This window comes from Gossypium arboreum, chromosome 13 (genome assembly GCF_025698485.1).
Source record: "Gossypium arboreum isolate Shixiya-1 chromosome 13, ASM2569848v2, whole genome shotgun sequence".
Classification (NCBI taxonomy): domain Eukaryota; kingdom Viridiplantae; phylum Streptophyta; class Magnoliopsida; order Malvales; family Malvaceae; genus Gossypium; species Gossypium arboreum.
This window is the reverse complement of record NC_069082.1, coordinates 117,702,822-117,774,910: the sequence shown is the minus strand read 5'-3', so window position 1 is coordinate 117,774,910 and position 72,089 is coordinate 117,702,822. Positions and strand designations below refer to the sequence as shown.

General features: G+C 32.2%; 3 protein-coding genes and 1 long non-coding RNA gene across 4 annotated transcripts; 1 reads left to right on the top strand and 3 right to left on the bottom strand.

Annotated features, from left to right (window-relative positions):
- The first annotated feature begins 27,976 nt into the window (after positions 1 to 27,976).
- On the top strand, positions 27,977 to 29,376 carry LOC108461917 (RING-H2 finger protein ATL52). The gene has a single exon (XM_017761900.2). The coding sequence runs from the start codon at positions 28,129 to 28,131 to the stop codon at positions 29,209 to 29,211; it is 1,083 nt and encodes a 360-aa protein (XP_017617389.1). The 5' UTR covers positions 27,977 to 28,128; the 3' UTR covers positions 29,212 to 29,376.
- Positions 29,377 to 40,345: 10,969 nt separating this feature from the next.
- LOC108461567 (protein BOLA4, chloroplastic/mitochondrial) lies at positions 40,346 to 44,369 on the bottom strand. Its single transcript, XM_017761439.2, has 3 exons — positions 43,936 to 44,369; positions 42,384 to 42,451; positions 40,346 to 40,924 (listed from the first exon to the last, which is right to left on the bottom strand). Exons 1-3 carry the CDS (start codon positions 44,263 to 44,265, stop codon positions 40,768 to 40,770), a joined length of 555 nt encoding a protein of 184 aa, XP_017616928.1. The 5' UTR covers positions 44,266 to 44,369; the 3' UTR covers positions 40,346 to 40,767.
- An 11,955-nt stretch (positions 44,370 to 56,324) lies between these two features.
- On the bottom strand, positions 56,325 to 60,578 carry LOC108462694 (probable cellulose synthase A catalytic subunit 5 [UDP-forming]). The gene is made up of 11 exons (XM_053024601.1): positions 60,335 to 60,578; positions 60,059 to 60,254; positions 59,800 to 59,987; positions 59,546 to 59,676; positions 59,139 to 59,405; positions 58,708 to 59,053; positions 58,345 to 58,608; positions 58,024 to 58,236; positions 57,509 to 57,958; positions 57,083 to 57,433; positions 56,325 to 57,001 (listed from the first exon to the last, which is right to left on the bottom strand). The coding sequence occupies exons 1-11, from the start codon at positions 60,416 to 60,418 to the stop codon at positions 56,414 to 56,416; spliced, it is 3,078 nt and encodes a 1,025-aa protein (XP_052880561.1). The 5' UTR covers positions 60,419 to 60,578; the 3' UTR covers positions 56,325 to 56,413.
- Positions 60,579 to 63,441: 2,863 nt separating this feature from the next.
- Positions 63,442 to 68,901, bottom strand: LOC128286465 (uncharacterized). The gene is made up of 4 exons (XR_008277042.1): positions 68,672 to 68,901; positions 68,456 to 68,547; positions 66,687 to 66,764; positions 63,442 to 63,644 (listed from the first exon to the last, which is right to left on the bottom strand). It is a non-coding gene; the product is annotated as an uncharacterized LOC128286465 (long non-coding RNA).
- Between the last annotated feature and the right edge of the window lie 3,188 nt (positions 68,902 to 72,089).

Here is a 72,089-nt window from a genome sequence, read left to right as displayed (position 1 = left end):
ATACTTGAGGATATGTTGAGATGTTGCATCCTCGAGTTCGATGGTTCTTAGGAGCGGTATTTGCCTTTGATTGAATTCGCACAACAATAGTTTTCAATCAAGTATTAAGATGGCACCTTACGAGGCTTTGTGCGGGCGTAAATGCCGTACACCATTGTTTTGGACCGAGCTCGGTGAAAGCAAAATTTTCGGGTGGATTTGATTAAAGATCTTGAACAAAAGTGAAAGTAATCCGTGAAAATCAAGATAGCCTCCGATCGTCAGAAGTCGTACGCGGATCTGAAACGAAAAGACATTGAGTATCAGGTGGGGGATAAAGTGTTTCTTAAGGTTTCGCCTTGGAAAAAGATACTCAGATTCGGCCGTAAGGGCAAGTTGAGCCCGAGGTTCATTGGGCCATATGAGATATCCGAGCGAGTCGGTCCAGTTGCATATCGTTTGATTTTGCCCCCTGAACTCGAAAAGATTCACGACGTCTTTCATGTCTCGATGCTTCGACACTATAGATCTAATCCATCGCACGTGATTAGTCCATCAGAGGTTGAAATTCAAGCCAATATGTGGTATGAGGAAGAACCGATTCGTATCCTAGCACGTGAAGTGAAAGAATTGCGAAACAAGCGGGTTCCACTAGTGAAAGTGTTATGGCTCAAACACGGGATAGAAGAAGCTACTTGGGAACCCGAGAACTCTATGAAAGAGCGATACCCAAACCTATTTACCGGTAAGATTTTCGGGGACGAAAATTTCTTAAGTGGGGGAGAGTTGTGACAGCCCAAAATTGACCCTAGTTGGGATGTGGTTTCGGGACCACAAAACCGAGGCATAAAAATAATTTAAAATTTTATTTTGATGCCTATGATATGTGTTAGTTTGTGTGTGACATTTTGATGTTTCGATTTAGAATTATAAATGTGAATTTCACTAGAAAGGACCTAGTAGTAAACTTTGAAAGTATGATGGGGAAATGTGTGATGACTAGTTGATCATGCATGCAAAAATAAGGGATTTGCATGTCAAATTTCCCCAAAGATGGTATAGTGGTCGGCCATGACAAGGGAATATGGGCAAGGAAAACATGTTATGACATGTTTTGTTAATGCATGATGTAATAAATGATAAAAAAAATTAAGCATGTAGGAAGAGAAACAAAAAAATCAAAAATTTGCTCATCCTTTCCCCCCTTTTGCCGTGAGTGAAAGAAAAGCAAAGAAAAAAATTGTTCATCCTTGTTCTTTCCTTTTTGGCCAAAAATACTAAGGAAGAAGGTAGGAGTTTTGCTTCATGCTTGATTTGGAAGAGAACTAGATGGAGGTTTGATCATACTTGTATCAAGATTAAGGTATGTTTTAGGTTGTGTCATGAGATTCATGCATGTTTTAGTTGCTAACTTGATGTTCATGTTAGCCATGGTTCAAATCCTTGTTATGCCATGGAAATGGTATTTGGCCAAGGTTGATATTGTGTTGAAGCCATTGCATGCTAAATGTGAAGCTTGCTAATGATGCATGTAATGATGGATTGACTACTCTTGAAATTTCTTTTAGTATTCTTGAGTAGGGCATTGAGTCCTTTGTTTAACCATGACCAAAAATTAAAAGGAGTATGGTGTGTGATGTATTCGGCCATGGTATGCTCATGAGCATGGTTTATGCTTCTTGCATGATAGTTAAAATTTGTGTTTTGGATGGTTGTGAACACCTTGAAATTGACCTTGCATCTATATGTGTATATATGTTTGCACATGATGTTTCGATTATGAAGTAAATGATAAATATGTTTGTTTAAAGAAGAAATTGTTGAAGAATGTATGTGACATTGCAAGTATATTCGCTTAGTACATATATGATATGAAAATCTTGGAATTTATTGTTGATTTTGTGCAAGTATGACTAAGTATAATCGACCACATGAGTACTTGATGCTATATTATAATTATTGAGCTCAAGTATGTGGATCTAAGTGTGTCTTGACCTTATAAGGGCTAAGTACCTTGGATTCCCTTTGATATTCAAAACGACTAAATCAATTTATTTGTTAACATAAAGCTCAAGAGCAAAGAGGAACTAGCTCCAATAAAGGAAAAGAAAAGGTGATTGAATAGTCGTTGGAAGCGCCGACAACCTCCAAGGTAAGTTTTGAGTATCGAACTTAGATTTTGATTCGATTGGATGAAGTAATAAGCAATCGAAATTGTGCCCTTGTATGTGGCCATTGAGCCGAAATGATATTTCTTATTAAGTGAATTGTGCATAAAAGTTTTGTTATGATATTGAAATAAAGATGTGTATGAATGTGCGAATTGTGATATCCGGGCTAAGCCCGAAGGCAAATGTGCGAATTGTGATATCCGGGCTAAGCCCGAAGGCAATTGTGCGAGATATGATATCCGGGCTAAGCCCGAAGGCAATTGTGCGAGATATGATATCCGGGCTAAGCCCGAAGGCGATTGTGCGAGTTGTGATATCCGGGTTAAGTCCTGAAGGCATTTGTGCGGGTTATCATAACCGGGCTATGTCCCGAAGGCATTTGAACGAGTAGCTATATCCGGTTAAACTCCGAAGGTATGTGATTTGAAAAATTATAAGCTTGCTGTAAAAATTTTCAGTTAATGCGCTTGTGAAATTCCCAACAACAAGGTAAGTTTTATGTGTGTGCTTTGCACACTATGAGTAAGTGCGTATGAGTATTCGCTCCAATGATAAATGAGCTATCGGCCTTAACGAAGCCGTTATTTGTGTATGAATATAAGAGTTGGGATTGTGAAGTAAGCATGTCATTGAGAAATTATGCATATGAATTATTGTTTAGCTACTTGAATGCTATGCTTTTGTTGTGTGTAAATATATGGCTCGAAACTTACTAAGCATAAATTGCTTACTCCGTTCCTTTGTTTCTCTGTTTTATAGATTTTGCTCGTTAGCGATCGGATTCGGGATCATTGAAGTGAAGTCATCCACACTATCAAACCCCTTTTGGTACTCTTTTAGTTGAACTTTGGATATGGCATGTATAGGACTACCTCGGTTGTTTTCAAGTACTTTTGTGATGTATATGTGTACGGCCATGCGAAAATGGTTCGTAAAAGTGGAGTACTGGAATTAGACCATTTGTGGTTTGTAATTTTATATGGTTTCATGATGTTATTATGGATTTGAATGGGAGTGTTGGTCACATGATCAGCCATTGGAATGGCTAAACACGATCATAGGTGGACCTATGTATGACTAGACTATAGTTGGTCCATGGAAACTACAAAATAGGTAAGGCCTACCTTAAAAACAGATGCTGCCAGTTGCAGTGACGTGGATGTGAAAAATCACCAAAATTTGTAGGAAGGGTATTAAATAGTGAATAAATTATGCAATCGAACCCTGATGAATCTATTTTCATATGAAAGTAACGAAACGATCATATGAACAGTATACTGAGAGATATTAAAGTTCTCGTGAGACAGGGCCAGAACGAGTTCTGGATCCCCTGTCTCGACTTTGAAAATTTACCATAAATTATCCAGAAGGAATTAGAAGTCATGCCTTATATTTTCAGATTTCCCTTTGAGTCTAGTTTCATTAGAAACAAACGACATGAGCATTGAAGCTCTGTACGAGAAGATATCCAGGTCGTAATGCGCGAAGGTCAGTGTAGTCGACCCCTGTAACATGGGCGACTTTAACTAATAAACTGTACCAATTGGACTGACCAAAAATTATAGAAATAAATCCATTGATGGATATATGAGTCTAAATTCAGGGAAAATTTACAGAATCAGTTTCCGAGTTTTGAAACTCGAGATATGATTTTTAAGGCGACAGTGACGCAGTTCTCCAGCCTGTCTGGAAATGTCAAATTGGTCGGTGCTATAAGTGGTTTTGGCTCGTTAACCCCTCGTGTCCGACACCGGCGACGGTCTCGGGTTCGGGGTGTTACATACAGGCATCTATGACCCCAACCGTTCCAAGGCATCAGCACTAGCTCTAGCTTTGCGATATCTCCACGCTCTTTTGGTACACACATTAACAGGGAGATGAGAGAGCACTAGTGTAGTTAACATTCATGATGCATATTTTCTATGGAGCAGGCAGGGGCACATTTTTTATCTCGCCTACTTCATTGCCCTTGTCTTTAACCATCAAACCGAGCGATACTGAAATAGAGTCATTAGCCTAGGCCCATATGTGACTCGTCTAGCGCGATACTTCGAGCTCCTAAATATAGTGGCGTAGTCTTCATCGCTCACTCTCATTGGCCAGATGTCCCTTCAGGGCATCAAAAGTATGCTCCATATGCGGATGATTGAGCGTCATCGTGGGTTCAACCCTCCTCAGTACCGACTTGTATGAGCTACCGATGAGGATGATGCCGAGGATATTCCTGACGATATCCCTGTATTTTAAGAGGACCCACCTTCTCAGCCACCATCGAGTCACCGACCAGTTCATGCGGTTGCTTCATTGTGAGAAGTTTGAGATCACCTTCATCGCTTTGAGCAATATTGTACTCAGCGATTCGACAGCATCGAGGCGACTCTACAGCAAATTTTCCAACATTTTCACATATCGCCTCCAGCATCACCACCCCATGATCCCGCTGTCGACGAGGACTTTTAAGTCCATTTAATTTTCAATTTGTTTTCTTTTTAGTTTATTTTTATTTTTGCATTTCTTTTGGTTTTTAATTTTAATTATCTTAAAACACTTTTAGCAGTATAATCTAAATTTTCTTTTACCTAGTTATTTCATTATTACTCACCATAACTACCTTATAAATATAACTCCCTAAAATATTACTGATGGCATCGCAGTTTCCAAAGGTTCAGTCGATGGGTACTACTCAAGAATAAACAAACAATCCTCCACAACTGTCATGTCCTGCTCGACCACGACCATAGCGACCACGACACCGACCACCACGATAACCTCTTCGCTAGGCACTGTGATTGTGGAACCCAACCTCTACCACCACCTTCACCTCTATCTACATGTCACATACACATCACTTTCAATGTCTCTAAACCTGTTTCCACTCTTTCAAGGATTTCATCCAAATATTCAGAGCAGTTTCCCTTCTCTCCCTCTCTTCTAATATTATGCTTATATTGTTATTATCTATCCTTATACATTGAGGACAATGGACATCTTAAGTATGGGGAGGTTATTTATGTGATTATCAAAAAATTCCTGAATTTTTATCTTGTCTCAAATAATTTTCTTATATTATTAGTAGAGTGAATTCTGATTGATTTACGATTTTTATTAATATGTTTTGAATTAAATCATAGGTAACTGTCCATTGATTGTTTAAACTTTAAGACATTAGAGAATCAAGCATGATAAGTTGACTTTTGAGAATTAAAATCGCAAGGTTGTTTCCCTAAATTGAGGTATTATCTTGAAGTTTTGAATTTACAGGATTGATATCAAATACCCATAAATTTCGTGAGACTTTGAGCCTTTTAGAGCATATATCTTTCGTGCTCACTGATTTTTTTTATATGAGTATGTCAACATTGATTTGTTATTCTAGAACTTGCTTCGATTATGCATGCCAAGATCACACCTTTGATTTGATATACGAAAATGATAAAGGTTCTTAGGTTTTAACCCATTCACCTCATAAAAAGCCTATCCATATAATTGACCCCTAGTGAACCCCTTTGGGCCTTAACTATTATTTCTTGATTTTTCCCTTAATACTAACCCACAACCTGCCCTTTTTGATTCGTTAAGGATTTCCCCTTTTTGTTGACTCCCTTTTTATCGAGATTTTATTTGATTAGTTACCTAACTATGTTCCTTTATCTCGGTTGCTGAATTATTTCTTATTATGTATTTTCCACACTTGTTCTTATTCTTAAAAAAAAATCATTTATTTATATTCATTCAGTTACATATTGTTCTAAAAAGCTTGGATAAGTAAAGTCATTATATTCAGAAAAAAGCTCACTTCATTAGTTTGGTTAGTGTTAGTTTTGGCACTTGTTTGTAATTCAGTGATTAGCTTTATTTTTTTCTAAGTTTGGTAACCTATTAAATTAATCTCAGTTCTAACTTTTTCTTTTAGCCTTTATCCACACCTTTAACCCAATACCTATTACAACCCTATTAAAAACCTTTTGATTCATGTATTATTTCATTATAGTGGTGGAGACTTGATTTTCATGCAAGCCTATGGTAATAACTTTTCATGTTTGACTATTGAGTGCTTAATTATTGAACCCTAAACACTTTGAGTGAATAGAGTGAATCTTTAGTGAGGATGTCAACCCTTGTCAATTTGGAATTGAAGGTAATTACTTAGACAAAAGGGGATACCTAGGTTTTATGATTGAAATGTTCAATTTGGATTGTTTGAAACTTTAATGATCTTCTAGTTAAGCTCTTAATATATGAGTACTTGTGAATTATTTCGAACGTTATTGATGAGAACTATAAGCTGAGAAGAATTTATTTTAATTGTGAGTTAAGAATTTTGCTTGAGGACAAGCAAATGCTTAAGTGTGGGGATATTTGATAAACCGTAATATATACATATTTTTACCCCATGTTTGGCATATTTATGGATGATTTTTCCTTGGTTTCATTGAATTTGATTCTTCTAATCGTTTAATTTCATGTTTTATACTCAGGAGAGCTTAGGATAGCAAAAAGAGCGAGAAACGGGCCAAAAATAGACAAATTGGGCCCAAATCAATGTTTCACACGGCCTAGGCACTTCCACACGGGTGATCCACACGCCCGTGTCTGACACACGAGTAGACCACATGCCCGTGTGTCATGGTCATGTCGATATCAATCCAAGTCAGAATTGCACACGGCCTGAGCACCTTAACACGGGCGTGGCACACGGCCGTGTCCCTATCGAGGCCAAGTTTAGTTCTACTCAAAAAAAGCTAATTTTGGGCTATTTTGGGCATTCCAAAGTCTATATAAACACCCTAGAAGAGGATTGGAAGGACATGCGAGTGAAAGGCAGAAAAATACTAAAGGAAAGCCATCGGAATCAGCTCGAGAGTAGGATTTACATCAAGACTGAAGATTTCTATTCAATTTTCTAGAAGTTTTTTTGGATTTCTTTGTGTTTTGTTGTTTTCCAAAACTTTGAGATGTTTTCCATTATTAGTATGAACTAAACTCTCTAAATACCTGAGGGAGATAAAACCTAAGACGGATCTTATTATTATTTGAGTTATATGATAAATACTTGTTTTTATTCTTAGTCGTGAGTTTTACCCTTGCTTTAATATTCCAGGATATTAATTCAGGTTTTTGATGTGCTTATTCAGTAGAGCAAAAGTCCCTGTTTAAGAGTAGATCATTCATAATTAAGCGGAGTTACATGTAATCCTAGAGATAGGACAACATAAATCTGCCAGATTAGAGTCAAATCTAATAAAAGAATCCATAGATTGAGTTAATATGAAAATAAAGATTTAATTAGAAAAAGATTTCAATTAATCAACCTAGAGTCAGTTGTTTTTAGTCTCGAAAGGGATATTAACATAAATCAGGGATTTCTATGGATTAAGTCAAGTGAATAGATCGTCTAGCTTGAAGGTAATAAGTGAAGTCTAGGTGGATTCTTCCTTGGGTATTGTCTTCTCCATCGGTTTTCTAAAAAGTATTTTCCAACTTTAATCTCTATCGTAATCTTAGTTAATTTGTTAATTAGTAGATAAAACATTCTCTTAATTTTTAGGCTAGATAATAAAAAGATAGTAATTACTAGTACTTTTAGTCCTCGTAGATACGATATTTTCGGTCTCACCATAACTATACTACTGTTCGATAGGTGCACTTGCCTTAAGTCGAATTTTGTTAGTTAGTTTTATGACCATCAGAGTTATTGGATGAGTTGAGACAAGTTGTGTTTTTTTCCAAGTTGGATCTCAGGTCAAGCTACCATCAAATCAGAATTTGACAGCCTAATACCCACAAGACAACCTTTAGAACACATAAAGGGCATTATGAATTTTTGGTCATGCCCTTTAGCCTCACAAATGCCCTTTCAAGCATTGATGAATTTACTGTTCAAGCCTATTGAGGAAGTCAGTGTTGGTCTTCTTTGACGATATCTTAGTCTACTCCATGTCATGGTCAAATCACTTGTTGCATCTAAAGGAGGTCTTCCACATTTTGAGGAGTCTCCAACTCTATGCTAAAAGGAGTAAATGTTAGTTTGCTTCTACCAAGATTTAGTACCTTGGCTATGTAATTTCACAAGGGATAGTGGACATGGATCACCCCAAAGTGGAGAGTGTAGTCTCTTAACTAACTTTACAATCAATAAAAGAGCTTAAAGGCTTTATTGGCTTTTCAAGGTACTGCCAAAGATTCATCAGGAACTATGGAGCCATAGAAAAGCCATTGACTAGTTTTTTTAAGAAGAATGAGTGTGGTTGGACCTTACAAGCTGCAGAAGCTTTCCAAGCACTAAAGCATTCCTTGAGTATTACTCTTATTCTAATCTTACCTAACTTCTATCTTGAATTTTGCATAGATACAGATGCAAGTAGCCTAGGGGTAAGGGTTGTCCTTCAACAGTAAAGTCATCCCATTTCTTTCTTCAGCAAGGCACTTGGGGTGAGACACTAAGCTTTGTCCATCTATGACAAAGAGATGCTAACAGTCCTTACTATTAAAAAGTAGCATCCTTACATGATTGGCTATCATTTTCGAATCAAAATTGACCACTAAAGCCTTAGATTCCTTTCTGACCAGCAAGCTATCACTCCCTTTCAGCAGTGTTAGGTGGCTATGTTAGGATACGATTTTTAGGTGGTGTATGGAAAGGTAGCAATAATGTGGTAGCAGATGCGCTTTCTAGATAACCTTCACACTCTTCTGGCCAACTACTTCAAATGGTTAGCATCTCAACTATTTCAGAGTTGTTGACTAGAGTGTAACACTCTTGGTAAGGTGATCTCAAACTGAGTAAGTTTTTCCTTGAGCTATAGCAACAACAATCTTCCCATCCAAAATACACTTAAGATGGTAAATTTTTTAGAAAAAAAAATGGAAACTAGTTGCGGGAATTGATCAGGATCTTCAATAAGAGATGTTTTATTACTTTCATGAGAGTGCTATAAGGGGACATTCTAGTTTTCATGCCACTATACATTGATTGGCTAGTCTTGTGTGATGACTAATGATGTCAAACACTAACTGAGGGAATGTATTATTTTCCAACGATGAAAGTATGACACCACAACCTCATTAGGCTTCTTTCAGCAGCGTCAGGTTTATAGTTAGTATGGGTTTCATTGAAGACTGCCAACTTCCAAAGGAAAAAACACCATTCTAGTGGTAGCGAACAAACTTACCAAGTATGGCCATTTTGTGGCCTTATACCATCCGTTTTCTACCTTGGTTGTTACCCAAGCATATCTCAGCAACATTTGTAAGCTTTATGTCTTACCCAAGTCTATAGTTTTTTATAGAGACAAGATGTTCATTAGTTTGTTTTGGTAAGAACTTTTCAAGAAGCTAGGCACACACTTGCATTTGTCAACAGCTTACCATCTTGAAAGTGATAGGCAAACTAAAGTTCTCAATAGATGCTTGGAAAGCTACCTAAAATGAAAGATTGGAGAACACCTTTGGGACTGGTGTTGTTGGCTAAATTTAGCTGAGTGGTGGTACAACTCTACCTTCCACTCAACTATCCAAACGACCCCGTATAAAGCCTTTTATGGTTAGCCACTAACAACATTTGCCTTACCTGGTAGGCTCCTCTACTGTTGAATGTGTCGATCGAAACCTACAGTACCGTAATTAGTTTCACCTAAAGAGGTCCAAAAACATAATGAAAATAGTTCGTTGACCGCAAGAGAAGTGACCAAACTTTCCAAGTTGGTGACATGGTTTACCTTAAGCTCCAACCATATAGGCAACATTCAGTTAGGAGGGTAATGAACCAAAAACTCTTTCCAATTTTTTTTAGTCATTTTGTTGTAGAGGCCAAAGTTGGAAAAGTGGCATATCGGCTCCATTTGCCACTTGGCTCTCAGATCGACCCTACTTTCCATGTTTCTAAGTTCAAACACCATGTGGGGAAGTAGTTGGCTCAATCAACTCTACCCCTAGTTGGTCTTGATGGAGCTATGTTAAAGGAACTGAGTCGTGTCCTTGATAGATGCATGGTCCGAAGAGGCAACCAAGCAATTACAGAAATGTTGATTGAATGGGCTAACACATTTCCTGAGGATACCACATGAGAGGTCTTCCACAAATTACAACAACGATTTCTAACTTTTGATCCTTGAGGATAATGATCTTCTTGAGGAGTACTTGTTATGGGTTGCTTTTCTTTTTTTTTCTTTTTTTTTCTGTTAGTTAAATGCAACATTTAGTGTCAAACATTAAATGAAATGGTGAATTTTGTTTTGAAGGGTCAAAACGACGCGTTGATAGTTGAGGTATGAGGATGTCCGCCATTTAATGAAACAATGTGTATTGGTACAATTGTTATAGTAACAGCCTTAATCGATTCTCAATTTTTCCTGTAACTTCCTTCTTTGGCTTTTTAACAGAGAAGGGGAGGAGAGGCAGTTAACTTTTTGGTTATGGAACGAAATTTTCATTTCCTTTCTCCCTCCATTATTCTTTGTCTCTCTTCTCTCAACTTTTCTCTCAATTTCTAGAAACCGACCGTATCACGATTTCTTTATGTTTTTTCAAATCAATAGTTGATCAAGGTATTATAAAAAAAAGAACAAGAATGAATAAATAATCTAAACTCTATCAACAATAAAGAGAGATAAAAATAGATAACATTTAATTAACTAAGCAGGAAATCAATTATAACCCTTGAAAAGAGAATTTAGTTCATGAAGAATTTGGGAAACATCTTAAAATTAAAAAAATAACTAAACATAAAAAAAAAAGGAAATAAGAAAGAAAAACGATGGAGAAATTCCGTCTTCTTGTTGAAATTTGTTGATTCTTATGCACAAAAGCTTGGATGGCTCTTTTTTCTCCTCTCTTCCCATTTAGTTTTCTTTTACCCCTTTATAACCCTTAAAAATCTAAACTCTTTAAAAACTATCAGCTATATGCGCCGCTCGAAAGGAAAGATTTTCCGTTGGACCAAAAAGTTGTATGTTTGCTTTCGTTAGAAGCGAGAGACATTTTGGCTAGTTTTTCTCATACTTTGTCGAGACCTATATTGAATAAAAACACATAAAAAATTAATCTAATTTAACACTATAAATATATAATTAGCTAAAACATTAATAAAATAAAATTTCTAAAATCTAATAAAATTAAAATAAACTAAAAATCCTAAAATCTTACTAAAATAAAACGAATAACTCTAAAATATTAGAGTTATGAATAGACTTTGTTTTTCACGTGCAAGTTATAGAACCAAACTATGATATCTTATAAAGCTTTTAAAATCTCAACATACCCTTGTAGAACTATAAAAACAACATGGGTTTTGTTAATAAATCTCTCCTTAGTTGTAATTATTTTATTTTATGCACTGGTTGTAGGATTTTTTTTAATTCCACAACCAACTTAAGAAATAATTGATTTGGTTAATATTTTAAAAATATAAATTAAATATTTTATAATTTTTAAGTTTATTTGTGAAAATTTATGTAAAGGTTCAACAATTAGACACACAAGTTTAGATTTTAAATAAATCTTTTAATAATTCGAGTTAATTTAAATAGAAATATTATTTTATTTAAATTAATTATTGTTATTATTTATTAACAGTAAAAATGAGGGCTCAAAGTCAAGTTGATTCAAACAGTTGGGTCCAATCTATAAACATATCTACTCCTTCCAATATCATATAAACACAAGAAAGAGATAATTTAACATTCGATGTTGATTAATATGCCAAATATATACCTTCCAATATTAAAGTTAATTTATTAATATATTACTAATCACGACGAAGCGAACAATTTTTAGAGGGTCGAATGAAATTTTTATTTTTTTATAGTCTATATCTTTATAATTTTTAAAGTATTAAATTAAATTTTTATAATTTTAGGGGTCAAAGTACAATTTTACCTTTACTAATTTTTAAAATTTTAAAAATATTTAGACAAATTTTTATTTAAGGGGCAGGCGATGCTAATCCTCCTAGAATTATTGCCTCTATTACTAATTGATAATAATAAATGGAATATTAATTAACTATTAGTTCATTGAATATATTGGATAAATTAAAAATAATAAAATTCTTTAGATAAATTATATATATAGATAGTACATATATTATCAATTATTTATAATATATATAAACACGAGTTTAAAGAAATGTTTGAAATTATGTTAAAACTTACTTTATTTTAATTTGCAATCGACCTTATTCGGCAAATCATGAATACTACTGAAGTCAAACATGCAAGAACCAAACAAAACAAAAATCGAATTGAAAATTTCTAATATAATTTAAATACCCTAATGTAAAAGATTTAATCTTTAAAATATTAATATAAAGAAGATTTCTATCGTTATGTAGATTATTGAAGACCCGTTTTATGATTAATGAAATTAAGTGATATTAACTTTATTTATGCATAGATTGTTTAGGTTAAAGGTAGGAATTGTACAACACTTCATATGTACATTTAGGAACTATTTTATTGGGGATAAAATATTGTAAGTCAATGAGATTATAATTATGCTTTTAAAGATGAAATTTTTAGGAGCATTTATACGAGTAAAGTTGTTATTTGGTGAGTAAATGGAATTTATATTTTAATTTGTACCCATTGATTATAATGAATTATCTCGTGAAGTCTTACATAGAAAATTTTCAAAATGTGCGAAGCGTATAAAACAATCTTTTGTATCCAGCTCTATTTTTCTTACTAGTAGTAGTTTAGTCCAATCAAAACTTAACAAATATTTATACTAATATCTAGTAGGCAAAAAACAACCATCTTTCAAAATCAATTCCATCATTTACTAATCTTGATCCAGCAAATAATACAACTTAAATCCATTTGAGAAATTAACATAAAAAATATTAATTAAGGATTAGTATTTTGTGTTAGCTATATTTTTTATATATTTTTAAATCTATAAAACCAATCAATATAATATAATATAATATAATATAATATAAAAATATTTATCTTATTAGTAGTGCTTCTATTACAATCTAAAATATAAAACTAATAGATAGATTTTATGTTTATTTTCGATAACAAATTATTATTTGTACTAGAAAATAATTATTTTATGCTTCTATTACATATATAATATGTTTCTTTCATTTTCGTGCTCTTAATTATTCTATACAAAAATTGGGTAAATTCCACAATTAGTTACCAAACATTTATAATTTTTTTATTTTGAATGCAAAAATAAAAATAAAAATAAAAATTTTAGGCACCATTGTTGAAAACTATTTTCATTTTACACACTACCATTAAAAATCATTTTCATTTTCGTCACTTACTGTTAATTCAATGTTATTGTATATGCATTTTAGTCACCCAACTTTGATAAATTTTCATTTTGGTCACTCATTTCCTTTCTTAAATTAATTTTATATTTTCAAAAAAAGAACAAAAAACCTAGATTTTTACAAGGTATTGAGTTTTTTAGTTGCTCGTGATGAAACCCAAGTTTTTTCGTCTAATGCAATTCATTGTAGAAACTCAAATTTTTTGTTGTAAAAACTCAGGTAATTCACTGGAAAAACTCAAGTTTTTCTCTTGTTACTAAAAAAAATTAAAATTAATTTTAAAAGAGGGGGAAAGGAAATTAAAAAGATAAAATATTTTTTTCCTTGTAAAACTCAAGTTTTCCTTATAAAAGGTAATTCTTGCAAAACTCCAAGATTTTCTCTTTTACTAGAAAAAAGATTAAAAGATTTTCTCTTTTACTAGAAAAAAGATTAAAACTAATTTTAGAAAAGGCAAAATTAAAGGAAATTAAAAAGATAAAATGACTTTTCGCTGTAAATACCCAATTTTTTCTTATAAAAACTTACTTGAATTCGGATTAAAATTCACTCCATTACTTTTTCATCAATTATTATCCAATACAATTATCATCATCATTGACATGTTTAGGACTCATCAATTATTATCCAATACAATTATCATCATCATTGACATGTTTAGGACCCATGTAGGATTCATTTATTAAATTATTTTTCCAAGTAAAAATCTAAGTTTTTTTTTCCCTATAAACTAAAGCTTCTCCCTTTTACAAGAAAATACTAAAGTTGGGTGACTAAAATGAGTGTAAAATAACCTTAAATTATCGTAGAGCGACCAAAATGAACGGAATTTAACGACGATGCCTAAAACAAATTTTTTATAATGAAAATTTATGAAAATTAAGTGATGGATTGTGTAATTTATCCTGAAAAGAATGATAAATAGAAAACATTTGGTATAAATATCATTCAGCTTCTACTGTTATAGCAGCAGATTAAAACATTTTCACTTTAGTTATGCTTTCCATAATCTATTCCACAGGGTAGGCTATTTTTATTGTTCGGTTCTTTGAACTAATGATATGGCAGAATAGCTTTTACAATCTTATTCCGTGAAGTTCTGTAATACAAAATGGGTGGTGAGGGTCTGAATGGCCTATTCACCCAATAGGAACAATTTTAATTCTATGAAAGAACATACGGAAGCAGAGAAATGTGAGATAAGTAGAGAGAGAAAGATATATAATACATATATATATAATATATGAGAGTACAGAGAGAAATTGATGAGAATCTATAGGAGAGAAAAAATTATATTGATAACATAAATAACTTATAATTAAACATTTATAAGTATATTATAATATAATAATAGAAGATTTTATTTATAAAAATATACTGAAATATCATATCTTGTATAATTATTTAAAAAATCATATCTTATATAATAATTAAATAATTTGTATTTTTAATATTACATTATGGTTATTAACATTTTATAATTAAATTATTATTTAATTTAAAGGTAAAATTAACATTTGACTATTTGACTTATTTTTAAATATAATCCTTTCAAATTTATATAAAAATTAAATAAAACATCAATTTTATTTACGGGTGATAATATCATTTTACATGTATTATTTATGTATTTTTTCAAAAGATTCTACCCAACCAAACAATGTCATACCGTTACTCCTTTATTCCATTCAACCAACCAAACTATATAATATCTATTATTTCTTTATTCCATTCCCACCGAATAGCTATTAAATTCTTGTTTTACTCCATTCCAATGAACCAAATATGTTGTTAATTGGGACTAAGAAGAGACTTGTGAAATCAAGAGTGGGTAAAATTATTATTCAAGTTCTTGTACGATATCTTACATTGCATTTTAGTCCTTTTATTTGAAAATTTAGTAAATTAGTCTCTATTTATTACTAAAAAGGAGCAAAATACTCTATTCATTAAGATCGTGCCATGAAATTCTCATTTGGTGTTTCATATATAAGGTATAATAATAGATTTATCCCTCAATCCTTCCACTTTTATTCAATTTGGCCCCTACAAAATTATTTGGAGTAAATTAGCTCTAATCCTTTTCTTAAAAATGTAATATTATTTTTCTTATATACTATGTCAATAAATAATTATAAAATTATAATAATTAATAAAAATTAATAAAATTAAAATTTCAAATCATTTATAAAAAGTTTCAAGAACTATGAAAAAAAACCTTCAAAATTAAAGAAAAAACCTAAAAGTTTAAACAAAATTCTAAAACAATAAAAATTTATAAAAGTTTTTCAAGTTTTAAATAAATTTATAATTTTGAGAAATGCAAAATCATTTTAATCTTCTTTTAAATAAAAAGTAAAAAAATATGAAAAAAGTAAAAAAATCTTTAAAATTAAAATAAATGCAAAAACTTTAAAACTTGTTATTAATATATTATTAAGTAAATGTCCATCAAGATCAAGATAAGTTTTGATGTATTTTAAATTCTTATAGTCATTAGAAATAGATCTCTACTTCAATTATATTTCTTATGCCTATAAATAGAGACTTTGAAGAAGCTTTGTATATATTCCAATTGATCAATAAAATACGATTTCTCTTTATTTTTTTGCTTTCTATCATTTTATTTTATAACACATTATAAGCACGATTCTCTTTTAATTGTTTTTTTTTTCATAAGTCACAAAAATATCCCAAAATTTACTGTTGTCAATTGCCTCCTAGAGCTGCTACTATTTCAATTGAGGCCTGTGCACTATGGGTAATCATTAAATCCTTTAACCACTCAAGTACACATAAATCTCTAAATTTTTATGCCCTTTTATGCAAAAAAATTATATAATCCTTACGTGGTATGTTTTTCTCCTTTGTTGATTGATTTTGGTAAAATTATTTTATGAAAAATATTATTACTTTAAGGTTTCTTTTAAACTAAGATTCTCTTATTAAATTATAGTATCTATGATATTTGGATGATTAAAAATTTTATGATTAAATTATTGTTATTAAATAAGCTTGAAATTATTGTATTAAATCTTTTAAATTAAATTTATAACTAATTTATTAGAGCATCATAAGATTTTATAGCATATATTTGGTATTGAAATTTGGTACAATGTGTATCGGATAACTTTCAAGCATCGTACACGAAAATTTTTATTTTGTTTATTAAATGATTTTTTACTATTAGATTATAAATGTTATTACGAAAACAAAATTGTTTTACTACTTCTAATAGTGCTCGTGGTAATAGCCAAGGTGATAATAATGATGTTAAAGAATCTCAAGTATATTTTACTATGATTTATTTATTATATCATGTTTATCGTAATTGAAGACTAATCATGACAACATGGATGGACTTTGGTTTGAAATCCACACATGTTTTGCGATGGTGATTATGAAATAAAGAATCAATGGAGGCGTTTAGAAGTCTGTCCTACCAGATTTGTTACATTCCTTGAAGTGAATGCAAACATAAAGAAAATAAAAGATATAATCATGGACCATTAAAAGTGGAAACATAGTAATAAATAAGAGAACAATGAGAGTTCTCAATATAATTTTTTAAAGGGTTAAAGATAACTTATGTTATCAATATGATATGAAATATTATTGGCTACATATGTGTCGTATGCCCAAATATTTTGTTTCTATTAATATTCTTTGAGAAAGGAAATGAGAATATAGTAATGAATTCTATCATTATAGATAGAATATATTTTATCTTATTTGGTACTAAAGTAAAAAATATTATTAAAATATTTGATAGTACAAAATTAGTTGAAAGCTCTAGAAGAGCTAATATATCAATATCTAAAAAGCACAAAATTTGTGATGGCTAATTTAATTTTTTTTTGGGGGTGTTTAAAGGATTTTGGCATATTCCCTGAAGCAAATATTGCATATAATTATTTGGAATTTATATTTATTTTGTTGACTTGGTGACATTATAGCCTTGTAACAACCCGATTTCGTGCCTAGTCGAAACAGTGGTTTCGGAACCACTAACTCTAGGTCAAAGAAATTATTTTTAGTATTATTTTATGTGTCATAGTATGTTTTTATGTGTGCATGAAAATTTTGGTGAAATAATTTTAGCGATTGCATGCTTAATTGTGAAAAAGGACTAAATCGCATAAAGTGCGAAAGTTTTGTTCTATTAACTAAAGGTGTCAAATAGCTATGCAGCATTAAATTAGAGGTTGTTATTGGGTAAATAGACCAATAAAATGTTAGTGGCTGGACATAGAGCCTAAATTCATGGGATGGTTAAAGAGTAGATGACTTAATTGATAAATAAATAATAAACCTAAAGGCTAGCTATCATCTTTTTTCTCTTCTTCTCTTCTCCACTGAAATTTTCAGCAAGAAAGGGGTTTTTGAAGCTTGAAACTTTTAGCCATTAAGTTCTCTCATAAGTAAGTGATTTTAATAACTTTTCTTGATAATTTTTGTACTTTTGGGACCCTTGTAGCATAATCTAGCTAATGAGGGGACTATTTTGCAAAATGATTGAAATCATAGGGTCTTTCCATGATATTAATCATGTTAATTTCTAAAATTTTATGGAAGAAAATGAATTATGGTTGTGAAACAAACAACTTTTGTGAAGTAGTTTTCATGAAAACCCTAACTAAGGATCATTTTGCATAAGTTATAAATTATGTGATAAGTGTGAGAAATAATGAGAATTTTTGGCTGCTTCTAGTATAAAAAGAATTCGGCTAGGCTTGGTTAGTGAGAAAATTTGATAAAAATCGATTTAAGAGCCTAGGGTAAAATCGTAATTTTGTGAAACTCTAGGGGAAAAATGGTCATTTTACCAAAATATAAATTATGAAATGCATTGATTAATATGATGATTAAATTAGTGAATTTTTATCATTTTAGATCAAGAATTACAAAATCTGGGCTTAGACCGGGGGAAAGCCAAGCAAGTAGACTAAATCCAACTAATCGCTCACATTTGTATACTGAGGTAAGTTGTGTGTAAATAATGCAACTACATTGTTATCATATGTGATTGAATTGTTATAGCATAAATTGTTTGATTGTGAATATAAGTATGTATGATAAGAATTGATGTAGTAGAAACTCCTGATTGAACCTTAGGAATAGATCGGATATTCATGCCATGACATTTGGGAGATATGTGTGCTAGTGTAAGACATGTCTGGGACATGCATACATTGTGAGAGCCTGTGTAAGACCATGTTTGGGACATGGCATCGGCCATGAGATGTGTCAATGTAAGACCATGTCTGGGACATGGCATCGACACGGATATGTGAAAGCTAGTGTAAGACCATGTCTGGGACATGGCATCGGCCTCTATTACGATAGTTAGTGTAATACCATGTTTGGAACATGGTATCGACTTGATGGATGAGCCAGCGTAAGACCATGTTTGGGAAATGGCATCGGCATCTTACCCTATGTTTAGGGCTTATTGAATATCCTTTAATATTCCGAACGGTTCAATAGAGAAATGTACATTTAAGCTAAATGAGAAAGGTTATGACCATGTTGTGAGTGGTACAGGTATCTACTTGAAACGTACAAGATGTGAGCTCGTTATATGCTATATGAATTGTATTGGATAGTGATGAGTAAGTTGTGCTTATGTCCATTTTTGTAGTATGAGCATGTTGTCATATTGTAAAGTTGTTGTTATATATATTTGCATGCAATTTACTAAGCTTTGTGCTTACCCATTTTCCCTTCCATTTTCTTATAGTGCCGCCTATTTAGCTTGTGGTTCAGCAGACGTCGGAGGCATCGATCTCACTATCAATTGCAGCACTTGGTATAATTAGTTTTACTATTTTGAGTATGACGTGTATAAGGGTTAGACTTTTGTGTTTTGTATCATTGTTAAATTGGCCAATTATGTTGGCTTGGGATAAAACCCTACATTTTGTATAAGGCCATGGATAATGGCTAATATTCTTTATTGATATATGCAAATGATGATATTTTCATGGATGAGCAAATTGTATGAATGAACTAGTGCTTATTGGGGTTATTCAAGTGTAATGAGGTTTGCATTTGAGTGTCATATTGTGGCTGATTTGACCTTGTATTGCTGTGGGTTTGGCTATGTCAGATGTTGTGTAAGTTGGTGCATGTAAGGGTGGCATAAAGGCTTGGAAGATAGGCTTGTTTTTGTCCATACGGGTAGACACACGAGCGTGTGTCTAGGCCGTGTGTGACACACGGTCAGCCCCATGGACGTGTTATCCGACCGTGTGTCCCCTGCACCTTAAATTTGCAAGTTAGTATGCATGGTAGTAAACACACGGGCAGATACACGGTCATTTGTCTCAGCCGTATGAAGGACACGGCTATAAGACATGGGCGTGTGCCTTGGACGTGTGCCCTTAAAGGGTTGATGACATTAGAAACAGAATGTCAAGGTTTTTGAACATAGGCTGAGACACAGGCGTGTCAAGGCTGTGTGAGGGACACAGGCTATGGACACGGGTGTGTGTCAGGCCGTGTGAAAACCCCTGTAGGTTCGAATTGAAAAATAATTTTGTACGAGTTAGGGACACGGGCCTATCCCGATAGACTCAAGCCATGTTAGCTACACGGGCCTTCAACATGGCGATGCCAATATGTCACATAGGCGTGTAGCCTATCCACACGGACGGGTGCCCTTGTTTCAAAAAGGTCATTCTTTTTTAAAAGTTGTTTAAAGGACTCGGTTTGATTCTGAACGGTTTTCAAAGTGTGTTTTGGGCCTCGTAGGCCCATATTAAGGTTTGCTAGACAAAGTTTGAAAAGTTTTAAATTTGATCATGTTGTTATAACTTAGAATCATTGTTATGCGTGCGTTTAAGTCTAATAATACCTCGTACCTCGTTCCGGTATAAGATACGGGTAAGGGGAGTTACAAGGTTTTATATTGATTTAGACATTTTCAGTAGTAAATGTCACAATAGTACTTATATGTGGATACGAAGTAAAAGGAATTATAGTAAAATTATCAATTTGTTACAATTTAATACAATTGAAATGCATGCTAAAGTAAACCAAAAGTACTATTGTGACATTTACTACTTAGAGTGACCAGTTAGACCATCCTGAATCATATATGATGGGAGAATTAATTAAGATTTCATATAGACATTCATCAAAGAACCAGAAGATTCTTTAATTTAAAGAATTCTTATTTGTTGCTTGTTCTCAATGAAAATTGATTGTTAGAAACTCACTAACTAAAGTTGAGATTTAATGTCTTGCATATCTAAAATGAATATGAGCTCATTCATTCACCATGTGGATGGTTTTGATATTATATGATTTTGGTAGATGTATCTACAAAATAATTACGCATGTGTTATCAACTTGCAACCTGTTGTTTGCAAGATTGCTTGTTTAAATAATTAATTTCAGATCATGCAATTAAGACAATTCATCTTGCTAATACTAATGAGTTTATATCTCAGTCTTTTATTGATTGGATTTGAAAAACCTTTGTAAAAGTTTGTTATTTATGTGCATAATGGTTTAGAGAAATTATTGATTGAACGCCTCTGATTAATATCTAAACCATTACTTATGAGAACTAAACTTCCTATTTCAATATGATTGATTTACGTGTTGTACGCATCAAGTCAATAAGTTATGAATACTCTCCATTACAATTGGTTTTTGATCAAGAGCTAAATATTTCTCATCTTTGAATTTTTGTATGTGCGTATATGTTCCAATTGCTCCACCAAAATGCACAAAGATAAGTGAATCCTCAAAGAAAGTTGAGAATATATATTAATTACAAGTCTCTTTGTATTATTAGATGTTTTGAATGTATTGGAGTTTACCATTTTATTTCGGTAGTTTTCCCAATATTAGGGGGAGAGAAATAATAACTTGTGATGAGTTAGGGGGAAAGTAATTTGAACTAGAAGTTCAACAAGTATAACTTATTACAAGTTAACTGTCAGATGTATTTACAAACTTAATGATAATAACCAAGTTTTATATACCATCTATTATTTTAATTTGAATCAAAGTCCCAGTAGGACAACCAGTTTGAATAAATAATAGATTGATCGGTTCCAAAGATGAAAATTGTAACGCCCCAATTTTTGGGAATTCTGTGAATGTTGGCATAGGTTTAATTATGTTAGTGGGCCTCTAGAAAGCCCAAACTTAAGATAAAACCCGACAATTTTAGTTAATTTTTGTTCCATAAGAAAAAGTGGGTGAAATTATGAAATAGGACCTATGTGAAAAAGTTTGAAAATGCTATAGGCTAAATTGAAGTGGCCAAATAAATAGGAGTGCAAAATAGGAGGATTTGCATGACAAACCTCCCATTTTACATGAAGTGGCCAGCCATCATGTTGTTGTAGACAAAATGTACACTTGATATCCATAATTTATGGTACAAATTGATACAAATTGATAATAGGTTAGGTAAATGTTCAATGATAATAGGTTAGGTAAATGTTCCATGATAATGGGTTAGGTAAATGTTTCATGATAATGGGTTAGGTAAATGTTTCATGATAAGAATTTCATGTCTTTTGTATTAAAGAATTAAATGGATGAAATATGAAGTTTTATTAAAAGAAAAGGGTGAAAAGAACAAAGTTTTGTCCATCTTTGTTCATCATAGCTGAAAGTTAGAGAAGAGAAAGGAGAGGAGAAAACTCTTGAGTATTTGGTCATTAGGAGGAGGAAAATTGAAGGTAAGTTCTTGGTACCTTGCTTCTATTTTGAGGTTCATGAGTTCTTCTTGATTCTACCTTAACTCTTGAAGTATATTTTGATTTTTAGTTGTGTTGTGAGCATTTAGTCATGAATTAAAATGAAGGAAATGGTTGTTGTTTCATGTTCTTTTGATGAAAAATGGAAGATAGGTGAAGTTGAGCCAAACAAATGAGCCTGCATGTGCCTTAGATGTTAAAGGGAAAAATCAGCCAACATGTTGTGCTTTAAAATGATGAAATGGAGATTATACTTAAGTAAAATCATAGATATGTGATGATTGATTGGTGATATACATGTTTAAATAACATGCATGCAAGGTATGTGTGAAAGAGTGATTTGGTAATAAATCTGCTTGGGACAGCAATAGTAACGTGACTTTGGAAAATCACCATAAATTGTGGGAGATGAATTAGAAGCTGAATAAATTATGAAATTAAAGCTTATTGAGTCTAGTTTCTAATGAAATAAACAAGAACATATTTTGAATTCTGTACAATGAGAAATTTGATTCGTAATGAAGAGTGGTCAGATTAGTCAAACAGTGAAACATGGGAAACTTTAAGAAAAATCTGGTATTGATTGGCAATACCAAAAATTCTGAAAATTTTATGGATAAAAGATATATGAGTCTATTTTCAGGGAAAATTAACGACACTTGATTTGGAGTTTCGTAGCTCTAGTTATAAATAATTTAGTGACTGTTGCTCACGAAGACAGCTTGCAGTGAAATTATGATTATGTGGTAAACATTGACAAAAATTTGTTAATGAGTTGCTTATTGATTTCTTATAAGCTTACTATGATCTGTAGGTGTGGTTGGCCGAATATTGTAAGGGGTTAATACATAGTATGTATTTGAATAGTTAGATTAACGTGTTAGTAATCCAATTGTAGGCGGTTCGTGTGTGGATCTCAAATCGACATATATCGTCAAGCAAATGTGTGTGTAATCGACACCCTCTCATAGACTAGATTGGCAAAAGTCGAAAAGCCGAAATGCCGAAAAGTCGGTATTTTGGGAATTTGTGAGTGTGCGAATGCTCGTAAGATAGTTGGGTTTGTATATTTGGTAATCTGAAGTAATAAACTGCAGTACGCGCGATTTCGTACATTTTGATAATTTGGGCTTAATGGGCCAAAGATTGGGGTTCATGGGCCAACGGCCCAATTGATAAGTATCTTGTGTAAGTGTTCGATAGTACGTAAATAGTTAGGATATGCATGAAAACGCTAAAAGTAGCTAAATTACTATAATACCCCTATGTATGAAAAATTACTGTTATACCCCTAGGTGTAAAATTACCGTTATACCCCTAGGGTTAATTTTGACTGAAAAGCATGACGATCTGATTCTGTATGATGTATGCCATGATTATATATCTGTTGCATGGGGACATGGGTTATATTATGGAGGAAGCGTTCTGGTGGCTATGCCACAAATATCTGATCTGGTGGCTCTGCCACAAATATCTGATCTGGTGGCTCTGCGACATATATCATTACGGTGGCTCGCCACGATTATCTCATATCTGGTGACTCTGTCACATTATCTGCTTCTGTAGCCATGCTGCAAATTACGTGGTGTGTAGCGGTTGGGTGGGTCGAGTTGTCTCCCCACACGGTGTAAGGTTGGTACGGGTGTATACGGTTGGATATGGTTGGGTTTCGCATAAACATGTAATATCATTACGTTACATTATGGGCCTATGGGCTTTATTTTGAATTCATTCGGGCTAAGGCCAACTTATTCTATTTCGTGGTTTAGTGATATAGGCTATGGTTGGGTTAATTTACACTGAGTTTCCCCAAACTCACCCTTTTATTTTCATCCACGCAGTAATCCCCAACCATAGTGGGCACGGAGTCGTGAGGGAATTGGAGTGGCCACCGCTCGAAAGTTTGATTTTCTTCCGTGAACTGGACATCCTTTTATTTACGTTTGAAGTTTTGGGTTTTAAATGTAATAAGGCCGCTTATTTATTTTTATGATTTTTTTATATGTATTACTAAGATAAGTAATACTTATTTTAACTGTTGAAATTGGATAGCTTTAGGCGCGTTTTCAAAAACAACAGTTGATTTCAAAATAACACGACAACAAGCAAAGCTTCCATAATGAAAGTATTTTCCAAAATTAATCACTTTTCCTAAAAATGACTTAATCAAATCGGTTTCCTAGAAATATCCATGACGTTAAAGTGTGGCAATGGCGGTATGCATATCTAGGATTGGATCCAAAGGGAGCTTGGTACTTAAGCAGTCCGATGGACTCACCACCTCTTTTCCGGTTTCCTACCTGGTGCACAGCTTCCATTCACTTTAACCTTTAATGAATTAATCTTTTGAACATCAAGTACGATTTTCTGGACTTAAAATGGAATTTTTTTTTTACGTTTTTGATGTGGCATGCCGGATCCGGCCATAACTTCTGGGCCGGGTTTAGGATGCTACAAAAATTCTTCTAGATGGTCATATAGTGGAGGCCGGTGCTCCAGAAGAGACCCAAGACAGAAGAAATAAGTAAAAATCTAGAAGAGATTTAGGTACCTGAAACTGAAGATTAAAATAATAAGGGATCTCGAAAAGTTATGTCAATTTAAGAAAATGTGGAACTGAATAATAAAAGTGGTCGACAATGATTTTGCATGCAATATTATTATTGAAATAATGAAATAAAAGGAGGATCTTCAATAAATCTATTGAGGAATATAGATACGGAATAAATTAATCAAAATAGAAAGACACAACTCAAGTGCAATTAAATTCGTAGAGTTTTTGGACCAGTAGTCCAAATATCTAAAGGTGTAAAGCCAGCGAGGGTGCAAATGAAGTAGTTTTGCAAAAGTTGAATAAAAATATGAAGTTTTTCACTAAATCTTGGCATTGATTATAAAAAGATATAATATTCTTTTGTGGTGGATGCAATAACCTTTAGATATATTATTTTGACAATTCATAAAAGATTTAACTTGCGTCTAATGGTTGTTGTTACAACCTTTTGTGAATCGATATAGTAAAGTTTATATTAAAATCCTTGAAGGATTTAGGATGCTAGAAGAATATTGGAATTCTTGGGAAATTGTTCATTTATATGAATTGAAATAATTTGAACATATGTGGTAAATAGTAGTTGAAAGAGGATTATAAAATGACCCAAAATACCTATTTGTGTTTTTATAGAAGAATCGTGATTAAAGTTTGCTATGATTATTGTTGAAACTCCTGATGAGATCAAAATATATATCCCTCAAAGGAGAATACAGAGGGGCTAATAGGGTCCCTAACCCCCCTAAAATGGAAAATTTCTATTTAGGCACTTGAATTTTTTAAAAATTTTAAATTAGTAAATGTAAAATTGTACTTTGGCCTCCCTAAAATTATAAAAATTTGATGTAATCCATTAAAAATTATAAAGATATAGACTATAAAAAATTAAAATTTTATTCGCCCCCCTAAAAATTTGTTTTGGCTTAGCCCCTGATTTCCCCAAAATTTTTCCTCACTCATGGCTTTCGAAAGAGTGGTGATATAAATGTTTAGCAAATACATTCAAATAGTCATTTGAAAAACTAATATTCAGAATTGAATACGTAGAATATGAGAAAGTATGTGATGTTTTCATGAGGGGGAGTAAATACGCACTGTACTCTTTTTCTCTTAATCGAGGTTTTGTCTCATTGGATTTTCTTGGTAAGGTTTTTAATGAGGCAGCATATTATGCATATGATAGATATGTGTAATATTTTTCCTTCATTAGGATTTTTTCCCATAGGGCTTTTATCTTAGTAAGGTTTTAACGAGACACATTATCTTCCAATGGACATCTAAGAAGGAGTGTTATGAATACCTTATTAAGTGGATGTCCATCAAGATCATGATAAGTTTTAAGGTACTTTAAATTCTTATAGTCATTAAAGGTAGATCTCTACTTCATTTATATTTATTTTTTCTATAAATAGAGACTTTGAAGAAGTTTTGTATATATTTCGATTGATCAAGAAAATACATTTTCTCATTTTATTTGTTCTTTGCTTTATTTTCTTTTATTTTATAACAAAACTAACTTAATTGTGTAAATAGTATTGAAATATATAATAACTAGTTTTCTTACCCATGCATTAATTGCAGGTATTAATTCAATTTAATTATATTTATTTGTTAAAAATTTAGTGAAAATTTTGAATATATTGAGAATTTTATAGATAATTAATAAATTTATAAGTTAAGAATACATAAATTATATATATAAAGTTATATATTAATTCTATTCAAAAAATATTTTTAATTAAATATTTACCTTTTAATACTAATTTAAACGTAAAAATTAAACATTAATTATAAATAAAAAGACGGTAAAATAGGATATAACAAAGTTAAATATTTAAATTTAAATTTAGAAAATTTCAATATTTTTCAATAATTTAATTATTATTTTTGAATATTAAGAAATTAAACATTAGCATATTTTAAAAATGAAAAAATAATTTTCAGTATTTTTAAATAATTTTTTTAACTATTTAAATTTATTTAATGTTTAAAAGTGTTTGTTACATTTTATAATTATAAATTTGTATTTCATTTTATAATTAAAAATATGTATGTATATCAAAAAAATTATCGTTTTTTCAATAACCTTTAGTACTCTTTTTTTTTTAAAATAATATCATAAAATTAAAGAGGGCTTTGATAAAGTATAAACTCTAAACCATCTCTCTTCGGTTTGAGTTATTCACATTTACTTTATTTACATAGATAATGTATTTAGCTACATATTTGTGCACATATGTATTCTGATATATGAGGTTAAAGCATTTGAGAGGTTCTTATATTACAAGGACCTAATTAAATTAGTCCATCTACTAATTTATTTTCTATACTATTAAAAAGAATTAATTTGGTCCTTAGAACTATCCACAACTCCTTTCAACCCTAAATAAGAGAATAAATATGTTTCAATGCGCTCGAACTCCATCATCCTACATTAATAACAATGTCAATGTCAATTGAGTTAAGACTCAGTCGACAAATTTAATTTTATATTTTAAATATATTTAACCGATTTATGTCATGGTCGATACATTGAAACTCAACATTGAAATTTATTTTATCACACCCACAATATACGTGAACGAAAATATTTTATATTAAAAATATTTTAACGAATGATAATTAATAGAGGAGAAGGATTTTTTAATGCAATTTACATGGATTCAAATATCATATTTTTAAAACGAAAAGATTAAATAAATATAGATGTAAAAATATGAGGGTGTTTTAATTGGATTATGAAATTAAATGAGACTATTATTGGAGCATAAGCATTGAAAACAGAAGCCGCAGCTCTACTCTATTTTCTTATCAGCTACCAATAAATAAACAATGCCTACACTACCATTTATGTTTCCTGCACACCCAGAGGACATATATTTAATGTCATTGTTCACATGTACTCATCATCTTCACTAATTAATATGTTATTTTTCTGGAAACGTGGCAAAGCTCCATTGGTTAGCCGGTTGGTAATGTTATTTGCTTTGTCTTGGAATCGTAAACCAGTCCACTCACCTATACTTTACCAACCAATACCAAAGCTTGGACGGTACTTATAGCCATTTCATTGCTCAACTTCTTTTTCGTATAAATTTCAGAGTCAATAAATATATTGTTTTCCATAATTAATTTTCACCAAAAATGCCATAATATAGAAACTTATGATAGCCATGTTTAATGTATTTCATATTTTTATACATTTACAGTTTAGTAATTTACAACATTTTGCTTAGTTATTAGGATTATGTTTGTATCAAATATATAAATATATAAGGAGAATAAAGCAGAAGATAAGGAGATGGACACCTCAACTTCCCATCTCCCCTACTTTCTTTCCCTTCCCCTCTAAGCCCCCTTCACCACTTTCTTTCTCTCTGTAATTCCTTTTCTTTTCCTCCAAATCCAAACTTAAATTTGAAAATGAGTTCATCATCAAGCACCCCAAATACTTGGTCACCTTATGATACTTACAAAGATTGCTCACAAGGTATTTGTAGCATGTATTGCCCTCAATGGTGTTATTTCATTTTCCCCCCACCCCCTCCTTTTGCCATTGATGACGACGATGATGATTCGTCCACTGATTTCTCACCTCTAATTATAGCCCTAATTGGGATCTTGGCTAGCGCATTCATCTTGGTAAGTTACTACACCATCATCTCCAAGTATTGCCGACGGCGTAGGCAAAGTCATACAAGCTTAGATTTCAATGAAAACAGGGATGAAATCAACCATGATGGATGGCAACCTGGTTCACAAGGCTTAGATGAAAGCCTTATTAAGGCTATTACTGTTTGTAAGTTCAAGAAAAATGAGGGTTTAATTGAAGGAACTGATTGTTCTGTTTGTTTAAGTGAGTTCTTGGAAGATGAGAGTTTGAGATTGTTGCCTAAATGTAATCATGCTTTTCATGTCCCTTGTATTGATACTTGGTTAAAATCTCACTCCAGTTGCCCCCTTTGCCGTGCCAATATTACATCCACCAACCAACCCGGCACCGCTGCTGCCACGGCCCAGGAAGGTCACCGGAATGTTGGTGTATCAGCAATTGTGTATCAACAAAGGAATGAAGCGATTTCAGTGATCCAGGATTTGGAAAGTGGTGTTAGAGAAGAAGCTGTGGTTAGCCTTGTTGTTAATGAAGATTTTGGGAAAACAACAGCAGATGAAGACGATGTTTCCGACATGGCGGTGTTGGAAATCAGACAAGATGGGGATCCAATCCAACCACTGAGAAGATCAGTTTCAATGAGTTCTACACTGTTTTCACAAGGACAAGCGATGTCCATTGCTGACATATTGCACATCAGTGAAGAAGATGAGGATGAACTGCAATCATCAATGGGAACTGGATCCTCAAAACAATTTGATGCATCAGAATATTATTGCAAGTCAAATCACAGAAATGGGGTTTTCAATTTGGTTAGAAGTCCTTTAGCAATGAAGAGATCTATTTCTACAGGAAGATTTATGTTCCCAAGATTTGAAAAAGAGAGAAATTGAATTTTCAGATTGCGCCCAAATTGGGAAAAAAAAAAAAGACTCAATTTTTCTGTGCATAAAAACCCAGTTTTTTCTTTTACCCCACTGTAACATATCAGAGACACAACATAATGGAGATCTCAGATTCTTACGTTTACTGAATCAATATTCCTTTATCTTCTGAAATGTCAAAACTCCACTTTATTCTGTATGATACAGTGAAGATCTTGAAATATTCAGTAATTGTAAGTTTATTAAAATTATTTCATCAATCAAACCTCCATGTAATTTTTTTTCATTTACTGTGTGTTTCATGAATGTTCTAAACTTTTCATCCATTACAGAGTTGGGAAATCCTAATCTATGCCAGCTATTTAAAGTGAAAAAAAAAAAAAGTAGGGCCTGTCTGTAACACCTTTCACTTTAAGTACAGAGTAGTAATGATAAGTAAGATTATTCACAATTCAGCATCTACTTCAGGGAGGTTTTCTTTTCCTTTTGGGAAAACAAATTGTAAAATTTTATGTTTGATAAAGTATGTTCCTATGAATTACTAAAGGAAAAAAAAACATATATAGTATACAGATATCCATAATACTATTATAATTTTTTTAATGAAGAGTTAAATTAATCTCAATTTAATATTTCTATTAAAAATTTTATTTATTTTATTTTTAAAATTAGCGTGACTAATAGAATAATCAAATAATCGTGTACCTCGTCTGATGTAATAAAAACTAATTTTAACAACAAAAATAAATAAAACTTTTAACAGTAAGATCAATTTGCTTTTAATATAACGCACAAAAATTAATTTATTTTTTAATAAAAGAGATAAAATATAATTTATCTCTTAATACAAAAACGTTAAGAGTAGAAAAGAATAATGCAATAATAGAGGAAAGTTTGATAGCTGTGCCTTGCAACTTAATCATAATAAACTTTGGGCATATGTATTTATGGAATGGAATCCCATTAAATGATTTTCATGTTGGAAGAAGCAAATGAAGGGCAATCAAAATGGGTTTGAATTTGGCATGTTGTTTGCCCCAATGCTATATTCTACTTCTTTTTGTTCCATGTTTCAATAAATATTTGCTCCCTTTCCTACAACTAGATCTGTCTAAAGACTATATAGATCCGACCCGGATGGATAGTTGTAATACTTTTTTTTATTATTTTGTGAACTCTAAATCTAATTTGTACATCTAAAATTACTTAAACTTAGTGCTTGGGGGTTGAATGAGAATTTACATCCAAACTTTTACAACCTCACCCTCACATTATAAAATATTGTTAGTATTTATATTTTGATAAAATTTGAGATTTAGTTCTTATATTTAAAAATTAATTTTTTTATTTAAAAACTCACTCTTATAATTAATATTGTTGGTATTTTTTATCAAAATCCTTCAATTTGACACCTTAATTAGATTATCCTCGTACAATGTTACATATAATTGATAGAAAATAAAAATATTAAATTGACAAATTTTGATGAAAATTACCAACAATAATAATATTTTTTTAATTAAAATAAAAATAAGAAAAGATTAGACTTGAATGAGAAGTAAAAAATCCGATTCATAAACAAATTTACTTACAATATAAATTTAAAAAAAACTTTATTTCGACCATATTCACTAATAGTCTACCTAATATATAGTTTCAAAATTTATTTCTCATAAACTAAGATATAGGAAACCCCAATTAACATTTGTGCATAGCAGAATTAGGAAATAAAAAAGAAAATTGGAAATGGGATTTGGTTCATGTTTGTTAGCTTAAAAGAAATGCAAACTTAATTTGTATAAAGAAGATGAGAGAGAGAAGAAAGGAGGTAGGAAGGAAGTAGAGGGAATTAGAATTGACTTTGCAATTGCAATTAATCATTCCATTTTGATTTATGAAATAAAAGACAGGACAGCTGAACTGCCACTTGACCATGTAACAACAATTTTGTACTGTCATGACAAAACAAGGTTTTTTATTTTACTTTTTAGATCTAATCATTTTAGACACAGCAAACATAAGTTGATATTACAAAAAACAGGATTTGATATTTCAGTTTCATCCAATATAAATTATTTTAAATATGATTATAACACTAACAAAAAGTTGTTGGAGGAATTTCTTTTATAAAAATATATTTATTTAGTTCCTAATTGTTTTGGTTTTATACTTTTTTAATATTTAATACTTTTATGTTTTTCATAATAAAATAATATATATTTTTATGTTTTTCTAAATTATAATTTTTAGAATTAAGATCAAATTGACATAATATGTAAAATGTTAAGGGTTAATTTGTTATTATACTAATAAAAAGATTACCACATCAACATTCTGTCTGGCTACTAAAGACATTTAACGGTAGAGTGATTAAACTTGACAACTTATCTAACGAGAGTAATTCAAATAACATATTTTTGAAATGAGTGAACAAAATAAAAAGACAGTAAACTCGATGACTAAATAGATAATTTAATTACTCTAATTGTTTTCTTTGTGAATTATTAAGAAATATTTTGATAATACAATCAAGTTATCATAAATTTTTACTTTTAATTTTTTTATAAAATTTAAAAGTATAGTCTCTAATAATACCAAGTATTCACAATTTTATTCTTGAAATACTTATTAAAAAAAGAAGAAGAAATTGTTGTGAATTGAGTTTGATACATTAAATATTTAATTACAACCTGACCAATTATTATATGACTAAATTTGGATAAAAATAGAGGAAATATTATAGAATGAGCTTTGATTTTGTGAGGATGAAAAAAGTAGAGAGTTATTTAGGAAGTTTAGGAGGAATAAAAAAGAAATGGTGAGTGGACACACCACTATCATATATAATGAACAATATTCTTTTGCATGAAAGTGATAGATTCAGCAGCCCAAACAATTTTGTTCACAACTACTTATTTCTTTGGCTGCATCTGGTTTCCGTAAGTCTTAAGCTCCTCTCCCTGTCCCTATTATAGATTCTTCCTTTTCTCATTTAATTTGGAACAAAATTGATACCATTTCCTCCACAATACAATGGACATTAAGAAATCTATATGTGAATTTATGTTCATTTTGTGGTTATAAAAACTAGATATGAATTAGAGGTTGTCTTTAAACAGAAAACAAATAGATTTTAGATAATGAAATTATGATGATATTTATCACTCTCTTATTTCATAAATTAGAAATTTAAATAATGATTTTTAGTGATGAGTTTATATTAGAATATTATTTGGTAAATTAGTAAATATAAACATTGAATATAATTAAGTAATTGTAAGATAAAAATAAATATTGATTTTAAAAGTTTATTTTTTATTTTTTAATATAATATTTTATATTATTTTAGATAGTTTTAGATGAAATATAAATATGATAAAAATCCACCAAATATTTTCTACCTTAAGTGATAAGTAGATACATGCATCCTTATCTTATTGAACTTTTTTTTATTGAAAATTTATATTAAGTAAAACATTAAAATGATTACTAAACACATTTAAAATATTAATTGTTGAAATTTTTAATTTTATTAAAATGAAATTTTTCAATAATTTATCAAACACACCCTAAATATTTATCATTTTGGTTTAAATTTATTGTAGTCTAAAGATCTAAAATGATTTGAATTTTAGATTTGTTAAGGTATGCTAAGAGTCAATTTAGATGGAGGTTAGGCAAGGTGAACACATAAGAAGAATAAGTAGTTGAAGCAGAAGAGAGCTTTCTTAAGGTCAAGCCAAGGTATTTATAACTGAGGTTGGCTACCATTTTGCCTTCAAGCTTCAACACATGTCTATGTTGGTCTTATCATGGTCGGCTCTTTAAGGAACATGATAGCCTTCTTTGCTAGGTGGAGATGAGATTGATAGATTTCGTGATTTAAGTGTGATTAGATTGGTGTGGACTTGATGAAGTTTCACGCGTATTTCACACCAACACCTACCTTTGGCGAGATAGACTGAAGGCGGTCCATGTGTCGACCATACATGTGCTGGAAAGTATAAAACTTGGCAAGGTATTGGCCCTGGGAGAGGTAAAGTTATAAGGGTTCTTTTTGTTCAGTAGATTTTGCCTTGTATAAATTCAATTCTAATATAGAATACATGTTGAACACCTACGCTCACGACACCACTGAACTAAAATTTAGCTATACCTCCTAACATTCCAAAATAAGATTATAAAGGAGGAATTTAAAGAACCAAATAGAAGATTCAATATTGGATTTAGAGCTAATAATACTTATAACATAGGTTTTTATATAGATCCAAGGTCCTACTAACCTTGGTTTTCCAAGCAATGTGGGATATGGGTTTTATATAGACTCATAATCTCTATCTTTTGTTCCTAGGCAATGTGGGATTTGGTGTCGCTATTCAACAATACAAGAATTGAGATTCATCATAGTTTTATTGATCAGATTAACTCTTGATTCGTTCATCATCACATTTTAGGATTGGCTCACCGTGCCTCTTACTATTCACCATGATTGATTGGTCTGATTGACCTATTGAGTTAGTTGCAAACATGTGATGTTGTCTGTCTGTTGATTTGACTCTATGTAACTTGTGTCAGTAAGGGTAGAAAATTTTATCTTCATGTAAAAAGTTATGAGGACCATTTTATGTTGATCGTTGATCAACAACTAGAAATTTCACATACTTGATTTTAATGTGCTTACAACCCTCCATATTATTGCAAAGTTATAGAGCCCTTAACATTAATGAGATGATCCGCAAAGCCATAAGTTGGGCTCAGCTTCTTTAAAACTTTCTCTTTATGGCCCATCTACTTGAAAGCTTGTTAATGTAAGACTTTAACTACACTATCACTATCACTATTAATCATAATTATTTTTACTTTAAAACATAAAATGATTGTTGTAACCACTATCATACCATTACCTTCCTTTTCAAGAATTGCATCTCTGACTGCCCTAAAGATACAATTTTCCATCTATCAGTTTGGCGTAGTCTTTCCATGACTGGGTTTATTAACATGATGCTTCTCAATTGGGCCTCTTTGTTTTGTGCTAGAGGTGGCCTATTCCTAATTGGTCCTAGCAATCATATATATCACTCTTCTTACTAATTATTTACTCCTAACTTTGTTGTATCTGCAATAGCTTGACCTAGGTTGTAATGCCTTGATAAACGTAATTCTTTATTTGTAAATATTTGACACAAGTGGGTATCTGCTTTAGTGGTTAAGTGTTCTGGGTGTGTGCGGGAGGTCTTGGTTCAATTCCCACTTAGGCAATCTTTGTTATTTTTTGATCTAAGCCTTACCCTTATTGTGTGGGCTTATATAAAATTGTCTGCTAATCTATATTAGAATGAGCATGCTGGTTCGAATGGTAAGGGAGTTGGTGTATTGGAGATCCTGTGTTCGAGTCTCTGCACGAGCATGGGTATTATTTTTGCTCGATTTCTTGTTAGAGTCTTGATGGAGTTGGATTCTGAGAAGTTGGGTTGTAAGTAGGTTAGTTGGGAGTAATTTGAGGGATTTTAGGAGTTATATGGTATTATTTGTCTTTTTTTTTAAATTTTGTTTTCCTTCTCTCCTCTAAAAAGTTTCTGACGTGAGTGTTCTTCCTCTTTTCTTCCCCCTTTCTTTCATTTTTCCCCTTTCTAATCTGTTCAAAATTTTGGTTCGATCATCGCCTTGTATTTCAGTTTGTGGTACTTTTGTGTGTTTTTGATAAGAGGGGCTATTCTTGTTGGGTAAAACGGTTTCGGTAAACTGTGTTGGTATTTTCTCTCCGTAGTAGCATACTTGATGTTATAAGGAATTTGATTTCTATAAATCTGTGATGTAGGAGAAAGGTGTGAGCGGTGAACTATTTTTTCGACAGTTTAATCTCACTAGTGTTTGTGCGTATTATCGGTAAGTTTTATGCGTTATTTCGAGTTTATGTCGATTCGTGAATTGGTTGCTAATTGGTTAATGAGATGTTGTTTATTAGGTTTCGGAGGGCTTAGGTTTGCTGGATCTTCTTAAACGAATCAGGTGTGTACCCAAAACGCAGAGAATCAAACTTCTGTAAAAGCCAAAAAACTATTCTGTCGACGTCACACGGGTGTGTGGTCACCCATGTGATTGGTCTTGTGTGAGACACGGCTATGTGGTCGACGAAGGCATGGTCTTGCGCAAGATACGGCCGTATGGTGGTGTGAGTGTGGCAGTGTGGGCCATAAGGGCTAAGCCATATTAGGCGTGTGGGTTCTGGGCCAGACCGTGTGGGCCACATGGGCGAGGCCAATATAGGTCGTGTGGGCCCACACGGGCATATGAGCCCATTTTTCTGAAATTTTTCCTAGGGTCGCACGGGTCGTTCTGATCGACTGTGGGCCTACCGTATGGTCGATAAGGGCTAACCAAACCCTAAAACTATGAAATCTAATAGCTTGATATTCTGTACTGAATGTTACTGCTATGCATGCCTGATTATTCTGTTTGACGTATATCTATTAACTGTATTTAAGCATGTTGAGCGTGTTTAATCTGTTATTTCTGTATCTGTTATTTCTATATCTAATTTGGGGTAGGTTTGGATATATGTGGAGGAAGTGTTCTGAGAGGCGACCCTCGCCTATATTCTTGCAGCTTGGCTGCATATTATTTGAAACGTGTCGTAATGGCACAATATGGTGTGTAGGGATGGGTGGGTGTTTTTAACCCTACATAGTGTGTCGGGATGGTCGAAGATGGTGTGTAGAGGATAGGGGTAGGATTTTGTATATCTAATCTGTATATTTGATTCTGTTGACTGTATTTGAAATTGGCAAGAGCCCGAACTTGTATATGATTGTATATGAGATCTCTGTATGTTTGCATGTTTAATTCTGTTACACACTGAGTTTACGAAAACTCACATCCACTTGTCTGTTCTGTTCAGGTAATCCACAAACTTAGGCAGATTGGTGCAACAGAGCTTTTCAGTACTACGAGTTCGTAAATTGAATAGGTTTATGGTTTTTATTTTAAAGATTATTTTTAGAGTTTTGTAATAATTGGACTCTTCAAACTTTTTGGCTGATTTTTAGACTTGGATTTTCATTTTAGTACTTTATTTGCTACTGATATCTAAAAACTATAGTTTTTACTAAAATAAAGGTTTTCTAAAAATACGAACTACATTTTTTTTAAATATAACGATTTTATGACTTCCCTTGCAAATTACGTTTTGGCAAATAAATGGACTAAATAACACTTTCAAAAATTGTCATAAATGAATATGAATTATGATACGTGAATGATTTGACGAGACGGCTCTATTTTCAAAACTCATTCTTTGTGACATCTCTGGATTCGGCCATAACTTTTAGGCCGGGTTTAGGGTGTTACATAGGTTTACCCCTCCTTGTAGTGAGGTTTTTGTGCCATAAGCTACTTAAGTTGGATTTGGTTAATAGCCTCCTCTATGGCATTTTTCAATGAAATACCAACTTCAATTTTTATGGCCTACATCACCATAAAATTGGCATCTTTCAGATGATTTGCTTTGAAATCAGCTAGGCTTCATTGGAGGCGATATGTCATTGATATCCTGCTCTCCAATCTAACTAGAATGTATGCTCGTAGCAATTCAATGGATTGAACTTGGTGAACTTGTTACATGCCTCATGTTTTCTTATTTCATCATATGTATCAAAATGGAACAAAGTACTTTTTAATGCATTAGGGGGAGCGAGAATGGTGTTGTCCCATAAGTTTACTCACAAGTAGGGTGCGTTCTATATTGATCATTGTTGGAAGGTCACACACGAGAGTGGTGATCTAGTCTCTGGCAGTACAATCCAAAATACCTAATATCAAATTATATATTGGATATGTTCATCTCCTCTTCTTTTGTATATTTTTTGGCCTTATTGTACAAAGTAGGCGAGGTGTTGGGGCTTATTTTCCATGACAACATATTTTAAATGCTCACAACTCGCTCCTACTATGAAATATCCACAACCCATTGAACTATCAAAATCCTTGGTGTTCATGGTCATAGTATTAAAATGCTTGATGTAATCATACAAGGATTCACTAGGTTTATTCTTGACAACAAAAAGGCTAGTAAGTGTTTTCAAGATAATTTTGTATGCACTAAAGCGACCTAAAAAATAACTCAACTACTCAAAGTTATGAATGGAACCATCTAAAAGAAACAAGTACTTTTTTTTTTTTTGCATTTTTCCTTAAAAGTAGTAGGAAAAGCCTCGTACTAAAAGGAATCGGAAAGATCCAAATACATTCAAATAATTAATGTATTGCATCAAGACTTGAAGCTTAAATATCTTACTTTAGCCCATCCATTTCCTCGTGCTAAGCTAAAGGTTGTTGCTATGAAAAAACTGGTCATTGTTGATATTATAGGTGTCTGTTATGGTCTTAGCCTTATACATTGAGTGAAGAGGCTGCCTCATTATGTTGTAGCTGATATTGGAGGGGTTTAGCCTACTCTTAATTCTCTTATCATTTTAGTATTTTTATGGAGTTTTTTTTTTATATATATTTTTACATTACTTCTCATGCTTCAATTGTTGTTGTATTGTTTGGTCTCTTAAAGCTCTCATTTGCTCTTGTAGTTCCAGGAATTATAGGGAAGAAGAGTTGGGGATGAAATTGGGGCTCTTGACTATTTGTTCGTCAAAGGTTGGTATTAGATGTATATTAGGTGGTGAGGGAAACAAACTATGGTAGCCTATGTTGCTTGTTATAACAACTTTCACATGCATCATTGTAAGGGTTATGTGGATGGTGCACCTAGTTAAGGATTGCTAACTTGGTCGATTTGAAAAGCCTATGTGGTGGGATTGGTTGCAATAGTGGGATTCATGGGGATATTCTCATCAAAATGAGCCATGTCATTCATGCTTATTGTACCAAATTGTTAAGGGTTAAATGTAGAAGAGGGGAGATGGTAGTTCACATGGTGGAGGTGTGCTGAGAGTTGCTTAAGATGGAGGTTAAGCAAGGCGAACACATAAGAAGAAGTAGTTGAAAGAAAAGAGAGCCTTCCTAAGGTAAAAGAAGGATATTTATAGAAAAGGTTGGTTACCACATTGCCCTTAGGCTTTGACACTTTTCCAGGCTAGTCTTATCATGGTTGGCTCCTTAGGGGACATGATAGACTTCTTAGCTAGGCGACGATTAGATTAATGGATTTAGTGATCCAATTGTGATTGGACTAGTGTAGACTTGATGTGGTTTCATGTGTGCTCCATGCAAAGAGAAGTTTCAACACCATTCTTTGGTGAGATAGGTTGGTGGCGATCCACATGTCGACCATGCATTTGTTGGTGAGGATCATACTGGGCAAAGTATTGCCTATGAGCAAAGTTGCCTTAGGCACGGGGGTGAGGTATAGTTGGCAAAGCTTATTTTGGTGCTATATGTTTAGCAAGATTGATTAAATATTATGTTTTAAAGTTACTTTTTAAGGTGATTTTATAGATTAAATAAATTAAAATTAAATTAGTTTTATTGCAAAATTGACAAATAAAATGTTTATGTTAACAAATTTGACCATAATCTTAAAATTTTGAAGCGCGTGAGCTATCAAAATTTCCTAACACTACCAACCATGTAGATGTGACATGCTCAACAATAATCGTAGATAAAAAATGGGCAGATTAACAACATATAGCCAGGTTACCTACTGGACTCTACAAGGTTTCTATAAACTTAGGTTGACTTAGATTAAATTGCAATTTAATAATAAAATTTTATTTAAATTAATTAATATAAAAAATTTAATATGTTATTAATTTTCTGAAAAGTCCATTGTACTTGTGGGTCAATTAGCTGAGAAATGTAAAAATAAAATAAGATAAAATTACCTTTGAGCAAGCCGATGAATAAAATTCTGTTGTAATATTTAAGGTCCTTTGAATAAGAAACATTTATATATCTTTGATTATTCCACCAAATCAACACATCAAAATAGGACCCAGAAAACAACTTGAATTCACATAAAAGAAGAACAAAAACAAAATTTATGTATTGAAAATCTTATCAAATATTGGTGCACTAGTAAGATATATTTAGAGATTATAATAGATACATTTTTGCACGCCTCGTCCTAACCATGACTTGTAAGAAGATGCGATTTTGATCTGAGTTTAATTTTTTTTGTTTTGAAGCAAATAAGATTAGTTTTTGAATTTAGAAATGAAATTTAATCTATATTTATTTATTGAAAGCGAAAAATATTTATATATTAAGGGTATTTTTGTAAATATCTTGAGTCGGAGCGGATTTACCTCAAACCCAACCCGAATATTTTTCTTTTTGTAATTTCACCCGACTTGCCTTGAACTCGAATTTTTGAAGAAAAAAATTTGACCCCCGTCGGATTCGGTTTTTTTTCATCTTTAGACACATTACACTCTCAATGAGAGAATTTAAGTTGGAATCTTAAAAATAACATTATTTAGAAGCACAATCATGAACCCTAAAAAGATTAGTATTTATAAATAAACAAGAAGAATAACATGGTTATATGATTTGTAAAATGCATACCTTAGCTTATAAATTAGTTAAATTTGACTATGATTATTGGTATATAAATATAAATTTCAAATTCACAATTTTTTTTTTTTGGGGGATAATTAGTTGATTTCTTTTCATCCAAAGATGGAGCAATGTGCAAGGCTGTTAGTGAGTTACATTATCCTTAGCAGAGGATGGGAGGGCATAACTTCTCATTTATACTAAAGATCATATAGTTATTGGGAATTGTTTCTTTGATCTATTGACTGCTACTCAAGCTCACCATTCTTGTTTAGCCATAGATCAATGCATTCCATACTATGCTGATGATAGTTGAAATCAAATTGTTTCCCTTCACTACGTGGATAAACCCATTTCAAAAACTTTCTTCCAAAATGTTCGTCTTATATGTAATACTTCTTTCCCAATTTACTATACTTGTTGTAAGTTTAATTACTAATAAATTAAGAGTTGTTTATTGCTTCAGTCTAATCCAATAAATAAGATTCAGTCTCATAGTAAGATCATCCTTTTTAAAAGGAAAAAATCATTTTTATGTATGTTAAATTAGAAGTGTTATTGTAGAGAAAAATTAAGTTAAACTCTATAAGTGGGTAAATCTTTAAAAATATAACTTCAAATTCATTTTAACTTAAAATTTACTTTTTAAGAAACCTTTATGGGTGCTCTTCAATACCCAAAACAAGTAACTTCTACAAAACTAACATCATCTAATTTAATAATAGCAGTGTATAACTTCAAATACTTTCATCCATAAAAAAACAAGTTTAAATAGCAGAACCCAATTTAAAGAAATACCTATTGCTGTTTTTTTTTAAAAAAATAAAAATAAAAATTTATAAAGGAATGCCCAATGTGTAGCAACAAATTCCATCCTTAGCTTGGTGGGAGAAAAAAAACAGGAGGGACTGTCTTCCACTTTTCTAGTGTAAGCAGAGTCTAAATTTTACCAATAAGTTCTCAATGCAATGGAATATGAAGGAGATGAAGAACACAAACTCTTATTAACCACCCTTCATAAGAAAGGGAAAACGAATTTGGCTTTCAGGTCTTAAATGATCACTTCTGACTTCCTGCTGCTTCACTGGGGGTTTTGGTGGTCATCTGGTCTACTGCATGCACTGTGTTTTGTAGCTCTTCCCATATGGCTTTGTAAACCATCCTCTGCCTGTTCACAACCGACTGTCCATCGAATGCTGAAGCAACGACATCAATGCTGTGATAAGGTAATATAGATTCAGCCCAGGAAATTGCAAACTCTTAATGCCATGAAGAATCAGTTAACAGCACATTCAATCTTTAATCAGAAACAACCCTTGGATCCGAAATGCTAAACAATTTATGGACTCATTCATACTTGGCTACTGCCAAGTAAATATAGACTGCAGTAATAAACACGCTATAGTTTGTGTAACACCATAGTTCTCAGAGATATGCTATTCCAGATAATCAGATGCATGGTGACCTATGAAAAATAACTGCTTAACTTTTGAGAGAAAAGAGAAAGTCAATTTGGCTATCAGAGCTAGCAGCCATGCTTCGCCTTCATTCTGTATTCCATTTGTTAGAGTTCAAACTTCATTTTGTAACTACCGTGTAATTGCTAAAACTATACCTCAGAAGAGTTATTTCACTCATTCTCAAAAATCACAAACATAAGCTAAACACATCTATGTGTCCTGCTGAGAGCAGTCAAAAGTTAATAATGTCAAACGGAGCAGGCAAAGCTGTTCCCTTTCGATCACATAATCAAAATGAACTCACCAGGAATTATATACTGTTATTCGTTAGGGTGCATAAATTCAGCTATCATGCTCTATTAGTTTTAGTCCTGTGCTAGCATGTTCTAGCAACAATTTATTTTGGAATAGTTTTTATTTTAATTTTTTAACTTCTAACATGTTCCCATCATAAGAATTTCAGTCTTTGCATGAACTTATCAGAGCAAACGTATAAAGTCCTAACATATACATATTAGTGATCTTCGATAATGATTTACATGTTTTTATGCAATAAAGCAAAATGCCATACAGATTTGTTTAAAGCAAACTCCAAACCATCAGCAAACTTCTTAGAACCCAAAAGAACCAGCAAAATGGTGTGTTTGACTTTCTTTGACCCCTCACAATTTTCGGTAGAACAGCCATTTCCAGTGCCATACCCATATTCTTGCTCATGGTTTTTGAAGCAAAGTCCCAATTTGGTCGGAATTAGAAAGAATTTGAGGAACTTATTAACTAAAAGAAGAAAATGCAATGACCAAGTAGTTGAAGTAACAGAATTATGTTTTACATAGTAGATTCTCATATAATCTGATCTCCACACCATTGTCATATGACTCCTACGCTATTATTCACACATGTAATCCATTTTATAACTTGAAACTATCATAATCTAACACATAAAGGTGATTTTCATACAGGAGTCAAGGATGTTGCTAAAGGAATCATATACTTTCCAGAATTAACAAGGATTTTCTTGTCGGTAACAGAGCAATCTCATAATAGTACATCAGAATACACTTACAGATTACTCAAAAATCCTAATAGTGCGGATTTACTATAATGTTCGACTACAACTTCCAATAAGAGTAGGAAGAATGAAGCAAGAAGCTAGTGCACCTCTAACTAAGTATTTTGGTCTAACCCCTGATTAAACCAGTGAAAATGGCTTACCAAACATGCCGGCCATCTCCAGATGCATCTTGTACAATGACTGATTCTGCATTCAAATGTTCCTTGATCTGGAAAAGAAAATTAAATAATTAACTTCAATAAAAGCACAGTCCATGTAGACAAGAACTATACAATCTCTATGAACAACGGTGGAACAAGCAATATTTACAGTTAAAATGGGAAATAGTAAATAATCTGGTTACTCTACTGAAACTATGAAAGGAAAAACTTTGAAATGCTAGACAAAAACTGAATCCAAGCTACAGCAGTATAGTAAAATGAATAATACCATTCAACTAGAAATAATTGCATTTCATATGTATTTACTACAACTTGACCATATAAATTGAACAACGTCCAAGAACATATTTTTTTTCAAGAAATTTTTATTTTGCAACAAAATTTCTTATTTTTATAAGTCAGTTCTGGCCATGCTACTATCAGCTTTTGTTCCTGACAAGTTGATCCATCACAAAGCCTGATCAAAACTAAGTACTTATAGTAAAGCTCAAACATGGCTACTTCTTTTCATGAGCAAAGGCTTTCTCCCCTAATTCATCATCTCATGGATGAATCCAATACATGAAGACAATTAATAGTGGTTATTCAAAAGACCAATTCCAAGATTGTCACCGTGTCTCTGCATTGACTGCACTATAACCCTGACTATCATCCAGCTCTGAGAGATATGCTTAGCAGTCGCCTGGGAATTAATTACTGAAAACTGCAGGATGTAGTGAAAGTTTATTTATTGTCAAAAAGTTGTTTTCTTTGTAAACAAAGGGAAAATATGATTTCTGAAAGTTAACTGGAGATGATGTTACAATTTAAAATTTGTTTTGGACATCATGATTGAACTTAAACAAGTAGGGAATATTTTCTTGACATCAACAGGGGTATCTTCCTTGAAACCTCAGGTTCAAATCAATGAAAACCACCTTTCCTATTTGGTGAAATTGAAAGTAATCTTGAGTTTTAAATAATTAAAAAAAAAAGTAGAAATTTTGTGGAGGGAATTCCTTGAAATCTAGATGAGGGTTTGAGCATGACTGAAGCTTGGATTAGGATTTTCCATAGATCATAAGATAGACATACTGGATGGCTTTGAGCGTTTGACTGCAATAAGAGGCAATAAATAGTCATATTCCCCTTTTCTTTTGATTTACTTTCATAGAAAGTTAAGAATGCTTTTAGTTTCTACAGGGGCCAATTAAGAGACTAAATTTCTAGCATCTATCCGATTCCAACACTCATACTCAAGTCCGAGTCGAGTAACTTTGAGCATAATAAACTAATTTAGAAATCCTCTTATTTTCATACATCAAAACGTTCTCTTGATATTGTTTCAATCAGCTAAACAGATTAAATAGTTATTAATTCGATCAAATTGACAACAAACTGAACTTTACAGCTTGAAAGAAACAAAAACTGAACTTCCCCATTTCCTTCAGCTAAACAGAAACAAGTAAATAGCAATTGCGCGAGAAGGAAAAAAAAAATCAACAATTAAGTTAAACCAAACAGAGAACAAGTATAAAAAAAGAAGAGATACCTTTTTCTCCATAGATTGAATGAGAGGAGAGTCAATAGAGCCAGGATCATTGACGTGAGTAGCTTTTATCGAAAATCCGCGGTGACCCAAAATTCCAGAGCTGGTTCTCGAAACAATTCTGTTCTTCTTTTCAACATTGCTGGTTGATTTATTAATCTTGGAAGAACCAAAAAAGCTTGAATCTGGATGGTTTTTAATTGGCAAAAGTGTGGGGTGAGAGGAAAAGGATATGTTGTTGGAGTGGCAAAAAAGAGGGAAGGATTTGAGGAAAAGACTAGCTTTTATTGATGAAAAGAAGAAGGGGCGCGTAGTTATTAGAGTCTTCGCCATTGAAGAGGTTTAAAGGTCGGGGAAAGTGAAGCTGGTTCCTTTTTTATGTTTCTGAAAAAAAAAAAACGGGTGGTGAGGATACAATGCCCCAGTCGAGTTAAAAGCTCTATACTAAACTTAGGGATGTTCGGCCAAAAAAGAGCCTAGGGTAAATTGCACTATTAGTCACTAAACTATGGAAAGCTTTTCTTTTTGCTCACTACTATTCAAAAGTTTTCTTTTAAGTCAATAAACTATTTAAAAGTTTTTATTTAAGTCACTGAGTTATTAAGTTTTTCTTTTTAAGTTCTACTAGTGAGCTCCAAATGACGATTTGATGATTGGTACGGTACATCAGTACCTATTGACAAGTAAAAGAATATATCTTAGATCCAAGTCGTTTTGACAACTAGTGTTGGAGATTGGAAAAAGAAGCTATTTGAACTTTGATTTGCAAATTCTTGACGTTCAAAGCTGTTTCATGAACAAAAATTGAATTGTAAAAGAAAAAGGAAAAGAGAGCTTTTGATTAGTGCAAGCAATGTGAATAGAGAAAGCCATATAGCATTGATTTTCAGCCCGATGACTTAAATGAAAAGTTTTGAATAGTTTAATGACCAAATTATAACTTTTTTAGTTAAGTAACTAAAACAAAAATTTACCAATAATTTAGTGATTAATGATGTAGTTTACCTGAAAACTATGAAGTTAGAACCAACTTTTTATTTTAAGGTATGGGGAAATGTGTATTTTGATACTACTTCAATGTTGAACTTGGTAACTAAAGTTTTTTTTAGTTAAGTACTTGAACTTGGTTTTAAGGTTCAATTTGGTACCTAATGTTTATTTTAGTTCAATTAGATACCTGAACTTTTCCTGATTCAAATTTACAATAAATGACTTATTAAACCAATTTGAATTATGAAGCAAAGTTCATATACTTAATTGAGGCAAAAAAAAGTTTAAGAATCAAATTAAATTTTGAGGCCAAATTTAAGTACTTAATTGGAAAAAAAAATACCAATTTCAACCTCAAAACCAAGTTTATATTAAAAAAATGTATATTTATCCTATCTTTTTTATCACTTTTATTCCTCAAACAGTGAACCTTCTAAAATTAGTAAAATTGTTTTCTTATCAACATGCTGGTTTTGATGGCATTAACATGGTAATTTGTCTAGTAATTTACACGTAATTCATTGTTGATCATAATCTTTTAAAAAAATTATATATTTTAAAATTTATTGAAATTTAGATAATTTTATGAATTTTATGAATTTTTATAGAAAACGATTTAATTACAATAAGCTCTGAATATTAAAGTGATCCAAAAAGAATTAAATCAAAATAAGAAACAGGGTAAAATTAAGAAGTATAAAATATCAATCAGACTTTGCTGTTGTCCTTCTCTTCTTTCTGAGATATCTCCATTGTGGCTGCATTTAAATTAAATAAATAATTTGTGAATATTGAATAAATATATTTATGATTTTATTTGCAAATGTTAAAATATATTTATTAACAATACTAACATTAAAATTTTGGTCATAACCAACAAATAAATAACTTTATTTTTAAATAAATAAATTGTAAATAATTTTTTATTTTAAAATGTAAATATTAACTAGATAATAATGTTTCCAAATAAGTGGCTCAAAAAGAAAAGAAATAAATGAAGAAAAAATTTTAGATTAGTTAATATTTGAGCGGAAGAGAAAGTAAGAGTGAAAATTGAATTTGGATTTTTTAAGTGAATAAATATTTATATTTTAATTTAAAAATTTAAAATAGTTTTTTTCATTGATTTTGTGAAATTTAAATGAAGTTTCTTTCAAATTCAATTTCATCTTCAAACTGATTTTTATTTTGCAAAAGCTCCTTTGGGTGAAAAATTATAAATTTACATTTTTCACGTTTATAATATAAATTCAAATTAAATTTTACAAAAGTTATATAAATTGCCTAAATTGTATATATAATTTATATTTCACATATCATAATATTAACAATGCATATCATAAATTACTTTTATATTTTTATGATAACTTAAGTTAAATATTTATTAATGTTAAAATAAGACTAACAGGACATTATGTTATCTTTTAACTTATACTCTTAATTTTAGTCTTAAGAAGTAATTTTGTTTTCCCATTTATTTAGCTTAATAAATAAATATAAACAAACAAATTGAATGGTAAGTTAAATAATTGAACTAATTCAACATATACTAATATTTATATTTAATGTGAATAATAAAATTATTTAATATTTAAATTAAATTTACAAATATTACAGAAATTGCAAATATTCATCTTGTTGCAATCTATATTAGCTCAAATTCTATTTTAAATTTAATTATTAACATTAGGACTTTGAACTAATAAGTTTGAGCCTCGTTATGTATAAATATTATGTTTGTGTTTTGTCTAATGTTATTTTCAGTTTAAGTCTCGTAATATATAGATAGTATATATTTTGTTTTTTAACTTGTTATATGTTATATTTAATTCTTTTTCTTTTGAAGGCGCACTTATTCTAGGACTAGTTAATCAAACATGTATTATTTATCATTTATGTAATACTTGTAAACTTTTGGAAAAAATATAATCAAATTTGATAAGAATAATAAATGAATTTAAATTTTAAAATAATTACGTGAATTCAGATATAAACATAAAGAGGAAATTCAGATATATTATTTATTATATTTTAAAATTAATTCAACCTCTAATACTTTTATTTATAAATAATCTTAGGATGTTTGAATTATATATAGTTATAGGTTGGAGCTTTGATTTGTATGGGTTGTGTAGTAGGCCCAATTTGCTAGGGCACTAAATAAATAAATAAATAAATAAATAAATAAATAAATAAAGCTACAGTCTAATTACAAGCAGCCCAAAATAAAAAAAAATTTTAATAGCCCAGTGGCTGACAACTTAAACTAAGTTTTCAGTAAAACTGAAAACCCTAGTTGCCGCTTCTTTTGCGCCGCCCAAGGCACCTTGTCCCGAGGCCTGACGCGAGTCTACTGCTTGCACCAAAACGACAAAGGCCTATTTCTCTCATTGTCGTTGACCCCACCGCCCCCTGCAAAAATGGAAAGAATGAAAAGACAAGAAGCAGATGAACAGTTGCAGATGAACAGTAGATATAATAAAAAGAAAATATGTAAATCAGCTATAAAGGTCGAATTCAATTTTTTTTTTTTACAGACGAAATCAAATACAAAAAGAAAAAGAGAAAAAATTGAATACAAAGATACAGATTCAAAAGGTGATCTTTTTTATATTTTTAATCTTTTATTTTTTTATAAAATATATAAAAAAAAGGAGTTTACCAGAGACGCTTCGTCTCCCTCTGTCATTGGAGGCCCTTTCTAGTGTCGGGAACCTAGGATCTATTAAGGTTCGACACAACGGTATTGAGGGATATCGGGAGTTTTTGATTTTTTTTTTGTTTTTTGAAACAGAGGCGTCGAAAAGGGAGTCGAAAAAGAAATTTTGGGTTCTATGGCCATCGTGTACGGCGACGATGTCACCGGCGACCAGTGGCCGCCATGGTGGTCGATGGCCGAAGCCATGGCTTGAGAAAGGAGAGAGGGAGAGAGAGTTTGAGAGAGTTTCTCAAAAAATTTTGAAAAAAAATGAGGGTAAGTGTTTTTTTTTTCTGATTTTTTCTATTTATATAGGGTCTAAACGGCGCTGTTTTGGACTTAAGTTTTAGTTGCCAAAACGACGCCATTTTGCTTAAGACCTAAAACTTGACTCGATTTTAAGCTAGGATCCGCGTGTTTTTCCCTCAAAGGGATATTTACATGGTCGGTCTTTTCGTTTATTTTTGATTTAATCCTATTTCCTTTTTTTTCTTTTTAATTTTACCCTGCAATTTTGATTTTGTTTCATTTCAATCCATCATGAAACAGCTCATTTATAGGACTGGGAATAATTTCTCATTTAGCCCTCGTCCCTTTAAGTGCATTACATTTGGGCCCTAATTCCTTTTTTTCTTTTTTTTTTTAAATTTGGCCATTTAATTTTATTTCATTTCCGATTTAATCCCGTGTTTAGTTAATATCAACTCTTTATAAATTTTATATGTATATATTTTTTATCTATTTATTTATTTGTTCATATATATTTTTTATTTTTTATTTTTGTTTTTTTAAATTCATACTATTATTTATTTCTTTATTTGCACATTTTGCTACTGTTATTATCATTATTATTATTGTTACTAGTATTACTACTTATGTCAATATTATTATTATTATTATTATTATTATTATTATTATTATTATTATGTTTTGATTATTTATATTAGAATTAGAATATTATTTCATTTATTTTTCTATTTTATCTCTTACCCTTTTTATATGTTTAAAAATATATATGATGTTTATATTTTCTTTTTATTATTATTATTATTATTATTATTATTATTATTGTTATTATTTATTTTCTCTATTATTATTTAATTAGTATAGAATTAGAAGTTATAATATGATTATTGCCATTGTTTATTTGGTGTTTTATTATTATTATAGTTATATCATCATCGTTTATTAGTACAATATTTTTATTTTTTGTATATCATTGGTGCTATCATTTTATTTTATTATAACCATGTCATGAATCGTGTTTAAACATACTTATGCATTTTTTTCTATGCCCGAATAAACTAAATATATACCATTTTAAGCGTTACATTAATTTTTGCTCAATGCATAATTTTTTTTTTAAAAATAGGCAATGCTTTGTATTTGAAGATTCGAGAAGTCGTACCCTAACTTACGGGGTGTCAATTTTCTCGCTGAACTCAAATGACCAAATATCCTCTTAAAATCAAAATACATGAGGTTTAATTAAATAATAAAAAAACGAGCTTATTTTTCGAGATTTCAAGGTGTCGTATCCTAACTTACAGGATGTGATCTTTTGTTACCTCAAGATAAGATGACTTTTAACATACTTTTCTTTTCCATACCACTCTAAATAAATTAAATGCATGTCACTTTATGTGCTGCGTTCGTTTTTCATGCGATGTTAAAAATGAAAATTTTTTAAACCAAGGCAAATATTCATTATTTTGGAATTAAAAAATTCGTGTTCCTAACTTAAGGAATATGGATTCCTTTTAAAACTGAGATAGTCGAATATTTACTTTAAAATAAAAAATGATAAGTAATTATCAATCAACATTTGTTCTCGTTCTTAGGGATTTAAGACATTGTGTCCTAACTTACGGGACATAATCATTTCGTCTCGATTAACTTGAAATAAGCCTCTTTTGTGAAAATTAATAAGGGATCATATTTTGAATTCTTTTCAAAATTTCAATTTTCAACACTAAAGACATCAAGTAATTAATTAGGTACCAATTTTGGGCGTAACGAGGGTGCTAATCCTTCCTCGTACGCAACCGAATCTCGAACCCATTTCATGAATTTTGTAGACTAAAACCGTTGTTTTAGCAAATTGATCCATTTATTAAAAATGATCAGTTTACGAGGTGATCCGATCACACCTCATGAAAAAGGATTGGTGGCGACTCCTATTTTCGTTTTTTTTAAATAAAAAGTCGATTCCAAGAAAAAAGGTTTCAACATGTTGGATTAGTTTAACTATACTCATTTATTGTTTTAAAATAATAAAATATAAATAAGTTATACAAATATTAATATATAAATATTATTTTTATTATTTTTAAACAGTAAAACAAGCAATTGGGTAGATTAAATTGGGTTGGGTTTAAGCTTAAAATATTTTGTTGAAAAATATAGAAAGATTGAGATGTGCTTGAGGAAGTGCCCACTTCCTAAAGCACTATAATAGACTAGTCTATTTCCATATTTAGGCGATTGACAACTTATTGAATTGGATTTTGAGATAGGTTGATAACATTTGAAGAAACTTATTATTGGGAGAACCAAATCAGATCGGGTCGAGTTTATATAATTTCTTGGATTGTGGAAGTTGGATCGGATTGAAACGTTGAAAACATAAAAATCAACAATCTATATTTACCTTGATTGTTATTATTATATTGTATTCAACTAGTTTAGATGTTGTTTGATAGGGGTTGTGATAGATCTTTATTATGTAAGTAAGTCTTGAAAACTTTTATATAATTTAGAAACTTGTACAAGTTGAGATGCTAATTATTGAGAGCACTTAATTTCTTCAAATGAGAAACATTATTTGTATGAGTACATTTTTATTGTAAAACCTTTGTGTTGTGGTTTTGCAAGCTAAGTTTAAAGGAGTGAATTTAATTGTAAGAGTTCTAATCTTTAGATGTGCAAAAGTGAGGAAATTGTCATGGAAATGTGATACATTTAGGTTTACTTGTTGTAAGTGTTGATGGTCATGGATATTTCTCACTGAATTAGGCTCTGCATATGTAAGGAAACGAACTGCGTAAACAATCTTTGTCTCCTTTATTTTTGTTCTTTGTTTTGCAATGCTTGAGGAAGTTGGGAGAAGTGTTTGAGTCAAATTCAAACTTTAGTCAATTGATAAGTTAGGATATTTTTTAAAACTCAATTTTATTTTATTTTACTTTTGAGATAAATTTTCTAAAAATCTCTCTCCCACTCCCTCACTTTGCCATTTAATTTTTTCCATTTTTCTCTCATGTTAGTTTTCTGTTCCCTTGCTTTCTTTCTTCCATTTGTTACAATAAAGAAAAAATATAACCTTTTGTCAATTATTTTGTGATTTTCTCTTCAAATATTTTCTTATTTGTTATGTTCTTTTTGATTATTCGTTGAAACTTTTATCCTATGATGTTGCTTGCGTGCCTGTGGAAGTTCGGTGGAGAACAAGAAACAAGCGATTTGCTATTCGAAAACTAAGGATTTTGGATCTACAGCTACTGTTTTGGGTACTGAAATCCTTGCGGGAGTGTTAGCATCGAAACTAACAAGGTGTGTGTAACAGAAAACTCGAAAAACAGTGAAAGGGGCAATGTTGAAAAGTTCAAAGTCGACATCAAACAACCATGTGTCAGGTCGTGTGGCAGACCGTGTGAGCTACTCAACCATATGCGAAACTGTATGGGCCACACAAGTTGAGTTATTTGGGCTGTGTGGGACACATGGGCGTGTGAACCCATTTTTCATAAGATTTAGTTAAGGTCATATTTGAGCTGCAATTTGAGATTAGTCACCTCGTAGATTCTGTAATGCGATATGTATGTGATACGAGTATGAAAATTGATAATCTGCTACTTATTATGTAATTTTTGAAAACATGATTTTATGTTCTCATTGGCTAAGTATATACAAGTACTGATAAGGTATTTTTTGTTCAATTCCCATTGCTTGTGACATTGTGGTTTTTTTATTTATTTAAATGATTTGTAAATATTGAAATATGATATATCTGTTCTGCAATGCATGAAATTGCATGCTTACTGGTTTCTGTTAAAATACGAATGCATGTTCAGTATGCTTACTACTTTGATTTTGTATTTGCATACCATGTCACATTGCATGGGGTAGGGATAATATGGAAAAGAGGAAGTTCAGACAGTTTAATGATCTGTACCATTTGGTGGTTTAACTACATATTTGTTTTGGCAGCTTAACTGCAATTATAGTGGCTTGACCACACCTATATGTTTTGGCAGCTTGACTGCAATTTGATAAGCCATTGTTGCCAGGCAACCCGGGGTGGTGGCTCATCATTGCCGGGCAACCCAAGATGACTTAATTTGTGTGTTTTTGGATGGACGAGTTCTGAGGAACTCTAATTTGGTATGTAGCGGAGTTGGGTAGGAAGTTTTTTGAAAAATTTGCATTTGTTTTCCAAAAATTTTTCATTGACATAATCATGCATGTAAAATTTTGACATTCGAGTATGATAAAACTCTCTGTGATACTTTGATTTGTTTATAGTACTATTTGTGTTCTTTCTTTGAGTTTAGTTACACATTGAACTTTGTAAGCTTATCCAATTTTTCTGACTTTTTAGGTAACCAGTAAGTTTAGGATTGAACTGTGTGTGAGAGTTTGGATTTTTTTCTCTGTTAATTAAATATGGTTGTTTATGTTATTAACTTTTCTGGATTTTTAGACTATAAATTTGTTTTTAGACTTTGTTTTTGGTTTTTGTTTTTAGTTTTTGTTTTATTCGTCGGATTTTGGTATTTTTAACATAAAACTACAAAATCATACGAGTTAACAAATTGAAATTCGATTTTCAACTAAAACTCTAAAAATTTTCCACTGCTAAACTAAGAAATTGACTAAGTGATTTTACTATAAAATAAGTATCTTGGAGTATGAGATTTTCTGAAGAATGCACGAAATGTTTAGGTAAAAATTATTATGTTCTGAGCATTCGTTTCCTAAATCTTTATTTTCCAAAATAAGATGTGTTACGGGAACAAAGAGTTAAATTTTAAATTTATCAATGTCACCATCACACTTAGATTATAATTTTTAGGCCAAGTATGGGGTATTACATCTCAACCTTAGAAGGGAATTGCCATACATTGTAAAACAAAAAGAAAGAATAAAAAAGGAAAAATAGAAAAAAAGAGAGAAAAATAATGTAAAAAAAATTAAATACGAATTACCTGAAATTTGTGAATTTAACCTTGAAATGAACCTAAATTCAAAAATTTGTTCTGGAAAACTTGAATTCAGGGTTAACTAAGAAAATAATAAAATAAAATAAAATTCAATGTAACACCTCGAATTTAGGGCTAGGACTTTTGACTTTTGTGGTTAGGGTCAGTAGGAAGGTTGCGCTATTGTGTTTGGTTCTGTGTTTAAGTGACAGAATTGACCTGCTAGTCTAGTGGTTGAGTGTGTGTTAGTTTGTCTCTGGGTCTCTTGTTTAAGTCCTTGTGTGTGCTTTTTGGGAGAAATATTTTTGTTCTGTTTTAATTTAATATATAATTATTTAATTATTTACTTACTTATTTTGTTGTTTTGGGTTTTTATTTTTGGCTGGACGTTCTTTTGCTCTTCTATTTTGGTTTTATTTTATTTTCCTTTCCTTCCTCTGGGAAGCGGTTTTTGCTGCGCTTATATTAAAGAACTTTGCTCCGCCGTCATCGAATCAGGTGTGGGTTTCGTATCTTCTTTTGTTCTATTTGTGAATATTATTTTGACTTTACGAAAAGTCAACATCAGATGTGTGGGTGTTTGCAAACCTATTAGCTTCGATGTTGTTTCATTGTCTTGTGCTTAGAAATTGTGTGTTTTGGCATATTTTCAAACTATCGTGGGCTAAAGAGTGCTTCGTGGTTGAAAGTACATTTTTGAAGCTATTTTTAGGGTGGTTTCGTGACCACACGAGTGGCCACATAGGCGTGTGTCGATACATACAGCCGTGTGCTTTTGGGAATTAGGGTTTTCGAGCTGTTTTGGGCATCACACGATCGTGTGGTTGATTTGGGGATTTTATCAATTTTTACACGGTCGTGTCCCTCGGGCACATGGGAGTGTGTGTTTGGGGATTAGGGTTTGAGTGATTTGGTGCCACAAGGACCAGCCACAGAGCCGCATGTCTAATTTGAGGATTTAGGGATCCCACACGGACGTGTGCTTTGGATACACGGTCGTGTATGGTGGGCACACGAGCATGTGAGATCCTCACACGGTCGTGTCAGTCTTGTACCCTATTTTAGTACAAATAGACAGAGAGTTACACGGCCTGTTCCCACGGCCAAGTTTGTGGTCCATAGGGGTGTGTGCCTCAGTCACATGACCATGTGCCTCTCTTCACACGGGCGTGTACCCTAGTCACACGGCTGTGTGTCCTCCTCATATGGGCGTTTGACCTTCCACACAGCTTAGGCATTTCCACACGGCTAGAGCATACAGCCGTGTGGTCCTGAGACACTAAATTTTAGCTTGTGTATTTTTTTATCTGAAAATGGTTCTGTGTTTTTCGACCCCTGGCTAAGCCTTAGTAAGGGTATTTAAGTTTCCGTATCTGTGGCCAAGTGTTTTACTTATGTGTTGTTGCGACTGTTTAGTGAAATGCTTGATTCTAAATCTGGATTGTTGAGCGTGTGTGCTTATCTGTCTCTGTCTGATTGTCTGTTGACGTGTCCATTATTTCTGTGAGATTGAATGCATTCATGCATTTGCATAAAGTGTTTTGGGTGGGATTGCGAAGAGAAGGGAGACTGACTATGATCTGATCTGGCAGTTCTACTGCAACTTATTCGTACAGCGATTTATCGTACTGTACTGCATGTACATCTGCTTTACTGGGCATTATTATCTGATTTGGCAGTTTAAACTGCAACGTGCCTATATAGTGGATTACTGCATTGCACTATATAGCTCATATGCTAGCTCTGTTGCGTATTAATATCTGAGTGGCTTAGTCCACGTATCTGATGTGTAGGGTTGGATGGGCCTTTGAGGCCCTACATGGTGTGTTTCGGTTGGATGAGCTTAAACAGCTCTTATAGGGTATGATCGGGGGATGGAGAGGTGTGTTGGCTGGATGGGTGGGTTTTATCACTTGACTGCATTTCATCTACATCTGTCTATGAGTTTTATCTGTAAGATTAGTTGTCTGTAATTTGTATGTCTGTACAACACTTGTGTAGAGTTTTCTGTGTGAACTTAGTGTGCTCTGGTTGTTACGTTTAGTTGGGACGTTAGTTCCAAGTATACTTTCTGACTCTGTGTGTGTTTGAAAATCTGTTGCACTACTGATTTGAATACTGTAATTCTGTCTCTTGTTTTGTTTCAAACTCACACTGAGCTCGTGTAGTTCACCTCCTCTTAGTGTTTCTCCTTTCAGGTACTTTTCTGAATTCTAACGCTGGGCTCGGTATGCGGAGGTCTCGGACAGTCTTCGAGAAAAATAAATTATCAGTTTGTATTTTCAGTTCTATTTTGTTATTCGGTTTTTGAACTGTAAAGTTTTATAAAAATGTGGTACAAGCTCAGTTTCAAATTTTTATTCGTTCATTTAATTTTAGATTTATAATAAACTTAAGTGTAACTTTACTAACTGAATTTAAACGATTAAATGTTTCGGTTTGACGTGATAACTTGTTTTTGTAAAATTTACCTATGATCACAACGGTGCTCAATGTTACATCCGGGACTCGGTCTAAACTTCTAGGTCGGGTTTAGGTGTTACATTCAAGTTATAGAAAACACAATGAATTGACCCGAACATGAAATATATGAACTACACATTTTATCTTGGGTATGCAACACACACCACGAAACAATTTTTCCTTCACAACTAGATGAATTATCTAAAAATCTTGATTTTTAATTATAATTATCAGATTAGGTCAATTTTTATAAAATTTATCGGATTAAGTTGATTTTGGAGAGAGAAAGGGAAAACATATTCATTTGGATGCGTTTTTAGTGAATATGACAAGAAAATGCTTCCAATTAGATGTACTTTTATTCTTGAGTTCCAAATTTGATTCCTTTTCTACTTACATTTGTATTTTTTATTTCAGGTTGCTTCAAGCTTTTTATATTTTTATTAATATTTTTTTAATATATTAGCTCTTTTGTTATATGGTTAGATAGTTGTAATTACCTCTTTGAATCTTGAATTCGATTTTTTTACCAGTCACGTTTGTATTTTTTATTCCATATTCCATGTTAATTCAAGCTTAAAAAATACAAACATGAGTAATAAAAGATGCAAATTCAAGATTCAAAGATGTAATTGCAACTGTTAACTCATCTAACCAAAGAATTAATATATTAAAATAATTAATTAAAATTTAAAAACTTGATCTAACATGAAATAAAAAATAGAAATGTGAGTAGAAGAAGAATTGAACCTTAAACTCAAAAGGATAAAAACACAAACATTTAACTATTTGACTAAAACTGAAAAAAAAATTCAACTAAAAGTATTTTCCTTTCATTACATTGAAAACAAACCCAACTCTCTCTAAAATCGATTTAATCTCATAAATTTCGCAAAATCAACCTAATCCAATAATTATGATTACAAATCAGAGTTTTGGTAATTGACCCCAGAATCGGTCTGTTCTCCAACTGAGATTCCATTGATCATATTTTATGGGTTATTTTTTAATACATTCATTATTCACGATCACATATTGAAAATCAATTCATATATAAAATATTAAAATTGTGTTAAATTACAAAATAATGAAAAGGAGCTGTCTCCTATTAATTAAACTAGCAATACTATCATTTACAGTCCAACCCACATTCCACAAGAGACGGACCATCTGATTCGGGAAAGAACGAATCCAACCGAACCCACACAAATATAAAAATCGAAGCTAACAAAACCGACCAAACAACAACAATGGTAGGCGCCCTGCTTTGTCGCCCTGTCAAACCCTTTAGCAAGGGATAAAGATGAACAATGACCCAGAAAGCAAAGAAAAACTTCCCAAAAAATGGTCCCCATGAATCATACCCATTGTTGATTGCCTTTGCGATACCAGCAATAACTCCTACGATGTTTATTATAAGCAACGTTGTAGGTGGGATGAGCAATGTCGTCCATTTTAAGTCCCACAGTTGGGAGAAATCTCCATTGTCGCCTTCTACCTTTGAAGTTACACTGGAGTTAGTGTTAATACCAGTCATAATCTTCAAAAGCCCTTGGAATACGGCAAACAGTTGAGCTGAAACGGCTCCGATCACCCAAAGTTTTTCATTTCTCCACCATTCGTTAATGCTGATTCCATTCCATTTCATTTCCAGGATGTTTGTTGCGAAAATACATATGAAAAGCGACAAGAGCCACAAGCTTCCAGCACTGCTGAGCTGCAAAATGTATAAACAAATTGAACATCATGAAGTTTACATCACAACAGTTATGTAGTACAACCACATTTATAATTATACCTCTGGAATGATGAATTTGCCTGTGAACAAGCAGACAGCAGGAAGTGTACAATATGCAAGAAGAGGAATAGAGGTCCATGGATATACGACTACATTTATGTACGCAATACGTTCCAACAACTTGAGACCACCTCCATAGCCATACCAAATAGGGCAATGCCTACTTAAGAATATTTCAATCGATCCAAGCGCCCATCGCTGAACCTCTTGCAGATGATCCTCAAGGTTGACTGAACCAAATCCCTTAAATGCAAGCCTAGCAGGAAAACAATGTACAGATCGCCACCCATGGCTATGCATTTTAAATCCTGTTAATATATTCTCTGTAACCGACCCATATATCCATCCAACCTGTATCACAAGAAATGATTGCATCAATTGTACTATCCTTAATGCATGATGTTTAGAGAGAAACATTGTTGCTACCTCTTTTCCCCACTCGGTTTTATCTTCATAGCCACAACCGATGACATGGATGGCTTTTCTAAGCCGAGATGCAAGGCTAGCTCCATTGAATGTTTCACCATTTTCTACCAAGGTTGATGCGATAAAAACAGGGGACTGACCAAACATCTTTTCGAGTGCCCCTTCTTCGACGGCCTCCATAGTAGCAGACATGAGTGGTAAAGCTTCTTCATCACCTTGTTTAGTATGTCTTGTTTGAATCACGGTCTTTGGTACCTTATTAAGCTGCTGCTTCTTCTTCCTTCTTAAGCACAAAAATCCACAACACCATTTATGCCAACAGTTGCATGTTCTTGTAGGTGGCTTCTTTGGTTTCGGAGCATCATAGCCATAAAGTGCTACTCTTCTCAATACACATCCAGTACCAGTATATATAGGACCTTGAATGCCATCCAAACCTTTCATATTAACCTAAAATCGAGGGTTCAGTAACTTCAACAAAGCAAAAATTTGATAAATCAACCAAATATACTTACATAAAATAATATGGGGTTTCTATTGGCATATTGATCATGGTTATCAATGTCATCGAACCGCTGGGAGAATTGAACAAAACATACTCTTTTTCCTGACAATGGATCCATCATGAAACACATTGCCTCTTTAAGAGCCTTGCTATTGTTGATGTAGTGATTGTAATCCAAATTTAAGAGATACGGTGCATTTGTGAGCACTGCAGAGACTCTTACCTATAGTTTATAAACGACTGGAAATTTTATTAGATTGAAATGTTTCATCTTGTTGACTGCTGGAGAATATATGAGATTTTGTATGTTTAGACAGCTTTAGAAGTTTACCAAAGCATTCAAAGCTTCAGCCTTTTTATGGTGATTAAAACTAGGTCCTTTTTCTCTAGAAACATATACCAAGCGTGGCAATTCATTGCCATCTGCGTCATGTCTTCCCCCTTGTCCAAGAAAAACCTGAATCATTCCGGGATGATGATGAGTATTGTTCCCAGGCCAAGGAGTTCCATCCTGCATGATCCACCCATCTTTTGGAGCCTTTTGAGCCTTGGCAACCAATGTATTGATTCGAATTTTGAACTCTTCATACTCTCTCTGCAATCACAATTGGCATTGGATTTCACCAAGTGATTACTGATCAGCCATAAATAATAATAGAATAAAAATGGAATGAGCTTGGGAAGTCCAAGTTACCTTCATTGCTCTTCTTTCCATCACAAACGATGGTAAAATCTTGTCTTTGAAATAATCTACCTTTCGAGAAAAATACCACTCGGGTGCCCTCGGTTCAACGTTAAACTTGTTGCAAAATGGTACCCATTTTCTTGCAAATTCAGATGTTTCGAACAATGCTTCAAATGTTAGCAGGGAAGCACCATCGTCAGAAACATAACATGAGAGCTTATCAGCCGGGTAATCCACAGCAAGTATGGAAAGAACTGTATTTGCAGTCACCAAAGGTGATTCTTTTAATGGATCAACTGTGGTTACAAATAGGTCAATATGAGCAAGTTGTGAAGGTTGCCCCTCCTCCTCATATCTAAAAAAGAAAAGGGAACTCAATTTATCAAAAAAATTAATGAATTTACACCTTATCTGCACACTTTAAAGAGTAATGCATATACCTCAGGGATAATCTATCAAGATAAGTTTCCCTGTTGATTGGATGCCATTTTGGGAACTGTTCAAGAATCCATTGAAGTGCAAAGCATGTTTCACAGATGACAGATACGAGCCATAAAGCGTAGGCATCCTCAACTGGGTGCTTCACTCGATAGTGGAAGAAAACTCCAACAACTACAAGTCGAATTATGATGATCATCCGGTATGGGTTGATTTGGCTCGATCGGATTCCAAACTTTCTTGACAATGGTTGCCTAGCTTCATCCCTTCTGATATTCACAATCAATAAACTATTCGTAGTTTACTTGCAATCAAACATGAAGTAAAGCATTCTTTGTTTAATAAGCTTTGTTCTAACGTGATGAGCTATGATAGTATCTCTGTAGTAGAGTTCTACTAAACAACTTACGAAGGTAAATCAAGGTCATCAGGAAAGACATCATTGCAACCATTATACGAATTCTTCAGCTGTAATTTTCCTGTTTCTTGTTTCCATGTCTCCTTCCAAGCAACACTTCCATAGCCATAAGCTGTTAAATCCTTTAGGATTTGCAGTGTGGGGAAAGCCAGAAGTTGAAGGAAACAAAAGAAAAAAACCAAAATAAGAACAAAGGTGGCTCAAAAGTACTGAATACAGATTTCAAGCAAGAGATTGAAATACACAGTAGTTATATTATGATTTCGATTACAGGTTGGTAATAATACCTTGTGACCATTACTGAGAAGGGAAAGTTGCGGCCCCCTATGAACAACAAAATGGTGCTGCTCATTGCTGGATCCCTCGAAACTGAACTCATTGTCTAAGTCATCAATTTCATCTTCTTCTTCATCTCCTTCCACTCTACGACAGCCTGAACAATTATGAATCCATTATCACTAAAATAGTGGAGAATAAACAAATGAAAAGGTCTTGAGAAATGACCTTTGAGACGTTTGAATCTGGTTTTACACCGAGGGCACGTCTGGTTCCCTTCCTTGCGCTCGTAGTCATAGCAAACACGACAAATAGGGAAGGCACACTCATTGCAGGCCACGAACAACTCTCCCTCAGTTGCTAGTCCAACTTCATCTCCGCATATGTTGCATGTTTGGCCGATTAAATGTTCCCCCGTCTTTGGCTGCAAATTTAACACCATTTGTTCTTTATTTTCCGTGTAATTCATATTTCAAAGCATATACACGCACACAAACAACTTACTGAAGAGTCGTCCCCATGGCGACGAATAACTAGAAGCTCGTTGGAGTTGTGAGTGCCAACAACTAAACCACAACTCACTTGCATTAGTGTTTATGCTCTTCGTTGCTTTGCTTGATTTGCTTTCACTTTGGCTGCCACTGCCACTAAAAATTTCCCATAAAAAATATGAAACCTATCATCATAATCGCTTCTTCTGCTCCATTTATCATTTACCATCTAATAACAAAACTACTAAAATGATAAAGTGGACTGTTGGAGTAATTTAAAATCAAAGGTTAAGGTACATGAAGCACTAAACCTCTAATTTTAAATTAGTTTTGAGTTTAAGATTTAAGAGTTTATTTATGGATAATGCTTAAAATGATAATTTTTTTATATAAGCTTAAAATGGTACATTAATTGTATGAAATAGAAATATTATCTCTTTCTAGTAGTTTAATACAATAATTTCATCTTGAATTTTAGGATTTTCATTTAAATTTAATTTTTTAAAGATGAAAATATTGATGTGACATTAAAATATTAAAAAAGAATATAGATGACATAGCGTCACTAGTTCATACAATCCTTTTTGTACGTCAAATATTCATAATTTTTTATTAAAAAACACAAAGCAATGTTGTAACTCAATTTATAATTTTATCTACTTCTACTATAGCATAAAATAATAATCTATAAATCAAATAATAAAAGTTGATTTGGATACAATAAAAATATAATTTAAATTGTGTTTAATTTTTTTTTAATTCAGGACGATTTTAACAAAGCTAAATCTTGAAAATTAATGAATAGACGGTTATTACAAAGATAATTTTAACATTTTCTTTGTTGGAAAAGGTTTGGCTACTGATGTAAAACAAAGAAATACAAATAACAAATTTGAGGGGATGTTGAAAATATTAAATATTTTAATTAGCATTGTTTTTATTTGTATTTAGGGTTGATGTCACAACATCGAAAAATAAACACTTAGCTTCATAAATTTTCGTTTTGATCACTTAATTAAAAAGTTATAATTTTATTATTAATTTTTTAAATTAGTTTTTGAGTCACTCAATTATTAAGTGACCTTTTTTTGGTTGGTGTAATAATAATTTTAGTCTTTAATTTTTATACTTTATGTTTGTTTGACCTTAATTATATATAAAATGAATAAACTACCTGTTGGTCTTTTAACTTTTTGGACTCCTTTATTTTGGTCATTCAAACAAAAATATTTACAATTTGGTCATTGTTGTTAGATAATTGTTTTACATTAGTCAACAAAATGTTAAATCTCTAATGAAGGTTGATTGTGCACACCAAATCATCATTTTTAACCTTTTTTTTACCCATTATTGTTTATAATCTTCCCCTCCACGTCACCCCTACTTCCTCTAATTTTCTTTTTCCACCAAAAAGTAAATCTCAACAGGCTCGTTCTTGACATTTTTGGGGCCTTAGGTGAAATAATAAATTGGGTCCCTTCTAAAAAAAAATTATAAAATGTAATATAATAAAAGCTGAAAAGTTTTTGAGTTCCTAGGAGATAAAGCATTTATGGTAAAAAATCGAAAGCCTTAGGCTTTTAATCTTATTTTAGTGTGAATTTTTTTTCCACATTAAAAGCTAAAAAAGTTTTTTTTTGGACTCTTTTCAGTTTTGGGCATTAGACAGTTGCACTCTCAAACAACCCCTAGCGTCGGGCCTGAACCTCAAGCAAAGAAGAATTGACGAATTAAGAGAATTGTGCGAGACTAACAAGGGTTGCTGCTACAGAGAAGAGGGATGCTGAGTCGGCTAGGATAACGGATGAGAATGTGAACAACAAGAAATGATTGTTTTAGGGGAGCTTTCCAACTTGTCTAGCATTGTTGGGTTGGTAAGTAAGGTTCAACGGAAGAAACAACAACAACCCAAGTAAGATTGATTCTTTTGGAAGAGGCGAAACATAAAGCTGAAGGTGATAAAAGAGGGGATTTTGATGCTATGTTCGATAACTCACAAATATGTGGGTATTATGCTTTAGATATTTATGAGTATCTTCATCAAATGGAGCTATTCCCCTTTGTTTCCCATTTAAAATCTATTTAATTTGGTAATTTCAAAATTAAAATGCTTAAAAAGTTAAGTGACTAATTAAATAGTTTATCATATAAAAATATAAAGGCTTAAACAGTAATAAAATTTAGTAAAAAAAATCAATGAAGCCTATAAAAAAATATACCCTATTACAGGGGCATAGCTAGGGGGATTGGATCCTCCCACCCCCTAAAATGAAAATGTTTTCATTTATACTCTTTAATTTTTTTATAATTTTAAATTAGTAAAGGTAAAAGTGCACTTTGCCTTCCTAAAAATGATAAAAATTTGATTTAATCCTTTAAAAATTATAAAGATATAATATCTTAAAATGATGAAATTGCATTTTTACTATTGTAAAAATTACAATTTTATTTTGACCCCCCTAAAAAACTTTTCTGGCTTTGCCCCTAAGCTGTTGAGTCCTTAATGACCAAAAAAAGATTCAATTAGGTCCTTTTGTTAATGGAAACCGTTAGTTGACTAATTTGATCATTAAAGAAGTTCATATGCCTGACAATAAGTACCAGAAGAGAACACGTGGCATGCCATGTGAAAGGATGGATGTGAAATGACATGTCAGCAAAACTTTTTTTAATATTTTTAAAAAATTATAAAAACTAAATTATTTTTTATAATAATATTTAAAAAATAATAATAAAAAATAATTTAAAAACAATAATTTTTATTTTTTAACTTCTTCGTCACGCCCATGTTCTTCTCCACTCCATCCCAACTGATGGTAGCTCATGAATGGCTAAACTCTTCTTTTTTTATCTCTCTCCTTTGACCTTTTATTCCCTCTTAATATTTCCATGGCGAATCATTGTTTTCTTCTTCAAGTACTTGAAAAAGTAGCTTTGAGATTCAAATAGTTTTTTTTTTGTTTGGTTTCTATGTATCATTGTGTTGATACATTGGATCAATGAATGCGAAGATGGAGGAGATTCTGCTCCAGAAGAAGAAAATAAGAAGTCGGTCCCCTTGGTGTAACACCCTAAACCTGGCCTAGATGTCCAGACTAAGTTGGAGAGTTATATCACCCGTACTAAAATTCATACTATTATAGCACAGTCAAATTGAACCATTCGCCACGTAATATTCGTCACAACCATAATTTAATACATATAACATTCATAAATTCCATAATATCAAAAAAAACATAGATCCCTAATAATAATGCTTAAAAGGAAGGATAGAAGTTTGACCGAGCTTCCGCGACACTGACCCGATCAAGACTGGGTAATACCTTAAATCCAATCAATAAATGGGTGAGTTGTGAACTCAGTGCAAAAAAGGAATGTAATTCAACAATGGTTACTTATAAAGAATTTCCAGTTCAGATATTCAATTGACATAGAAGCATGTTCAATTCAAATTCAGAGCAGAGTGGTACATATATGTACATATATACACTTCCAGTTCAGGTATGGTTTAGATCCGATTTAGATGCAATATTCCTATTTCCGTCTGCTGCACACCATCTTCAGCCATCCCAACACACCACTATGGACATTTAATGCCCATCTATCTCTGTACACCTTTAGAGTATTCAATGACACTTTCACAGAAATGCAACTTAGTTGTTAGTTTAATATGCGACAAGCGCCAGAATCAGAGTAATACTCATTGTGGCTTAGCCACGATTTCAGTACAAACTCCCTCCCTTCTCATAGCCTCCCACCACATGCTAATGCAGATTACAGTTACCTATATCATATGTTCAATCATTCTAATACATTATACAATTAACTAATATAGTTCCAAAACAAAGTAGATACCATAGTACACATATAATATTGTTACTTACGAATCAGTCCTAATGTATCAGACAGTTCTCATATAATCAATTTCGATTACTCTTCCATTGAGGAAACCAATATCAAGGTTAAGTAACATTTCCGGCCTTAAAAGACAATTTTCGGCCCAATTATTAGTCACACGGTCGGGTTACACGCCCATGTGCTCTGGCCTTGTGGTTTTTAAGAATAAACAGTAAGTTACACGGTATGGATACACACCCGTGTCCTTGCCTGTGTGATTCACACTATCTGGGTACACGCCCGTGTCCCTGCCTGTGTGGCTTTTATACCCCAACAGTGAGTTACACGACCTAGGCACACGCCCGTGTCCATGGCTGTGTGGTCTCAATCGACAAACAGTGAGTTACACGGCCCAAACACACCCCTGTGTCCGTTGCCCATGTGAACCCTGCACCAATATGGCCACACGGCCTAGACACATGCTTGTGTGTCTACCCGTGTAGCCCTAATTTGACAAACAGTGAGTTACATGACCATTCACATGGTCTACCACATGCCTGTGTGGCTCACACGGCCTAGTCACATGTCCGTGTGCCTGGCCATGTGGCATCGACAGCCACCATTTTCAGTGACCGAAACTTGCAAAACTAAGGTTTTCGATACGCACCTAGAAAGATTTCAAAGTGACAACAACCCTAAAGATCCTTGAGGCCTAAAACAAGCATTCAGTAACACAATTTAGCCAATTAATCAACAAAACTTCCCGATTACTTGCTTAATACCTACGTCAAAAATTTCAACATGAAACCTTTAGATATTCCAAACTTAATGAAACTTCAGCAACAATCACAGAGATTGTCTTGTTGCTATTCCTTGTTGTTAATAGCCCTACCTGCTAAGTAAATACGCACTCGTTTAGAAAAGATTCTTGAAACTCACAAAAATCCTCCGTTCCAAATAATTTACAAAGCAAAAGAAAATTCGCAGAGATGCTCTCATTGGCGGTTACTTACCGACAGCCTTCTGACCAGTGACTAACAACAGAACTTCCATTAATCCCGTATCCCCTTACCACTTCCGGTTAACAAAAAAAATATAAAAACAAAAAGAAGAAGAACAAAAAAAAAAAGGGAAAGAAGACGAAGAAACTATCGTTAAAATTAATTCCTTAACTTTCAAGTAGATTTTTGACATATAACAAAAATATTTTCCTAACGCATACAATGGTATTCGAACTTAGAACTTGACAGAATACAGACAAATGCTTAACTAGTGAACCAGCAGGCTCATTCTTGTCACAATTTCACATTGAATCAAACTTAAGTGAGTAACGCGTGCTTATGGGTTGATTTCAAAACTAACAAAACTTTTAATGATACGGGTCGAACTCTAAACCTTAAACTCAATTGCAGAACACGGAACCACAGATACAAAAATTTAATTACTATAGAATCTCACAATTAAATTCTTTAAATTTTGGGGCGCTACACTTGGGATGTTTATAGAATTTCATTATATAGGGTGTTATAATAAATGTCAATAATGACAACAGAATGATCGTAACGCAATAAGAAAAGAAAAATAAAAATACACAAATTTTACGTGGAAACCCTTTCGGGAAAAAAAATCACAAGCAGAGGAGAAGAAATTCACCAATATTGAAAAACGAATGATATAAGAGGAGTTTCGACTTTATCTATGTAAGGGTTGAAAAATCCACATATCCCCTTATATTGCCACTGTATTTATTTCTTCAACAAGTGACGGGATTCGGGTCACACAAACTCTAATATAGGGTCAGACTTTGGGTCAGATTTTGGGTTATATAATTATAATAAAAATAATCTGACCCTATATAATAAAATACTACAAACATCCCAGGGGGATCGACTTATTCTCTACTTCTAGACCAGAATCTCCTCATTCTCCACATTCGTTGGTCCAACATATCAACACATAGAAACATATTTTCATATTTGAACAAAATCTATAACACCCAACCTGATTATTAGATAAAGTATAGAAGTGCTACATTGGTTTTTAGAAACTCTAATAATAATATTTTAATAAAAAATCATTATATTTTGTACGTATTAGTTTTTTTGTTCTAATATATTGATTATTGGTAATCGAAATAAGCCAAAGTAAAAATTTTCAACCATTTTTACATTTAGAACAATATACTAAAGTGAAAGAAGGGCATTGCGAAAAATACGGAACGTAACTGTGTGGATTTCAGTAACCATGTTTAAATTTAAAATTTAAGGGATAATTTTCCAAATTAATTCCTAAAGTTTACCTAGTTTAACCCTTGTTCACATATCAAATTTTAAGCCAATTTAATTCAAATATAAATTGTAATTAAGCATTCTAAATCTAATTTTCTTATATCACTTAATTAACATTTAAACTATTTCATATGAATTAAGCAAACATCGAGTTTCACATTTAAGTCTCATCACATTCAACCTTGATATAGACACCTAGGTACATGCCATTTACTGAAACAACAAAAATTAATACTTTACCCCTTTCTCGGATCCACTGATGTGATGAGATTATGTGCTTTCAATCTTCAAAGATCTATTTTCTCCTCTACTTTTAACCTACGCATAGAAACACGTTAAGCTATTGCTAACTTAGTAAGTACATCTAATATTTAGATCATAATTTATATTATAAATTATAACTTATTTATTATTACTACATTGAATCATTTAAATGACCTTTGTATTCATTTTACATAATTTACCAAACGATTCACTTATTCTTACAATTAAGTCCACTTTTATTATTATTTACTCATTAAACACCAACTAAACAAATTGATTTAATTATCATCTATATAATACTAGAATCACATGATTTATTTTAAAATTCTTATTTATTCCATTTAGCTAAAATTTTAATAATTTACTTTACTTATTTCAACCATATATTTTCTTATTTTCTCAATTTCAAATCTTTTGACACATATAATCTATATAATTCAATAATCACTAAAATAATTTTGTACCTTTTACAGATGCCCAATATACTAAGTAGAATGCTTAGGATATACGAAACTGATACAGAGGTGTACTAAAGTGCACTAATAGAACAGTAAGCACAGAAGAGCAAATCACTAAGCACCAAAGTGCAAAACAGTAGGCACTGAAGTACAGAATGATAAGCATCGAAGTGCGAAACGGTAAACGCCAAAGCGCAAGATGATAAGCACACTAAAATTTTCCTTAATGGCATGCCGTCTATATCCCAATAGTTCTAATCTCGTCTACTTGGGCAAATTATATCATGCACACATATCACTTTTACACTTTTGCATAATGCTTTTACATTTTCTACCATTTAATCTTTATAACAATACTTCGTACAATTATATCTTCCTTTTTCATTAACACATGTAACTTGTCTCAATATTTAATAATCTTCCATAATTTCGCTATTAATTCTTATTATACATTTCACCTATCACTTTTACTTATTTTACAATTTAGACCTTATCATAACATTTCATGTAACAATATCTTTTCTTTCAATTTCGTGTATAACATATTTCAGTTCTCTATTTAATTTCCATATTCCACTATAATTTCTTATCACATTCACATGTCATTTTCATTTTTTTAATTTTTCCTTGAGGCATCAAATTCACAAATAAAATTTACAATTATTTTTAATACATATAACATGTTTCACCAATTAATATAATTTCGTAATTCATCATTTATTCATATCATATCTACCTTATACTACTTTTACATATTTAACAAATTTTAGTTCATGTAATGATAGTTTATTTAAGATTATTTTCCACTAACAATAATACATGTATCATATATCATATTTATTAATCTTTTATAATTTACTATTAATTCTTATTATATATATATTTCATATATCACTTTTACATACTTTACAATGCAATCCCTTTCTTTCTCATATTTTATCATATAATCCCACAACATTACCATATCAATCTACTCATCAATTATATATATCATCTCATACACTCATTTTATTATTTAAAAAATTATAGTTCTATTAACTTTTGTACCTCTTATGAATTAGTCCTTTGTACACTTCTAATATTTTCTTTACTTTTCTTTTATTTTCTCTATTACATTTTACTCAGTCAATTCATCATACCAATATACACAATCATTATCACATTTTATTCTTAAATTATATAATATCTAAATTTCTAATTAAACACTTTCTCTAGATTTATCCTCAACAAAGTTTACTTAATAATTCATCACATATTTAAAATAAACAAAACTTTAGTTGTACTTACAACTCAAAATATGGAATCAAGCTTTCTTCCTCTTCCTCCTCCTTTAGCTCCTCCTTCGCTTTAATTCTCTACTTGTTTCTCACTTCCCTTCACTTTTTATTCATTTTTCCATATCAAAATACACAATATTTACACATTAAAATCATATTAACATATCAGATTTCATGTTTTTCAAAAAAACCAACATGTATTTCAAGAGAAGTTTAACTTTCTTACCTTAATCACTTGTATTCAACACTAATTGTTATTTTCTCTCTCTTCTGAGACAAGTATGGATGCATTTCTTTTAATAGTTGGGTACTCTACTAATTTTACTCACCAATTTGGAAGAAATCAGCTTAATTGATTTGTATTTGGTGAGAGAGATTAAATTGAAAGAAAAATAAAAGTTGAAATGGTGGGAAAATGGTGGCTGACGTGAAGTACCACAACTAATGGCTTTTATAGCCCCCTTTTATTTTTGTCCTTTTTTTTCTCCATTTTTCTAGACTTCTCCGTCAATTTATCTATACAAAAATATCTTTCTATGTTATTTACCATATTGCCCTTTTCATTTAATCACAATTAAGCCATTACTTTTTCATAATTATCTTTTCAATTCCTTTGCCATTTTACCATTTTACTTTTTCTATAATAACACCCATGTGTCCTATTTCCTTTGGTATACTTTCACCTCTAGTTCCTCATTATTTTTCATCAATTTAATTTAATCTTTCAATACCCATTTTCTCACATTGTCCGAATACTTTCCATTAATTTAATCGGTTCCCAAAAATTAATATTAATATTTATACTTTTCCAAATATCTTATGCACCTATCTTTTATGTCTCATAACTCTTTAAGTTTCCAATTTCTGACTTATCTCAAAATTTTGACTAATTTATTGTATTTTTATCACTGTTCAAGACTTCAAAAATTTTTGGGGATGTTACAAAATCAATAACAGAAACTGCACCGTGTGCTGCATCATCGTCGCTTGGGCGACGACCATAGTAGAACACTTCTTTCATCGAAACTGTTGAACTCTATTGGCGTTGCCGCTCTTCAACTCCTCTCTAAGAACCTTGTGTCCCTTTTCTAATCAACAGAGTTCGATTGGTTCTACTTCAATGCAAAAATCACGCTCTCTTTCGGCCGCCAGATTTCTGTTCACCGGTGCATTTTGTCAGTGAAGAGTTCGATGTTTAAAATCATGTTCTCTATGCTGACAAATTGTAGGCTAAAAAATACGGTGTTTAAATAAATTGATTATTTATTATATAAATTTCAAATTTAGGAGAAATTATTTTTAATTTAAAAATATATTTTTTAAAAAATATTGTCCTCTCTTAGTGCTTGCCGCCTATCACATTAGTGCCTTTAACAGTTAAATTGGTCAATTAATGTAACATCCTAAACCTAGCCTAGACGTCCAGACCAAGTTCGTGGGTTACATCATCCATTCTAAAGATTACACTACCATAAAGTAACCAAAGTAAACCAATAGTCACAAGATATTCAACACGATCGTAATTTAAAGACATAGTCTTCATAAATTCATAACACCATAAGCCAAATATTCCTACTAATAATAGTTATTCTAGGAACAACGTTTAATATCGGACCAAGCCTCCACAACAACGACCCGATCAAGTCTGATTACCACTTGAAATTCAAACAATAACAGGATGAGTTGTGAATTCAGTGCGTAAAAAGGAAAGTAAAGCAACAATGGTTGCTTATAGAGAATTTCTAGTTCAGAGTTTCGGTTCAACACAGAAGAGTGTTCGTTCTAAGTTCAGAGCAAAGATTTTACATATGTATATATGTATTATTCTAGTTCAGAAATAGTTCAGATCATATTCAAATGTAATGTCCCTATTCCATCCGCTACACACCAACTTCAGCCATCCCAACACACCACTATGGACATTTAGTGCCCATCCATCCCTGCACACCTTTAGAGTGCTCAATGGCACTTTCACAGAAACACAACTTAGCTGCTAGTTCAATAAGCACCAAGCACCAGAATTAGAATGATATTTATTGTGGCATAGCCATGACTTCAGTACAGACTCCTTTCTTCTTCACAATCTCCCACCACATGCTAATGCAGAATGCAGTAGTCCATATCACAGGTTTAGTATTCTAATACATTACATAATTAATAAATCAGTTCGATAACAGAGCAGTATTACAGTGCACATTCAAGCATATGACTCACAGATCAGTGTCATATAAGCAAATTTAGTCATTCGTATATTGAAGAAACCAATACCAAAGTTTAGCAACCTTCTCGGCCTCAAAAACAGTTCTCAAATCCAACATCCTGCCACATGGCTTGAGCACACGCTCATGTGCCTTGGTCGTGTGGATTTTAAGCATAAACAATGAGTCACAAGGCCTGGGCACACACTTGTGTCCCTAGTTGTATGGTTTTATACTGTGAACAGTGAGTTACACGGCCTGGGCTCATGCCCGCGTGGTTTTATACTATGAACAGTGAGTTAAATGGCCTGGGCACACACCCATGTCCCTAGTTGTGTGAACCCTGCACTAAAATGGCTATGCACGGCCTAATTACATGCCTGTGTGGCCGCCCATGTGGTCTTAATTCAATAAACAGTGAGTTACATAACCGTTCACATGGCTTGCCACACGCCCGTGTGGCACACACGGTCTAGTCACACACCCGTGTACCTGGTCATGTGGCGTTGACAGCCACCATTTTTGGTGACCCAAAGCTTGAAAGGTAGAGTTTTTGATACGCATCTGATCTAGTTTTGACAGATAAATAATACGGAGACTACCCGGAACCTAATTATTCATTCCACAAACAATTACATCATCAATTCCAACATTAAGTAAAAATCACTTATCGTTAATGTCAAAACCATTTTTTTGAAAAGGGTCAACTTTGGTTTTGAAAATGAAAAATCGTCACCAATCCTTATTGTTTAGGTGTGATCGGATTACCTCGTAATTTGATTATTTTAATAAGATATTTTAATTTACTAAAATAACGATTTTGGTTTACGAAATTTGAGAAAATAGGCCCAGGAGTCGGTTACGTGCGAGGAAGGATTAGCACCCTCGTCACGCCCAAAATTGATACCTAACTGATTTTTTAATGTCCTAATGTCGAAAGTTAAAATTTTGGAAAGATTTTAAAAAAAAATTCTATCCTTTGTTAAAGTATGATTTAATTGAAAACTTTTCGAGAAAAGGGCATACTTCACATTAATTGAGGAAAAGAATTATGTCTCGTAAGTTAGGACACAATGTCTTAAATCCTAGAAATGAGAATAAACCCCAAAAATTTTATTTATTTTGAAAGAAATTTGACTATCTCGGTTTTAGAGAGAAATCATATTCCGTAAGTTAGAACACGATCTTTCCCTAATTCCTGAGAATATTAAAAATTTTAAAACGTTCATTTGGTTTGGATTTATCAGGAAAATTGAAACCTCATAAGTTAGGGAATGACTTTTCGAATCTCGAAATACGAAAAATTACTTATTTAAAAAAACAAAATTTTCAATGAATTGGGTAAAATGTAATGCGATTTGTGGTAAAATGTGAGGATGAATTGCGGTGCCAATATGTGTAATAAAATAATAATAACGAAGATGATAATATAAATACAATAATAAT

Coding starts and splice junctions, on each gene's coding strand:
- LOC108461917 (XM_017761900.2), top strand. CDS start 28,129: ATGAGTTCATCATCAAGCACCCCAAATACTTGGTCACCTTATGATACT.
- LOC108461567 (XM_017761439.2), bottom strand. CDS start 44,265: ATGGCGAAGACTCTAATAACTACGCGCCCCTTCTTCTTTTCATCAATA. Junction 42,452..43,935: donor TTCAATCTATGGAGAAAAAG/GTATCTCTTCTT, acceptor TTTCTTTTCCAG/ATCAAGGAACATTTGAATGC. Junction 40,925..42,383: donor GGAGATGGCCGGCATGTTTG/GTAAGCCATTTT, acceptor ACCTTATCACAG/CATTGATGTCGTTGCTTCAG.
- LOC108462694 (XM_053024601.1), bottom strand. CDS start 60,418: ATGCAAGTGAGTTGTGGTTTAGTTGTTGGCACTCACAACTCCAACGAG. Junction 60,255..60,334: donor GCCATGGGGACGACTCTTCA/GTAAGTTGTTTG, acceptor TTAAATTTGCAG/CCAAAGACGGGGGAACATTT. Junction 59,054..59,138: donor CTTGATAGATTATCCCTGAG/GTATATGCATTA, acceptor TTTCTTTTTTAG/ATATGAGGAGGAGGGGCAAC.